This window comes from Ambystoma mexicanum, chromosome 3p, assembly GCF_040938575.1.
Source record: "Ambystoma mexicanum isolate Mex_15411 chromosome 3p, UKY_AmexF1_1, whole genome shotgun sequence".
NCBI classification, from domain to species: Eukaryota; Metazoa; Chordata; class Amphibia; order Caudata; family Ambystomatidae; genus Ambystoma; species Ambystoma mexicanum.
Window position 1 is genome coordinate 1,151,606,694 of NC_090925.1, and position 72,089 is coordinate 1,151,678,782.

At 45.1% G+C, this 72,089-nt stretch overlaps 1 protein-coding gene across 1 annotated transcript; it reads right to left on the minus strand.

Annotated features, from left to right (window-relative positions):
* Positions 1-1,927: 1,927 nt before the first annotated feature.
* On the minus strand, positions 1,928-57,812 carry C3PH5orf15 (chromosome 3p C5orf15 homolog). The gene is made up of 3 exons (XM_069652540.1): positions 57,425-57,812; positions 14,447-15,075; positions 1,928-2,161 (listed from the first exon to the last, which is right to left on the minus strand). Exons 1-3 carry the CDS (start codon positions 57,522-57,524, stop codon positions 2,030-2,032), a joined length of 861 nt encoding a protein of 286 aa, XP_069508641.1. The 5' UTR covers positions 57,525-57,812; the 3' UTR covers positions 1,928-2,029.
* Positions 57,813-72,089: the final 14,277 nt, after the last annotated feature.

Below are 72,089 nucleotides of genomic sequence, written 5' to 3' on the forward strand. Positions count from 1 at the left end.
TGATCGATCATTGATTGCAATCAGCGTATCAAGAGGAATTTATAAACATTCTAAGCATGCGATGTTTGCTAGCTATAACTTGTATTGCAAAAACATACATTTTGTGGACTTATTCTCTTGTGAGCATTCTTTGCAAAATAAAAGCACTTGTTACATTGCAGACTATTGATGTTAACTTAAAAATAAATGTTTTGATTTCCTTTTAAGTGCTTTGAGAGGATGTGTGTGTTTATCTTCCTGGTTCTTGCGTTAGGTAACATTATGGCGTGGTTGATGACTGGGCACGTTCTGCTACGCTAGCCACGAACATCATGAAAATAGGTGGAGCATATTGTTTGGACTAGATATGTCAGTTTGAGGGGCAGGCGATCTGTATTCTTGCCATGAGGGCACTTTAACTTAGGTTGATGCATCAACGGATAGATTAGCAGAAAGATGGCTGCGCCCAAGCCGTTGTTTTTGCATTTGAAAAAGTGAAGAAAACTAAGCTAAGATGCATAGGAAAAAAGTTTAAGATCGATTACAGTATGCTAAAAATGCATGCCCGAATGATTGGGACAATAACATTTTGAGCCAACTTCCTCTTTAAAACAATTAGTTCAGACACAACGTACAGTAATGTTGGTCACTCCTCGCATGCAGATTACGGCCAGAACATGATCACCAGAGCAGATCCTGATGTTAGAGCTTGATAATGGAAGAGCTGCACAGAGGTGACGGAGTAGGCGGCATTGGGGCCGTGGGAGGAGGGTATTTTATGGAGTGAAGAAGTGACAAACTTTACGCAAAACCAACTGTTTGGCTCAGGTAGAGGTAGTTTCTCTTAAAGATGGACTGTGAAGGCAATCAGTGTTTGGACCACAACTGCTGTTCAGATTCCCCCAGAATCTACCCTGCAAACAGGTGGGGAAAGCAAGCTGTGAAACCCACATAGCTAGAGCGAGAAGGCCCCCCTCCCTTGTGTGCTTTCTGCAGGAAGAATCATTGCCACACCTTTGCTAGAGCTTGGCAAAGCATGCCCATGTTTGCATGAGCATTCTCAAATTGTATCGTTTCAAATTATTTCAATGATGCCCTGTTAAAAAAAGGTCATAAAGCCAGTCATGCATATCACAGTAAAAATACATATGTTCCTACAATTGTCAAATTACTAAGCAGAAAAGCAGCAAGCTAAGTATGCATATGAACGTAAGAGTAACCATCTTTTATATATTGCATACCTACAATGCCTTGCTTATGTAGCTCTGAACTGGAGGTGAACTTGCAGCGATGGTTACTAGTTGGCGTTGTGGCCTGTGCAACTTGGCTCAAATAGCTTTTACATTTCAGGTGAAAGGGTTTTTTCAAGCCTTTTTAAACCCACCATAACTTAGTGTGTGGGATATATATATACGTACACAGACTAACAATACAAAATGTGCACTAGCCATTGCTGAATGATAATTACCTCTTAGTGAGTAAGAAGTGTTGTCTGTGTGCAGGCGAAGAAGAGGGGGCATATCACTGGCTACTATCTAGCAATGGGAAATGATATGGGAGACACATTTTAAATACATGTCTAGTATGATACTGTAGAACAGGGTGCAACAATTTCAATTGCAAGCAGCAAGCCAGCCATAAAAAGTCACTCACCAAAAAAATTCTACACATGCACACCATTTCTTATTCGCCAATTTTGAGCCCTGCTGTAGAATTTCTAAAAACTATGATGCACGGGATACTAACGTCGTTCCAGATACTCAAATAAAAAGTCAGTACTTTGAAGTATGAAAATCCAACATAAAATACTTATTGTTTGATGTTGCACAAACAGTACTAATCAGAACTCACCTCAAGGTGGATTCAAACCTACCTAATAAATTAACATTTAAAGCACAGTTGTTCGATACAGCAATGCAAAAACAGACGAGGAAAAACAAAGACCCAATTTAACTTACAAATGATTTATGGTAATCACAAATGATTTATTATGTACAAAAAGGCAACAACAAACAAAAACATACAGTAACATTTTTTAAGAAAAGGGATTTTAGAAAATATAGTCATTGGTCATTTTGAGAGAGGGCATGGCTTCATTCACATTCTGGTCGAGACGGTGGTATTCAACAGTGCGTGAACAAAGACCATCTCTCCATCTTCTGCTTTGTACCAAAAGGAAGATCTAGAAATATTGGAGAAAAAAAAATATGAAATTTGGAAAATGTAACCAACATACTCTTGATAATATTTTAAACTTCATGTCGTAAGAAGAGCTGGTAAGATAAACTCATCAAGGTTTGCCTATAAAGTAGACTGCGATTGTTAGCATAACCACCGAACAGAATCACCATCGGCTTAGCTGCCCACATTAATATCTCTGTGCTATTGAGAATCGCCGTTTCGGAGTGGAGGGCATTTTACACTCTGCACCCATTAGCTTCGCCAACAAGAATTTAAAAAAAGTAGAAATATTACTTTGAAGTGGACTGAACAGAAACATGACCTCTTTGTTACACCTGCAATATATCTAGCTCTCTTCAAGGACAGAGTCCTTGGATGCAGTCGAAAGAGGGGCTGAGAAAAGGAACGGCGCTGTAGCAGTCCGGGCAGCCTCCCTGTGCATCACTTGGTGGGGGGTGCAAAATAAGAAGCCTCACTGACCTTTGGAAAGGAGGCGCTGAGAGGGGAAAACCAGGCTGTGTATGTAGGGTGACTAGATTTCAAAATCAACAAGCACTGGAAATACCAACAGTTTTGGGGCTTTTGTGTAGGCAGGGGAAAAGGCATGTGTGTAGTGGTAATAATCATTGATGGTAGCAGCTGCAAAATGATGTGGGTACCTGCGCATATAAAAGCAGTAAATGGCAATACCTAATGCTAATGCCAAACAAGCTCAACTTTGGCAATGCTTATTTTTAACAGGACTTCAGTGAAGGATACCCATAGAGCTTATAAATACAGTGGCTGAAGGCAGACCTGGTCAAGATATTTGATTACACCAGTAGCACGTTTACAGCTTAAATTAACTCTCAGACCGTTTAAAAAAAAAAACACAATGGCAGGCACTTTCTTTGTCTGCAAAACTTGATGGCAAACTCAAAGATCCCAGAAATGTGTGTTTTGGGTGGGGAGGGCCAAGAAGTGGGTGGGAATGGCCACGAGCAGTCAATCAGTGAATTAAAATAGCAAACACCTACAAGATTTGTATCCCTCCTCCTATGCCATTTCTCCTTAGCTGTACTCTTAATGCAATCGTTGTTTGCTCGTATGTGGTACTTTAGCCCACCTAATTGCCAAAACTAAAAACCGGGACAGCCCACCAAGATACAAATAGGAGGTACAGTTCGCCAGTGTCTGCCAACACAAACCTAGGACAACACTTCAGTAGAACATGGGTCAGTGTCAGATATAGGATGTTTGCTATGTAGTAATGTCATAACTTTCCCAGAAATCCCATAATTTCGAATGCTAAATAAGGTAATCTGAAATCAAATGTATTTGCCCAACTGCAAGTCATGACGTTAAAACGTCATTATGTGCAAGTGACTGTAAAATGCGTCACTTCGCAATTCTTTTGCCCTGTTATTCATAAAGATGTGACTCCCCCCCCCTCTTACCACCGACAATGTGCTTGCCCCGTTTGCTAGACTTACCTCAGCAGCTGCTGAAAGCACTGCAACCAGAGGGAACAAAACTATCTAAAAAGGGGGTGCTGTGTTTTTGTTATTGTTAAAAGCAGAATGAGAGCAGTAGTAACAGATGAATCAGATGGTGGGGACTTGACTGGCATTTAGAGACCTACATTGTGTGTGTCCTGGAGTTATATCACCATCACACCGAGCGTGCACGGTCTCTATGGGGAGGTGAGGGTTTACACAAATGAGTTTTACAAAGGTGCGTGTGTTCCAACATGCTTGCTAAGTGACCAGAGGCCCAGACAGGTCTCCAACTGAGTTTATTTTTTAGGTTTTGCTAATTATTTTAACAATTCACTACCTATCATTTAGTGGCCAGCACAAAATAATTAACATTGCCTTTGTGCTCACAGAAGAAACAGATAATTGGTTTTAACGTGAGAGTGACCCTTTCCAAGAAGGAAGAATATTGTATCTCAGGTAAATAACTTAAAAAAAAAAAAAAATTATTGTACTACAATTGCAAATGGCCCTTTTTAAAATTTGGCAGTGTTCATTTTTAATTAGCACTTCCAAGTTATAGTGTAGTCATCATAAGAACATTAACCTTGTATTGTTGTGCAAAGAACAATTGCAAAACCTAGAAGAACCATGTACATTAGTTCCTATTGCAGAAACGACAAATAGCACAAAAGGGATCCTGGCTGCTTTACAAAAAATCAAAGTGCATTTTGAGAAAAGAAGGACCATAGTACTATATATTTGATAAACAGTCCTGTAATAAAAGGGTTGAATGTCCGAATAACCAAATAAACAAAGCACGCTGGGCTTGGTGTTGTGATGATTCACCAGATATAGTCACTTCTCTCCATGGGGGGCCTTTCCTAGGAGGCTAGGGAGTAGAGGCAGCTAGCCAATAGTCTTCCTAGTGGTGGTAATACGCAGAAGGACCTCATAGCGAGGGACTCCCCTCACTGGATTAGGACATCCACCTGGGGAAAAGCCTCCATAAAACCCTGTCACACAACCCCCTACCCTCACGGCACCCTTATCTCCCACCATTGATATTGGAACCATGCGTTATTATAAATCCAGGACTGTGACAAGTGTAAAACACACTGGGACAAAGAACATGAGAGGCATATGGAGTAACCATATGCTAAGTCAGCCAAGAACTGTAACGTGGTGGCTCACTAGAGGTATGAAGATTGCCAAAGAGACTTTCCAAGATGGTGTTGACGTTACGTGAGGGAGGAGTCAACAGTATAAAGAAGTAAGCAAGAACGGACTGAACTCTCACTGCAGAAGCCAGGAGTACGCGAACAAAGCCGAAACGTTTGCACTTGGAATGCTGCAGATGAAACATTTGCACCTCTCAGAGAGGGAGATCAGAAGAGCAGAATGTTGCTGGAGCGTCCTCAGAGCTGGCAGGGAGCCGACTCACTTGGTGGTAGCGTGACCGCTGTAAGGTGGACCGTCTGGTCCAGAAATGGCACAGAGACCGCCAGCCAGCCATGGAGCCATGTAGGAAGCAAGGAGTAGGAGGAGAGGCACCTCAGATTATGGGAAGAACCAGAGCGGTGTCCCCCATGCACCACAGGTTACAGGAACGGCGGGAAGACAGGTGGGGTGCAGGAGGGGGCCCAACTAAAGCTGCGTGCAACTTTAGTCATCTCCCTCGTTGCAGTGGTCAGTCCAATACCACTGCTCAAGCTGGGTATTGATCAGGAGTCATCACCTTCGTTGCAGTGGCCAAGCCAATACCACTGCTTAAGCAGATTGCATCAGGAGTACTCTCCCTCTTTGTGGTTCATCCAATACCACTGCCCGAGCAGTGTGAATTGTGAGTAATCTCCCTTGTTGCAGTGGTCCACCTAATATCACTGTTCAAGCGGACTTTAGAAAAACATACAAGAAAGATACAGAAAATCCTGGGAAAGATATACATCATTAGATTGTTGTATGGAAGCCAGATAAGACTGTTTTTCCTACTTCCTGGAAGGAGTTAAAGAGACTAATCATGTTTTCTGCAAGAGTGCTTAAGGACCACTGTGGAGAACTTTTATAGAAGGCGCAGGAGAAGGGAGTCATTCCCATGGCCCTTTCTGATGGGACATTGAGTTATTTCAACTAGAAGACTGACGCAAGACACCAGGAGAAGGGAGTCATTCTCCTGGTGAAGCCAACAGGAACTTCACTTTAGTTAAATAATTACGTTTATAGAGTTGGGGTTAGATTGGTTGGTTTCTGACCGAGGACAGAGAACATTTATTGTTTACAGACATTCTAACAGCTCACTAATGTTTTCCTGGGTTGAGGCAGGGCAAGCCCTTAGAAGTAGGGAGAGATGGGTTTTCTCAGGTGCGGTACCCCTCTAACCCCTCTGTGTCAGTCTCCTTCTACACCCTCACAGCGCTCAGTTTATTATTTCACAACACATATACAATATTAAAGTGTTTGTTACCAAGAACCAAATATACGCAGAGAGTCTCAGGATTGGGCTTGGAGGATAAAATATAGGCAAAATACGTTTCTCCATTTGGGTCCGAGGGATGTCCTCATTTCTGGACACGTTTCCTCTCCATAAAACCTGCAGCCTCCCGGAATTGTAGAAGGGGTGGGGGGAGGGGCTGAGAGAGGAGCAGAAATTGGAGAGGAACTGGAAGGGGACAGCCTGTCTGTGCATATGGGGCTATGTGAATACTCGGATCACAATGCACAGACATACTCAGAGAATTATATATATGATGGAACAAAATGCCCACCCAAAGGCAAGGATCATCGTTGAATATACGAAAATAGGCAGATCATGCCTATATTATTTTCACGTAAGGCTTAATATTACTGTTTTATCAACTCGAAGAGATCCTACAACTCATGCAATTACATTACTTCCAACACATTTGGGAATAAAGACATTATTGCCATTTAATGTGGAAAAGACGCATTGCAGGTCGGTTAAAGAGCAAGGTCATTCTAAAGCCTTTCTTCTTAAGAATACTCTACCAAATATAGTTCATGGGCACATAAAAGGACGCCGTTACAGTGAATAGTTGTTAAAGGTCAAAATCGGACATCACCTTTTAAGTAGAAAGCAGCACAAAAAGGAACATTATATGTGCCTGTGACCCGGTAAAGCTGCATCACCACCAAAGGGTGAAACTCCGAGTTCCTGGCAAAGAGCAAAGTAAGCAATTTTAGCAGTTCGAGGACCAAAAGAAACTGCTAAAACCTTAAAACGCAGGTTCATTCTTATAACTGTTTGGCAGATACATGCTTAAGCAGACATCCCCTATAGTATTCTACTCCAACATGAGCCTGCAAAAGCAGGCAAAGCCAATGCTGACACTTTCCCCTTTATGGTTTCGTTATTTTAAGTGAATAGGGAGAGGTGGTGATCGGATTTAGATCTGGGAATATTGGCCATCCAACACCAAATTTGCTTCATGCTACATTTTAAATCCACACTGCATTAGCAGATTTAGCCCAGGTTTTAATGATTAAGTGTAATTCAAAACTCAGAAATACACATACATTAAAAAAAATAAAAAATTTAAAAAAAAGGTTTACAAATAAAATTCTAAATGCAGAAGTGTTCTACTTCCTTCTGGTTATAGGACATGAGACCACGTTCAGGCATAAGATCCAGAATCCTGTCCCTGAGAAAGTATGAAAGAGCTACACCATCCACACATAGTGAGCCCATCGATTGGCGTATAGGCTGTGCTTGACTAAATGCCCGAATTGCTTTATGGATGAGCTGTGGGATTAGAACACAAAGAACCCGCAAAGCAGTTCAGCAGGATGGCAAGCAACAGCAAGCCCTCACTCATACTCAATTAAGATGTAGAAAATGAGCACCTCACTAATGCTCTGGAGGCATGCAGGCAGACTCTTGGGAGACAACAATAAATGAACCAACTGGGTACTGTAGAAGTAGGTTCTTAAAAGATATTTCTCCACATGGTTTTAGCCAACCACCACCACGATGAATGAAATCAAGGAGATGTGGTGACACAGTATCCATCCATTTGCGAACCTTTACAGTTAGCCAGCAGCACAGGTCGAAATGGGTGGTCCTCTAACTTGTTCAGCTGGAATGGGCAGTGATGCTGCACATTTAAGTAAGGATATCTATCTGCAGCACAAAGAAAAGTAAAGTAGGGGGCCTAAAAGCTAACATTCATTCTAGGATGTTTGTAATCAAAATGGGACAGAAGATGAATAAAATGTGGGAATTTTGAGAAAATCCCTCATGGCTTCCTAAATTTGGAAAGAAAGCGATTAGCATTAAAAAGATGGATTCTTTTTAATCGGAGTCCACCAACCGAGATGAGAAGAGACCTTTGGAGTAGGACATCTTTCTGGCTTAAGTGACTAAAAGGTTTCTTTTCCCCTTCTACAATGATGAAAGCTAAAAATGGTAGGGGACTGATTCAGGTGAGCACCCCTGGTGGTGGGGCATACCCTTTATGATGGCTAGTTGACTAGATATATCGCAACAAAACGCTTGAAATTCAGCCGATGTGGGAAGTCATGACCAGTTTAACTCAGGTGTGCTCCTGTTGATGTCCCCTGATAATGCCATTGTGTACGTCATTGTGAATCGCTTCTCTTATAATATCTATGTGCTCCTAGGCTTGCCACAGGAACATGCAAAGTTAAGCTGGTCATGACTTCCCACATTCGCTGAATTTCAAGAGTTTTGTTGTGATAAAACTAGTCAACTTAACTAACGTTTTTTCAGTGAATTGCAAGGGTTTTGTTATACCATTGTGTTTTATGTGCCACTGGCCATGGCCAGTGACCACGGCCACTGTATAGGTTTCCTCAATATGTTTAACACTCACTAGGTGGCCACAGCTTTTGGGCGTGGCAACCTCGAGCCCACACGCCAGGGTTGAGCGAGCACAGTCTTTGGCCGTGCCTATGCTATATTTTCAAACAGCACCAGGCCTTTGGCCATAGCCAGTAGCCTCAGCCTTCGGCCCTGGCCACTGCACAGCCGTATCTACTTTCCACCCCCCACCTTACTGTAGCTGTCAAAATACTTTTTTTGTTTATGCTCTTATTTGTTTTTTTTTTTAACTGTTTCCCCATAACTGCGGCTATAATAGCAATTTACTACAGATAGTCGGGGGGAAAAAAAATTAAAAAAATGTTTCGCTGCCTTCACAGTCACTCACCAGCCCTCTCCCATGCACCCCCAATCCTTGTTCCGCGGGACGCATTTTCATCCCGGTCTCGTTTTCTCTTGTAGCCGTCGTTATCCCACCGAATAACCGTGGCTAAAAGAAAACGTTTGTGCTCTTAACTCGGTCCTTAGCCCCTACCAAAATCCCCATTTTCACATGGTTTCCTCTCTTCCCGATCCCCATCCCCTCTCTAGCCCGATTCCATTGCATCGTTTTCCCTCATCCAAATGGCATTTTCAGCATTTTTGTTTCCGGGTACCCGCGGGTATAGCCATGGTTATCGATCACATTTAATGTGTGGCCTTTTCATTTCTTCTCCGTTAAATTAAACTACTGGATGCAATAACCCCAGAACTCCCCCCCAAAACACCTGACAGAAACAGAGTCAATGCCTTGTGGCCAAGTTAGTTTCGTACATGGTCCAATTCCATTCAACTCAATTTCTGCCTAGGCCCCATTCATTTTTCCATTGACAAAAAAAAAAAAATTGTTGCTCGCCCGCACAGCGAAAACCACTGGACAGATTTGGACCAGGTTTGAAACAACTCTGGCACGAAGCATTGACTCGCAATCGTTTTGCGGTTTGGGGATATTCCGTCCAGTACTTATTTAAATATTTGATGGAAAAAGAGATAGCTATAGCAGATATCTCTATATGCAGGGATACATTGGATATCCGGGTGTTTGGGGTGCCATCTTATTTTTTTTCCCCTCGATGCGAGAGATAGCTGCGTTTATACCACAGGTTATAACCGAGGGCATCGGAAAATAAAACTCTGAAAAAAGCTGTGTGCAGGTGAAAAACTATGCAAATGCCATTAGTCTAGAGGTAGGGGGCAAGGAGGTGTGGAGGGGGGGGGGGGACAAGAAGGGGGGCTAGGGACCAGCTTTGCAACACGTATGTCAAACATTTGTTACTTACCCTCGGTTATATCCTGGGGTATAAACCCAGGTACCCGACATTTCAACGGAAACTGCGCCAAAGAAATGACATTCTGTTGGAGGGGTGGGCAGAGGGCAAGGGAAGTGAGGAGGCCATCCGGGAATGGGGGAGGAGGCACAAAGGAAGGGGCACTTGGTGAAGGTCTTCAGTTTTTCTCCAATAACTGCGGCTATAATGACAACAAATAATCAATCATTTCAATGAAGCCCACAGGGACAAGGGTGCAGGGGTGTTGTGCGCCCGTGGGGTATTAGGCAGCTGTGGGAAAAGAGGATATATTGCAGCACATCGCCTACTGGGAGAAGCCTGCTGCTGCACCTGAACCTGCATCTGTATTTATACAACAAGGTGAGGAGCTGAGACAAGGGGGTTGGAGAGAACATCTGAATAGCACCTGAAGTGTGAGCCCTCCTCAGCTGACCTTTGCCCTATTTCACCTGCATTAGTGTGGCGCAATAACTTCTGACATAGAGGGAGATGCCCCCCCCTTCTTTATTGTCACAGAGTCCCCCCCATGCGGGCTAAGCTTAAGAGGAAAATTCGAACTCTCAAACGCAAACTGAGGTAATTGCCTGGATTAGGCCCGAACCAAGGCAGCACCAAGGCACAACCACTAAGCCCTATTAAGATCACAGGTGATGCTTAAAAATCGGATTAAAGAGAGCAACCATTTCTTGGGAAGCTCTTTGGACATCAGGGGCAGTAAAACTATTGCCAGCAGCATTGAGGGCAATTCACTTCCCACCAACACACCTGCCAGCAACACCGAAAGAGGGGAATATAGAGCATTGGCCTAAGATGGATTGCACCACAGCCAGTTCTGTTACTTGTGGAGCCACCACCATAGACATGCCTCGTCGAGGAGGGGTTGTTCTGGGTAAAGAGAATGAAGGGGTTCATGATGCAACTGCCCCAATATCTGCATTCCCAGTCATCTCCACCTCTACCTCCCCCACAAATGTATGCAAAAAGAAAAGTGTTGAAGAAATTATATGTCAGGATAGCTGAGCCGCTGGCTTCTCTTCCCCAAGTTTTCAGCACGGGTCTCGCACACACTCTGGCTTCTCTGCCACAAGGATACAGTTCAAAGCATACATATCACGGCCTTCTGCCAAAGTCTCTTTCCTAATAACACCTCTTATTGCAGGCGGCCTGTCGTAAACAAACAAGCACCAATGTTCCTTTCTTATAAGCAATTTCACAAGTTCTCAGGTCCACTGTTCACCATGCGTCTCCCTCCTTCAGACTCGGACCCCGTTTTAAACACAATGTTCCTAATTGGTCTCCCTCGATCGGGCTCGGACTCCTTTAGCACAATGTTCACAATTGGTCTCCCTCGTTATGCCATGCAATCTCACTTTCTAAGCTTTTCCTCTTTCTATAAAAAAAAAAAAAAAAATCAAAGACTTTCGATTGTGCGATGACTTTTGCTTAAACCGTCGCAGGATCACTTCGATTCACTTCATTTCTCATTCTCCTCTTTTAGTTTCGCTTCTGCTACTTCTTGGCTGGATACCTCACAGAGACCTTCTATTGAGCACACTCGCGGTGCTGGACCACTGTTCCATTGGTATTGTATCTTTCTTCGTTAAAATTCAAGCATCTATCGGCAATTACGCTTTCCTCTAGTCTTTCATCACACGCGTTACCAATCTTCATTCTTACGCTCTTTATACAATGTTGCTGCTTGCAACCTTGACTTCAACACAGACCGTTCTTGCATCGGTCTCCCCAACTCACCCGCTGTGTTGTCGACTACTACTACTACTACTACTTTCGTGCTCTGCCTTTTATCCATGTGGGGAAGCTTAATGGAAGTCAGGTGTGAGTGGTTACCAGTAATTGCCCGACCATAGTAGTCGGACATGTCAGGTACAATGCTCAGGCGAGTCTGTTTTCTCCCACAACGGGCTGTCAGTGTGAAAGTATTTGTGAAGGGAAAAGGGGGCGGGGGGAGTAAAGTTCCCAAATATCCTAGCGGGTAGGATGTGGTAAAGGTCTCACCCAGGTGATCCTCCAACACTGGCTCACCCCCCAGGAACTGGATCCAAAAGTGATGGCCGTGTCTTGGCCACCTAGACGACATATCCCTGGGGACTAGCGGGTGAGACACCTTCTGGTTTCTCACAGAATGCCATCGAGGGATCTCTTGATGAATGTGGAAATTCTGAGGCCGAAAGGATGGGGTGCAGATGGAGCACCGCCTTGTCCTTGTGAAAAGTTTTAGCTCGTTCCACTGCGGCCAGAGCCTGCAGTTTGCTGACTCTGCGAGCCAATATGATGGATACTACAAACTCGTTTTACAAGCTACAAGGTTCAAGTCCACCAAAGACAGAAGCTCAAAAGGCTTTTGAGCCAGCAAAGGGAGCACTAAATTGAGGCCCAGGAAGGATGAGGGCCTCTCCCTGGAAGAAATTGTTGCTTGAAGCTCCACTGCATTAGATAGGGAGAAGGATGTGGGTTCAAAATTGCTGAGAGCTATTTAGCTCCTGCTTCGAACCGAAGAGAGCCTTGTTAGCTTGAAACCAACAGCTACCAGGAGCTACGTTTGGTTCCCGAGTCCAGCTGGTGTCTTACAAACATGTATGTGTGACATTGACCTTGAATGACTGGGAATGTTAATAAAGAAGATTTAGTACACATTTAAACATAATGGATCATACACAGTAGCCACAACTGTGCATTGCATATGGAAGTTGGATTTGCAATGCACCGTGTACTTGCTCCAGGTTCCCCAGCGGTAGCTCCCGATTACAGGACGATCCCGACACCCAGCTCCTGCTCATCGAACCTACATTTCAAGCCATGAGGATTGACCTTCCACGCTCTTGTAACCCGCCAACAGGTAGGTATGACAGAATTCCATGGATATGTCAGCTGAGGCAAAATTTAAGAAACAACTGGTTGCAGTCCGCACGACAGAGGGTTTATCTACCTTTTGAGGCACCCATGGCAAAACCGTGTCCATGTACTGTTAGAATGGGGCACGAGTGGAGGTCCACTTAGCAGCCATGATGACTTGAGTCTCCTCTGGACAAACCGAGGTGCCCCTGGGTTACTTCCTAAGTAACCAGGCTGACAGCTGAAGAGATTGAATGGAAGAATATTAAATGCACCCGCTCTGCTGAGCCAGAAGGTCCTGCCTCAGGGGGCGCTTGACCTAATAGGAATGAGCAAGAGTCTTGAGGTACAGAACCAGAATATGGCTGGCCACTGGGCAATCATTGAGTAAGAACCCAACTCAATGGACTTCTTGAGAACAATGTGAATGAGGGCTAAAAAATGAAAACACAAAAAGAGAACCCTCCCTAGGAGCCACAAGACCATCGCCTATTGAGTTCCTGTCCAGCTGGGAGGCAAACAGTGGGAACTGTGCATTGCTTCGTGTCATAAATGTGTCCACCAAGGGAGTACCCACCCAGCAAAGAGGCCCTGCACCATGTCTGTTTGAAGCTCCCACTCCCTAGAATGACCTACCACCTGCTGAGGGCATCCGCTTCTAGATTCTGTTCTCCCAGAAGACGGAGGGCTCATGCATGAATGTTCTGTCCCATGGCCCACTACCAAAGCTCCACTGCTAGAGAAACAAGCTGGGGAGATCTGCTATGGCGCTGATTGTTCACATAGAACAAAATCATATTGTCCAGAGAATCTGTATACAAGAATTTTTGATTAAGCGCAGAAAGACTTCAAGACATTGAAAATAGCCTGGATTATGTGCTGGTCTGAAGCCCATAAATCTAGCACTTGCATGTTCCATACTAGATCCCCAACCCGCCAGGGGTGAATCCTTGATGATTCTCCAGGGGCGAGGGTCTGAAAACTCCACTCCCCTTGCAAGATTGGCACTGTCACTCACCTCATTTCCAGGCGGAAGGGGCCCCTAACACTGCCAACTGGGTGTGAGACGATTGAAACTAGACAGATGCTAGGTAAATCTGGTTATTCCTCATCTTGAGCATTGAGTGCAATATAGACAGGAGGTCATGAGGACCAGCAGACTCCAGAACCAACCTGTGGTCTCAGAATTGGTCAAAACGCCAGTTCAAGACCAGAATATGTCCTGAACCCTCTCCTCAATCTGAAAAGCCTGGCAAGTTAAGTATCGGAAACTAAGCAGATGAATATCGGCCTCTGAACTGGCATCAAGGAAGACTTTGCTGCTCTTTATGACTGCGAACTCAGACTAAGCAGTCTTTGAGGAAAGGCTAACCTAGGATGCCACCTATGTGAGGAAGGTGACAAACTTCACACTATCAGCACCCACTTTCCGGTGACCCAAAGTTGGGAATGTGATGGTATCTAATAAAATAGTAAAATCATTAAGAAAAATGTAGCCTTTTGAGCCACAAAACAGGCTAAACAAAATTAATGTCATTTCAATACTAGGTATAATATTCAGTAAAATAAAGTTTAAAAAACATACAGCAGAACAAAAACCCTATATAATTGTGAACCTTATTGTGATGTTCCAGACCACAAATCCGATATAAAATAATGGTTAAAAATGTACTTATATTCCAGCCAACGTCATTACAAGAACAGAATTAGCAGGGTAGGGAGGTCAAAGGAGAAGACAATTTGTGCTTCGGGTAAAAGAACTGGAAAAAAGAGAAACAATGAGAAAGCAACAGAGAAAATGCAGCAGAAAATATTTGGTAAAAGTTCTCAAAGTCTATAAACAGCAAGCTCACCTTTTTCTTGTTGTGATATGTAATGTATACAATAGCTACCAAGAAAGCAATGATAACTAGATGTAAAAAGAAATGACTGTCTTCTTCTGAGCCGGGCATTGGTTTGATCTGGTCTTTGGATCCTGGTAATTCACCTAGATTGAATGGATCATCTGAATCATCATCATCCATTTCTGCATTGTTTGCATCGTCTCCATTAAGATTTGACCTGGTATTAGATGTAAAATCATAATTCAGCGTGTCGGTGTCTAGAGGATCCTCATCATCGAAGTCAGGCTGCAATGTTTCTGCAGATGGTGAGCTGTTCGGCTGACCTGGTATGAATTCCTCATCCTCGAGAGTAGATTCTTTAGTGGGCGCTAAAACAGTTGGTGGGGTGACACTCACAATACCCAACGGACGAGTTGTTGAAGTGGCTAAAGCCACATTTCTGGTGATCTGGATTGGTGCAGCACTAGTTCTTGTAGCATTTGATAGGAGAGTAGAAGGTGCACTTGCTTTACTGATTTGTGTCATGTTAAGAGAATTAGACTGTGTTGCTGAGTTCGTCATTTTTGTAACTTCATTGTATGAAGTCTGCAATGGAACACTAGTTGTAGCATTAGCAGTCAAAGATTCTGTCAAATTATCTGGAAAGAAAAAAAAAATCACATCAATATTTGATAAGACTATTATTTACACTGGAAAAGCCTAATGTTCATAAGAGTGCAAAAGACAGAACAATAATAACGACAATGTTATGTTTGACAAGGTTGATTAATTTAGAGAGAAAACGTTCCAAGGATTTAGTATCTACAAATTAAGATCGATTGATTTTTTATTTATATTGTGCTCGTACACAGGTGTTTCAGAGCGCAACAAGGAAGGGGAGAACAAAACAACGCTCTTACTAGGCCCACTGACATTGAGAACTCACAATTGCATAGAGGTGGGAGAGGGGAAAAGTGCATGGGAGGGGGAGAGAAAAGTGGAGAACAGGGATCAACAGATAAATAGTAATAAATAAATAATAATGCAACAGACAGTGCTAGTGCAGACAGCAAGTGCTGAGTTTAAGGCAGCAGACAGGGTATGTCTGATAAGTGCAGGAAGAAAAGAAGGGGGGGCTGTATGGGTACAGATACAGACCCTAGTGCAGGGGTGCACCAGAGGCAGTGCGGGTGGGTGGCAGGGTGAGCAGATCCCTGGGCCCAGGAAGAGAGAGGGTAGGCCAGGTACACGGTGCCAAGAGAGAACAGGTCAGCAGGGAAGAGGGGGGGAGGCACGAGAGGGGGAGAGGGACGGGGGGGCAAAGGCAGCAGCAAAGAGGGAGGTCTTGAGGTGCTTCCAGAACCAGAGATGGTTCTCCTCAAGTTTCAGAGTGGCAGGGAGGCTGTTCCAGAGGGACGCCCCAGCCGAAGAAAGAGATCCAAGGTTGTGTATTATATGAATGAGCAATTCGAGCTTGCTTAAGCAACAAAAGTAGGTCAGTCCATCCCTTCTACTCTTTGGCTCAGCCACATGACAGACAAGCAAAATGACTCAGTCTTTAGGGTCCAAGCGTACCGTTCCTTCTTTCTTGGCTTGGCTGTGTGGTTGTGCCTTCATTGCTCGATCAGACTAGCACTCTAATTGGTAGCAGGTTTCAGCAGTAAGGGTTAGAGGGGCGCCTTGGCCAATGCTCTTAAGCATCTAGGCGGTTGTACCAAACCTCTCTGGAATGGGAGTTGGGCACTCTCCATCTCCTGGCATCCCTTGCTCTTTACCCTCATCTGCTAGTCTATCCTCTTCGGCCGATTTACCTGCACCGATTGGGCCCTCTTCATCCTTCAATTTGGCTTGCAGTTCCTGCATATTCCTTCCTCATCTGCCTCTCGTGACCTTCCTCTCCAGATGGTTCCCGTCATTCACAACCTTTCCTCACTCTCCCTTCTGGTTCATTTCCAGTACCTCCCCTTTCGCTCTCTCAGTTTGCTCGCTCTCTCTTCCTCCTGCGTCTCTCTCCCCATATCCTTCTACGCTTCCAACACCTCCACATCCACTCCCCCAAACTGCTCTGCCACCTCTGCTCCTCCTCTTATCCTACTCACCATCCTCCCATACCACCAAATCACCACCTTCTCCTTCGCTGCAGATCCATATGCAAACACCAACACCAAGCGTGATGGACTCTAAACTACTGGGAGTTTGCCTGCAGGGTCTGCAATTGCAGATCTTTGCTTAGCTGGTTCTCTCCCTTTTACGGAATGTGGGGCTTGGCTCCTAAAATCAGAAATAGTCTCTCCGCGCATGGCAGTGCCCGGGCGTGGCCCGTTTTTGGTCTGCGGTCCTACAGCACACGAATGATGTGATCGGTGAAACGATTGCCCCGCAACCGACCACAGCCCTCCTGAGCATGACCAAACACCTGCAGGCTCCCGGGAGAAGGCTCGCCTCTCTGTTCCTGGTGCTCGCCCGCAGGAGAATTGCCTTGACCTGGGGTCGCGGCCCCCTTCCCTCACTGGCAGCGTGGAAGAACGACATCCTGTACTGCCAAGACATGGATGCCGAGTTTCTACGGACTCTCCCTCTACACGCACGCCCCCCAGATATATGGGCTCCCTACATTGAATATTTACTCTCTACACCTGATGTCCCCACCTCTAAATCTCCACCCGCAATCCAAGACACAGCTATGAGCCTGACCCCGATCAATCTTCAGGACCCTCAGCAGAGCACTTTGTCTTAGAGACCCTTTGAACCATTGCAAGGTGACCCCAGAACTTGTGAAAATGCATTGTAAGTGTAATGAACGCAATATCGTTGTATGTTGTTATGCTGTTTTGACCTATCACCAAAGGTCGTTGTTGTATGTGTATATTAAAACCCAAAAATAAAGTTTTAAAAAAAAAAAAAAAAAAAAAAGAAGAAATAGTCTCTCCGGCTGAAGTCATTTGATTTTCACGGATCTGTTGAGCCACAAACTGAATCCCCATAAGGTTGATGCCATCTTGCCCATCAAGCTTGTTTTGGCGTTTACAGAATTCAACCCTGCGACTCCAGATTTTCCTGTGGTCATCCTGCTGGGATATTCTGTGGTGCATGCTTGCATGGTGTGCTCGATTGCTGCTGCTTGATACTTTCTCAGATAAAACTAATGGCGAATGCATCATTACCAACACCACAGGACTCTTAGCGTTTCCTCATTCCCGTGAGGGTATCATGGTTTCTATACCTGTAAGTTACAGTAACTGCTGATGACTTTTTGTACAGTTAAAGAGCCTTCATACTAGAGACATGCTTACCACAGTTCTTTAGGTTTGACCAATGGGTCGTTGGTAAATTTTATCTGGCGAAAGCTAGTAGGTTATCAATGGACTGGGGAACCTAGTGCAGGGTTCAAAATTGCTGGGAGCTATTTAGCTCCTCCTCCTGGCCAAGGAGAGGCTGGCAAGCTTGAAACCTGTAGTTACCAGGCACCACTTGTGGCTCAGACAAACTGGTGCCTTACAAACATACACATGTAACATTAACTGAGCATTTCAGAAGGTCAATAAAGAAGAACTAGAACACATCTAAACACAACAGATCGAACATAATGGGCAAAATGTTCAAGTAGCATCTCTTGGTATCTCGCAGGCCCCCTGTGGTAACTGCTGCCTACGGGGATATGCCAGACACAGGTGAGCTGGTTTTAGCTCCTGCTTGTCAAATATTTCTTTCAGTGGATCCCCAGTCTACCTCCTACTTTAGGTAGCGGGTGGTGGTCTTACAACCTCAAACATGGGTCTTCATCGCAGTAGCAGGGTTGTGGGCATTTTTGTCTTTATCAAATGAAAACCTACTATGTCAAACAGTGACTAAGTGCCCATTATAAAAACGCTGATAATTCTACAGGTGCCTGCCCTCACCTTCAGGGCGTTAAATAAAGTGTCAATAGGCAAGTTCAATAATTCGAAAAGGAACCCTAGGAAAACAATATTTCTAAAACGAATACGAGTCTGGGTAAAGAAGTAGGACGTATTCCCTGTGGTTAGGATTGCTAACCTTTGCGCCATTATACAAACTTTCAGATTCAATCACAATGCTTTAGCTTGCCTACTAACTCTCAATGTTGATATTTATTTGATCAATTTTCATAATGGCTCCCTATTAGTTTAACCTATGAAATGTGTTTAAATGTAATTTAAACTCAATAACTGCTGACAGAACTGTAGTAAGAAGCTAGAACATACAAGCAACGCTCATTAAGTAAGTGAGAGAAAATGAAGGGCAAATCCAACATGAGTAAAGGAGAAGACTGTTCATTATGGGGGGGAGCTCCAAGCTGGCAAAAAGTCAATATCTAATAATGAGGGGAAATAGAAACACCTATTTAAAGAGAAGACGCTTCAGAGCTAAGGAAGATATGGCTTATGAGCACAGTGCCTTTAAATCGAAGGACGCGACTTTATTAAGAGCCCAAAACGTGTGCAACAAAATCATTTGATTGCCCAAAGAAGGAGACAAATGTAACAAGCATTGGCAATGCCTGGTGTTTACTGTTTTTTGCATTTATAGGCACTAGGGTGCAAGGAGAAGAGTGCAGAGTGTTAAAGGAGGATGGGATAAGGGGTGCAGCTGTGGAATGGAATGGAATGAGAAGCGGACTAGAGCAACAGAGGAAGCCATTAATAGAGTGTGCTGATGATGAGCAAGAGGAATTAGGAGCAATAAAGGGTGAGAGAGTAAGAGAAAACGTGAGTGTGAAAGGAAGGCTGAGAGAATAAGTAAGGGCTAATAGCAAAGTCGATAGTTGGAGAAGACGGAATAAGGGTATAAAGAGCGCGGGGGAATGGGGGGGGGGTGTTGGAGAAGAGCGAGAAAGATGAGACCAGTGCTCCATTTGGAAGTGGGAGTATTTTACTCCCTGCTTTTTAAAGTTGAGTCAAATTATTTTTTAGGTGGTAAAAATGTAAGTCCAATTCCCAGTGGGAGTATATGAATAGGTTTTACCAAAAAAAAAAATGTTTTTGTAATAATTATTTCTTTGAACCTAGTTATTCATACACATTAAAAGATACACATTTACTTCTTCTGATCAGGCAGTTAGAACAGTAGTTTCCTCCTGTGGTACTGCGTGCACAACTGGTCCAAATATATCCATATAGCTGTGAGAGTGAAAACAACAGCACAAGATATTACGTGTCCGTTTCCTATGTTTTGATGAGAGTATTTTACTCCCCATTTTTATTTTTGGGGAGTATTCGCCTATTTGTAGGGAGTAAAAGTAGCCGACACGGGCCTCATATATAGGGCTGGGCCAGGCGTAGTAATGCAGGGTTGCAGGTTTCTTTGCCTTGTGAGGCCTACTCCCAGATTCCTCCAACTCCCCTCTAATATCTTCTACCACCTTACACCGAAAACAACACCCCACAGAAGGCCACCACAGGCCTAGCCATTAGCACACCAGCAATAACCAATCCACAACTGAGCTCTCCTCTTTAGCCCGGCAGCACACCCCTACATCAGTGGCTAACCAGACCCAAAGTGCTGTAGTCTATCTGATCTTGGGATCTTCCCTATGGATAACGTACCGCCAAGTCTCTTCCGGCAAACCCAAAGAAAGCAGATTGTCACTGGGTACTTCCGACCTGCATCCATCAACAGCACAGTTTGAGACTGCCTTTCACATTGTAAGAGAAAAGGGAGGTGGGGTTCATTAGTGGGGGAGAGACAAGCGCAGTGAGCCCACCAATAGTGGCAGACAGGCGCTACACAAGGGCACTTGCATTCCAACACATTCTTACCTGATCCTTCCAGAGTATAGTTGTCATTGTGATGGTCATTGCTACCTACTGTCTATCACCCAGCCATATTACCATCTTGGTTTTCTCTGTACTATGACATCCTTGCATCTTCTTATGCTTTTCATCAATGATGTGACATAATTGGGGTCCAAAAGGTCAAGTGCTGGCATTTCTACTACCCCCCGGAATTTTGGTAAACAACGTTATACATTTCCACAAGATGATGACAACCTCAACCCCAATCCAGGAAGCCCTGCTAAGGAAGATCTGCACTGTACCTTGTGGGATAAGACTACACATTCCAGAGTGTGCTCCAGCAGCCTCCACTTCTCTGCCAGCAGGTTCAGTACAGCAGCAGAAAAGAAATGAGACAGCAGCAGAAGGAGGCAGGTTAGGGATTACAGGCACGCTCCCCACTAATACGATTATATACGGATGGTAGCAGGAGTTCCCCCTAAAAAAAAATATCAACACTATCCATTCAATTTGAGACACTGTTTGGAGGGAAGATGGGTGGGAAATGGGATGAAAATCCTATAGATTTCACTTAGAGATGGCATTAAATGGGTGGGACACCTAGCCGAACTACACAAATCCATCCTCATATGTCATCTGCATTGAAAAGCATTTGAAACCTACAATCAAAACCCCAAGTTCAAGCTCTTATGTTAATGCTCTTATTTTAATAGACAATAGTTTTGGCTTTAAAGGTAGCGCTTTCAGCGCCACCTAATAGCCAAAACTAAAAAATACCTACATCGGCATGAAATCACCCAAGACTGAAAACGCCCCCAACAGATCCTCCCAAAAGCCATCAAAATAAAAACCATTAACAATAGTAAGAAGTCTGTAGCGCCAGGAGCAATGGGTGCAGGAATTCCTTCATTTAAACTCTAGGATAGTGGAGGGCCTTGATCCTGCTGTTGGGGCCAGGAGACTGCCCACAGCATAAGCATAGTCCCAGTTTTATTTAATTTTTAAAGCACTAACCTAGCTCAAAAGCAGCGAAGCACTGTACAAGGTGTGGGTAGCCAGCGTATTGGCTATCATATTTTAACAGTAGCGCACAGCTGTGAGTTACTGTCTGTGCGGTCAGTATATGGCATTAGTCCCTCGTCAGGTGCTGAAAAATAACAGGTTTTCAGGTTTGCTCGGAATGCTCCGACGATTCTCCAATTTCGCAGATACCGGATCGAGTTCCAAAGGGTGCGTGCATGACAAGAGAAGTATTGTTAGCAGTCCTCTCTTTGTGGTGGAGTTGATTTGCTGCACGAGGAGTATGAGCCACAAGATATGTGGAACTTAGCCACCAGGTATGCTGGTGTCCCACTCGTGGCTGCTTTGTAGATGATACATGCAATCTTGAACAGTATCCTAGCTTGAGGGGAAGCCAATCTAGTTTGCGTAGGGCAAGGGTTACTTGGTCAAATTTCTGTGCACGTGTAATAAGATGTGCTGCAGCGTGGAGGCCTGCTTTTTAGAAAGCCAAGTGAGGCGCTTGCAGCCCTGTCACAAGGGAATTTCCCCCAAACCAATTCAGAACCATTTATGAGAATCCCATACTGCCAGCAAGGAAGGCGAGGAGGATGCAATGGTCGATTGGTGCCCAACACAGCTGAGGCCAAAGTTAAAGAGGCATGATCCGCTGTTATCCATGCTACACTTGGGGAAGAACCCCAAATCATAGTGTGGAGGAGGTGTAGTTGTTCAACTTTGGAGAGTATTTGTGTAGCAACTACTACTGGAGCATTTGCTGAGGCATGCACGAGGCAGTGCCAGGGGGAGGATGGTTAAGTCTTTGCAGGGCTTGTTTTTAGGGGGCATGAGTTTCAACCAGTTTCAGAGCTATTGAAGGATTCTAGGACGACAGACATTCCCAGTGGCGGGGTAGTCTGCAGTTTGCTTTTAGCTCATTGACTGGAAAAGTTTTAAATGAGCAGCTCAGAGTGAGACGTTGTGTGGCCTGGCCTTTCTGGGCTGTTGCGGAGAGAGCGAATGACTGTGGCAGGTCTGTACAGGTGATGAGTGGGGAATGGCATCAAGACCAGGTCCAGAGTGTTACCTTTGTTGTGCATGAGGACAAAGCAAAATGTGCTTCAGGTCCATGAAGCCGATCAGTGCAAAATGCGTGCTTCAAGTGTGGATTTCGGCATGAAACTAAGGGATGTTAAAAATATTTGAAAAAACATTATTAATGTGCTAATTTGCCAGGGGAGAGTACGTTGGAGATGTGATCGTTCCTGCAAGGTGATCTGTAAATGTGGAAGGTTATGGATTCCTTGCGAGATAAAAAGGAACCAGAAGGCGAGTGATTCAAACGAGTTTGCTCTGTGAGAGGTGACTGGAGCATGGCCAATCGCTCCTGTGGACGATTGCCACTCCACGTACTGCCCTTCCTTGGCGGTCAGCATGTTGGATGCAGTAGCCTGGAGGTAGGACGACGTCATAAATGTGGTGAGGGCTGGAGGGCATGGGGTAAACCATGTTTCGTGATGAAGGCGGCATCAAGGTTAATGTACGAGGAGGACAGCGATCTCTGCAGCATGAGCGACTGCTGAGCGAGCAATGAACAGCATGAGGGGGGCGTGCGAGTGTGGTCCATGGGTGTTGGATGTGGGCAAGGGAGATATTTATGGGGTTCACTGGGGTAGCTTGCCGGGGCTGCCCATGGCGCTTGGCCATTCAAACCCTAGCGAGGATGGGTATAGACTGTGGAGGGGACACATGGTGAAGTCTTTTGGCTAGTAGTGGTGACTACTTTGTAGGTGAAACACTGAATAGCGGGTCTGACTCTTGGCCCCCATTAGCCCAGAAGAGGCACAAACAAACAAGGTCCTTGTCTTCATCCATCCTTTGCCGAGGATGCCCGTAAGGAGGACTGGTGAAATGGGTAGTGGGCAGAGCAACTAAGTGATAGGACCTGGCCCTCAATGCTGTGTGCCTGCAACTGGCCAGAGTCCTTAAGTAGGTGCGCGAAAGGGGATACCTAGTGGTCAGGGGAGCAACTGAGTGGCAGGACCTTTTGAGGAAGAACAAAATGCCCCCTCAAATGCATTCACTGCCCCAATGTCTTCCTGTACTGTACTCTTGAATATTTGGAAATATGGACACAATTTCCAATTTGTAGCATTCATAAAAGTGTTTCCACAGGGGTCAAGTAACATGCACATTTGACCACTGTAAGAGGTTGCCATGTGCTGCTAAATCCAGCCCCTCAACAGCAGCCACTACTGTCAGAACTCTTGCAATCAATATCCTTGTCAAAAGAAAACTTGAAATGTATGAGCAATTGTCAAACTGCTAAGTTTTAGTTTAATCTTCACATATATAGTCTTACTTTTTCCCCTTCCTCCTCTCTTCCCTACTTGTACTACCCGTCTATATTTTTGTTTTTTAACGATATGTATTGAATGAAATGATAAACATTTTACTTGTTAACGTATTTTTGTAAATATTTTAACAAAACAATTTTTTTTAAAAGAAATATATGAAATCCCCCAGTCCCCAAAATATATATATCTGCGTGTGCCAGACTCCAGCGGAAAAAATGTGTCCACAAGAATCATAATATTGAATGGGCAAGTATTTAATATACAGTATGGGACAAGCACTTACAAACGTGCTAAAAAACGAGGGGACGAGGTTCAATTAAAATCAAAACTAACCAAAGAATTGTGTATTAAAGTGCCCCGACTAAGCATTCTAAAACTCGAAACACGTGTTTTTCTGTACTTAATTATATAAGAAAGCCTCATGGCATAAAAAAGATGTTAACCAATAAATTAACACTTATGCAGTATGTTGCGAGCTTCATTATAGAATAGGTCTTCAGGTGAAAGGATACTCAACCAATAAATGTTAGCTACAAGTGAGAAAGTCAATGATGTCTATTTAAGGCAATCAACATTTTAATGAATAGCAAATAATTATTGATTAAGGCATAACCACAACTGTCAATGTAAAGGGTTGGAGTGCAGACAACCATATCATCCAAACCATAATAGTTGTTACTTAATAGGGCACAAGAGAATGGCCTGTTTTTTGGTCTCAACCTGCAGCACTGCCCATTATTAATATTTAGGAAACTTTAGGGTCGTAGCAGTTAATCATCGATAAAAGGAATCTCAGAGTTGGTAAAGCTTTTCTTGACTCTATACAGTGTATTAATGTGCAGAGACCGTGGGCAGCTGCATAATGCACATCTGTGGAGGGAAGTGGATGCCTTCTCCTTGCGGTCAGCTCCCCGAGTGCAGATTCTATCCTTCACAATGCCAAGCCGTCCTGTTTTGGGACTCCGAGTGAGTGTGCTGGTGCGCCCAGGCCAGTAAGCACAGATAAAGCGACAGAGTCGGGAGCAGTTTCAGTACTTGCTGGTAGCAAATTCCCACCTCAGAGACGCGAGCCCTCCCAAAAAATCGTGCACATGCACAAATTGCAATTTCTCTTAACTCTTGGAAATATGCATTGTCTGGAAGTGCATGCGTTTCTCCACTTAGTAGCTGAGGCCTGTCCTACTTTTGGTTCATTTTCAGAATACTTGCAAATCTCGCAGCACATCAACCATTCATTTCCCAGTGATTGAGTGTAATTTATTGGGCCACTCCCACCACAGATCAGGTTATTTTCTGACAGTGGTTTAGTGTGTTTGGCAGAGCCAGAATTAAGATCATGTATTTGGTATAAAATATCAGTTCCAATCCCTAAACAAACATATGCTGCATGGAAGCACTTGTTAGCACATCCCACACACTGCTGTTTGCGAATCAATGTTATGCTATAGAAAACTCTAGCATTTTTCACCCCATTATCAGGGTCGGACTGGGGCATACAATTGTCTCGAGCGCCAATGAAAAAGGGTCCCACAGTTGCAAATGGCAATTCATTCCTTTTTGGAATAGACAAAACGTGATGCAAATTGTGCAATAAAGAATGTGCATTCAGCAACAATGGTAAAAACCACTGTAGACCCAATCTACTCCTCACTGATGAGGCCTAAAGAGGACGAAACATGTTTGTGGATGCTTGTGGTCTCGTGCAGAAGGAATGTGACCAAGCAGTTTGGGTCGGACTGTCCCTTTTGGGGTGGGACCCAGCCCGATTTACATATGGTCTGTCCCCCTTTAGCAATAGCTTGGCAGGCGAAGAACGATGGCCTGGAGGGTTGCCCAGAGCAATGCCAGAGGTTAAGATTAATTCTAAACCTGCAAGCCATTTTTTTTGCCTCATCTAAAGTAGACATTTTCAAGACCTGATGAAAGAACACAGCAACAAATCTGTTACTAATGGCTATACCCTTTTTGGATTTGAATTCCAATTGAAGCACCAAACACATTGCCACAATGGAGGAGGAGGGTTATGTTATTTTAAGTTGGTTTATACCGCACACAATTACCATTTGCATGGTCTCCAGGCGCTACCACACATGAAAAAGCTCTACTTCCACTGCAAGAACGGCAACCTTCATAAAACCCTAATCTGCATCATTGGAGCTGGAAGACATTGACCCCAGATAAAAGATAAATTAGATCTGCTATACGCAAAGGAACGCACGAGAAAGCTCTGCATCCACAGAATTCCTTATGCTGCTCTGGTTTAGCTGGTATCTGGCTGGTTTGTAGCTTACAACTTGAAATATTTACACTCGTAAAGAGATTTAGTGCCTTCCTACTACTGATCGGTCAATTACCCTTATCTCGCCTAAGGATCAACGTGCCTTTCTCCCGTGTAAGAGGTTTCTGACACTACTCGACATGGAAAGTGGCAAAAATTCAAGCTGTAAACTACTAGCCAGCCATAAAAAAAATAAAAATAAAATAACAATAAATAAAAGGTACTCGCCAACTCAATTCACACACCACACCATTTCATACTTGCCAAGAGTCAAATATCTCTAGCAAGAGTTCACATTTTGTGCCCTGCAATAAGGGACACTGGAGGTCATTACGAGTTGGCAGTGTGGCCGATTCAGTTTAGCTCAATTCGTCCTGCACCTCCAAACTACAAGTTTACCGGTATTACCTCCGGCAGTATTACCAGATAGTAATACCTTCAAAAATCAGCACTATTACCATCCGGTAATACCGCCGGAGGCAATACCGGCAAAAATCCCCAATGGAGTCATATGGATTGCATAAAATGGCGATTTACACTGCCAAACCACAACTTGTAATCTGGCAGTATTACCGGTGGAGGTAATACCTCAAATGTTAAACTGCCTGACCAAGTGGCAGTATCAGTAATTCCATTCACTGGTATTCCAGCAGATTTACCGCCAGAATACGAGCAAACTTGTAATAAGCCCCTATAGTGTTCATGTCTGAGTGATATAGTGTTCATCACCCTGGGCAAGCAGCGTAGCCCTCGTTAGGATTTAAATGGGTCCAACTGCTCACTGTTTCCTCTGTTCTTTGGTCCCCTCTCAGGCTCATCTGCAAAGTAGCTGCTTCCTAGTCCTCGGCCTGTACTGTTGAACTTCTGGGTTTCCTCCTGCATGACCCCTCTCTCATTTCTCTGGCCGTTCATAGCCTCAGTTTGTTTGTTTATTCACTTATAATGTGCACCTGACCCGTAAGTAACAGGGCGCAGCTTACATAGTTGCGAGAAATACAATAAAACTTACATAGTATCCATGGTTATAAAGTATACAAGATATACACGACTTATGTGAATACAAAAAATATGCAATGTACAAATATACAAGTTACAGAGGGCACAGAGTTAGAATAAGAATATAAGGCAGGTGAAACTCAGCTGAAAAAGGTGCGGAATAGGCCTAGAGGTAGGAAACTAGGGGTCGGAGGAGATGAGGTGTTTGATGATATTTTTACGGAAGAGTGGGTAGGGTTGGTCTACTCTTAGAGCTGGTGGTAGTAGGTTTCAGGATTTAGCAGCCTTCACTGGGAAGCTATTGCCACCAATTGTGGCGAGTCTGTATCTAGGTATGGCTAAGCAATTAGCATTACCGGCTCTGGTAGGTCTGAGAGAGATTTTTCTATGAAGCTTATCAGTAAGGTAGCTAGGGGCAGCGTTATTTAGAGCTTTGTGTTTCAGAGATAACATCTTTAGCTGAATTTTATTACCAGTAGACAGCCATTTATGATGACGTCTAATGGAGATGTGGGTTCTTTTATTTATGCCAAGTGCTGCTCTCAAGGCATTATTTTGTAATGTTTGGAGTCGCTGGATGGTAGTTTTATTAGCACCACTGTATAGGGCATTACAGTAGTCAGTTCTGAATAGTATTAAGGCTCTGGCCAAGATCAAACAGCTGTCATTCGAAAGGAATGGCTTGCCTGCTCTCATCAGCTTACAGGTGTAGGTGTGGTGGAGGTCAGGGATTTTACCTGTTTGTCAAAGGACAGGGTGGAATCCAGGAAGAAGCCAAGGGTTTTTACTTCCTTGGAAACTTTGATGGTATTTCCATCGATGTTAAATGAGGAGAATTCCTGACCTAATTTTTTGATGTTGGCATGTGTTCCCATAATTATCAACTCAATCTTATCATAGTTCAGGCATGGGCCACGAGTGGCCATCCATGCCTGGATGATAAGATATACCCTGTTCACCAACTCTGTGTCCATGCTGTGATCCCCAGAACGTGGGAGGAGAATCTGTGTATCATCTGCATAATTGGTGTAGATGATACCCAGATGGTCGAAATCATCGAACAGGGGCTTGGTGAAGATGTTGTATAGAGTTGGAGAGACGCAAGAACCCTGCGGCACATCACACAGGATAGGGGTGGGGTCTGCGGCTGCCGATGGAGAGAAAACTCTCATGGTTCTCTCGCTCAGGAAAGATTCAATCCATCTAATAGCCTCAGGGGAAAAGTGAGCGGCAGAATCAAGGTGTCTACAGAGGATCTTATGGTCCACAAGATCAAATGCAGCTGAGAGATAAAGTAGGAGGAGGAGTACGGACTTCCCTTTGTCTCTCAGCTCATCAATTTGGGATTTTAGATCAATAAGGGCAGTTTCTGTTCCGTATAAAGGTCGAAAACCAGATTGTCTGTCCCCTAGGAGTTTGTGCTGTTCTAGGTGTATCTGAATTTGGTTATAGGCAGCTTTGTCCAATATTTTGAGTAAAAATGGTACAGTGGTAATGGGGCGGTAGTTAGTAGGGATGAGGGGGATCTACTGTGTTTTTTTAGGAGAGGAGCACCCACGACTGTTTTAGGTTGGCAGGGATGGAGCCTGAAGTAAAGGAGGCATTGATCAATTTAGCGATGAACGGAGATAGTTCCCTAGCAGCATCTTTTATTAGTTACGCAGGGCAGATGTCGCCTTTACAATTAGAAGGCTTCAGTGAAAGGATTATTTTTTTCTACTTCCAGAGAACACATTTTGGTGAAATGGAAGATATTATCACGTGCTTTCAGTAGATCATTCGGCAGAGGGTTTTTAGGTGAGTGCTCTAGATTTAACGTTTCTTTTTTGTGCTGGATTTTATTTTGGAGCATGTTAATTTTGTTTGATAATGCCTGTTGGATGTCTGGACACCAGGACTTATCTTTAGTACAGATATCGGGTGTAGCTATAGGTGACTAATTCTTTTAGAATGGAGAAGAGTTCCTTCATGCTAGAGTTGGATTTGGCAATACGCTCATCATAAGAATTGCATTTAGCCAGGCAGACTTCATTCTTGTAATGTGAAGAGAGCGCGGTCAACTTGGCTTCGGTGGAGGGGCATAGTCTCCAGTTAGTTTCACTTTTTCTTTTCAGAAGGCGTAGGTCTCTAAGTTGTGGCGTGAACCATTTATTTAAATGGGCTTTGGGTTTGCTAGATCCAGGTTTAAGAGGGGCAATTTTGTCCAATGTAGTGAGCATGATATTGTTAAATTCATGGACTAGGATGCTGGGATAAAGATTTTCAGGTAAGGCATTTCGAGTGGGGAGGATCGCAGGGATTACTTTTATCAACTGCATTACTTTTTTTGTTTGTTAGAAATGATGGCGCTAGTAGGGGGTCAGTGAAAGTAGGTCTGGTCGTGGATAAGTGAAAGGACACCAGTGAGTGGTCTGTCCAGTAGAGAGGTGTGATGGATGAGATAGTAACTGTACAGTTATAATCCGCTATCCAGTCCAATGTTCTCCCCTTCAAATGGGTAGATTTGACTTTTTGAGACAAGTCTAATGACTTAATTACGTTAGCTATATCTGTAGCATTTTTGTCCATCAGGTCATTGAAGCCTATGTTGAAATCCCCTAGTAGGAGTAATTGGGATGTTGGTTTGAGGTTGTTAGTATGTTATGCATATCCTCCTCGAAAGTGCCAAGAGGACCTGGCGGTCTGCAAATTAGATGGATGGTGAGTGATTGGGAATTATTTATCTGGAATTTAGCAGAAGAATTTCAAAGGATTGTGATGATTGGGTAGGGGCTAGTCTGAGGGATAGGCACATTCTGGAGATGATACCGATACCGCCTCCTCGTGCACCATCTCTATCTTGTCTGGCTATTGTGTAGCCATCTGAGATGGCTAGCATCAGTGACGGTCCTACTGCGTTATGTAGCCATGTCTCAGTGATCGCAAGGAAATCAAGATTGCCTTCTATGATTAGATCAGCAATGTCGAGGTCGAGGGCGTGGGCGACCAGCGATCTTGCATTGATAAGTGCTCCTTTAAGGGAGGGGGCCTCAGAAGCAACTTTGACCTAGACAGGTTTGGCTCTGAGGTAATCGCTAGATTTGTGTTTATGATTATTAGTTTGGTGGGCATTAGTATTGGCGATAGAATGCAGAGGTGACAGATTGGTAGGAGTAGATTTTAAAATATGTTGATAGTTAGTCTTCGGGTTGGTGGGCGGTAGGGATCTTCTCAGTGGTTCATGTAATTTTGTTAATCTGGCGCAGAGTCCAAGGTTTCTATTAGACGTGGCGCAAGGTAGGGAAGCAAAGGATGCTAGCCCTAGGGCAGTATGTAATGCAGGTTGTAAAGGCGTAGCATAGTGTATAGCTGTATCAGTCTACCAACTGCCCTTTTAGCATCTCTTCCGATTGGCCTGGCTTTTTTTCCCCCCCATTTTGGGGCTTTCCCTTTTAATCATAGTCATAGTTACCTTTGCCCTTTCGGTTGCGGATCTATGGCTCTCCGGGCTGTTGTCACCCCTAACAGCGGTTTTAACGTAATGCGCAGCCACGCCCTCCTACTGATCTAGTGCTGGACTGCTGCAATGTTCAGTTTTGGCTTCCCTGGTATTGGTCTGCTTCTATGGTGCAATCTCTACTCTTTAGGATTGTGTGCGTGTGAGACTTGCTGGAGCCAATGGAACTGTGGTTTCCTCAAGTGCGCGAGGGGATCGGTGTTCACATGCATGACCCGCAACCGCATCTCTGGTGTCTGTGTTTTGTTGTCCATGCCTGGTGTGTTCTGCCCCTGCCATAAGGATTCCTTCCAATAAGCTGTGTCCTGCCTTTTTGGTTCTCCATTTGCGAGCCCCCATTACCTTAGGCCAACATGCTGTCAAGTCCCTCCAAATCCATGCTACTGGGCCTCAACTGAATTCCTTTGTCAGTCAAAACACAATAATTCCCAAAGCTGTAGCACAGTTAATATAGTCTTTTTCCCTGTGCATGTAACAGTTACTAAGTTCACTATAGACGAATGTGGCAGCTCCCATTTTGCCATCTCTCAACACCAAGGGCAGATCACGATTTTAATTGGCGATATTACCTTGTGAATAAACATGAATTGTGTGCAATATAAAACTTCCAAAGAGATATACATGCCTAAAAATGTGTACTAGCCGATTGGCTAGAAATAGTGGACACTTGGGGAGTAAGAAATGGTTTTGTGTGTATGTAGAGAACTAAGGGAGCAAGTGACTTTTTATAACTTGCAACTTTAACTTAGTACCACTGGATAAGGGGGCAAAAAAGAATTTGCAATGGTCCTTCGGTACAGTTCATGTCTCACATAAGGCTAACTTGTTCCCTCGTTGGCTATTAAGTGTTTCCATCCACAGATACTCTTCCACGTGACTACTGACTTACAAGGGGAAACCACCTTACCTCTTTTGAAAAGAACCAATGTGGCAGGGGCAATCATATGTTGATGGAGCAAGTGTTGTAGTCTGAAATGTTTCTGGAAACCCTCAGTGGTAAAAGGGTAGGTATTGCAGCTATTGTGGGGGCGAGGGGGTAAGGAAGGCTATTCCAGGAGGAACACCATGTCCCTAATTGGTTTGTTTTTTAAACCGTTAACAATGTCAGTAATACATCAACTGATATGTGGTACGGCTGTGAGTTTGCAGGCGAGGTGCAGGGTCCTTAACCTATGGAGTTATGTAAATGGCTATATTGAGATCCTGGAGACTATGATGATCGGTTCGCCCCCCCGCCCCCCCCCCAACACACTAGACAGTGTCCAGTGGCAGAAGTTTGCGGATGAAGTTACTGTCTGTTACAGAAATGTAACAGCCTATAGAGCGGGTTTTGGACAATAAATGATCATCATGGGAGTGGGTGGTGTGGTTTTCACTTTGCCCACAGGACAGTCAATCTTCCAGCAGCCTCAAGAGATGGCTCATATTGATTGCGGATAATATGGCCCATGGATGATAAGGCCCTTTGCATACCACACACGGGTTGATTTATGTGGAGGCAAAGTAACTAAAAAAACAAACACAAAACCAACATTTTAACATTTTCTCATTTCCTTTTCTACATTCTGCCAACCGTGAAGCCATGAGGCAGTAATCCACAGTGCCCTGGTGTCCCCAGCCCATTTGTCATGCCCCCCCCCCACCTTCAGCACTGTTTTAGGGTGTTATTAATGGCCCTTTCCCAGGCACCAAGTGAGAGTAGCCCAATGGATTATGGCACTGGCTGCCCAGACACCTCAGACTTCAACACCCCTCTCTCATGCCAGCTGCTAATCTGTATTGTCTCAGAGGGCTGAGTCGGATGCACCAATGACTGAACTGTATATTTGCAGTCCCACGATTTAAAAAAATAAATAATTTTACATCACAATACACACACAATATCAACATAAAAGTTAAAGTTGGGGAAAAGTATTTTTGCACAACCAAGCAGTCTATCCTAAGGATGTTTGGCACACCATCATCCAGCTAGATGCAGACTTTTCTTGATCCCATGCCGTTTTCTTATTTTTTTTTCTTTTTTTTTTCAAACAAACGTTCAAAATGTCAGCACATGGCTATTTTTTCGTGAAATTCAGCAACTGGCTGCAGCAGAGTAGTTAGGGCCAACATTCTTGATTGCCGTGATATGTTCCAGTAAACGTGTTTTTAATTTCAGTTTTGGGCAATGACAAAAGTACATAAACTACGAACTCGGAATTATCGTGTTCTATCTTTGATGAAGTGTTTCCACCGTACGGTCAAAGTTCAAAACAAGAGGTCTTGATAGATTGTTTGCATATACTGCATGTTCGAGGGAAAACCTCCTACTCATTTACTCAACCAACAACTCTCATTGGTGCAGTATAATGTCTTCTGACAACCTATTTTGCTCTATTTTTACCTCGTCTAACATTTGTAATGTAATGTTCAAGGCCAGTTGTAAAGTAACAGCCTTATAAAGTGCCAATGAAATACCTTACTTTTTTAAGGCTGCAACCCGTATGTGGTAATGTATCTAATAGATGGCGGAGGATTATAATTTGTCTCTTTAGGCTTTTGTCATGTGTCTTTGAATGTCTGAAGCTTTTTTTTTTTTTTTTTTTTTTAAAAGCATGCTAATCAGACCCTCTGGGATATTGAGGCATGAAATGGCAAAGTTTGCGGCACAAATCTTTATTTATTGCGGCACATTTTTTATTGACTGGAGGGTCTTAAGATTGGCACATTGCAAGAAAGCGGAAATGTCCAAGGCTACAAGAGAGGCAGGGTGTCATTATGTTCACCTTTTTTATAAATTTAAAAGGAAGAGTCCCAGATATCTGACTGTTTTTGACAGTATTGATAGTTGATAAATTGTATATATCCCCCTTCTAGGTTCTCCAAACCCCACCAACACCTCTCACCAAATCGCCATCACAACTTGCGTTCCCGAACCCCTCACTCTGTCATAGACAGTCACACTGCCAAGTCACAATTTGCACTCCCCAGTCCCTGCCATACTCCAAATCATACTGCCAACTCACACCTTACACTCCCTAAATCCTCCAGCAGTATACAGTGCTTCATTCTTTGATGCTAGTTCTGCATCTTGCTTTCTCTCTCATTCTATCGTACTCTTCCCCCATACTTCCAATCTGCAGCTCACTGCCTCTTTCCGGCCAAACGCTCCCTCTCCGATCGCTGGCCCACCGCCACATTGCTTCTTCTCTGCTCCCTTGCCCAACGGTTCCCCCTCCGACCCACTGCTTTCCCTCTGCTTTCTTGCCTACCACTCCACATCTCACCCATCACCCCCCGCCCCTCTCTCTCCATTGTCCCTCTTAATCATTTTCACATTTTAAAAAAAATTAGATTTAAGCCCAGATCCTCAAAAAATGGGGCATCTAAAAAAAATAAATAAAATGTTTTTAAAAAAAGGTGTGACTTGGTCAGGAAGACCCCATCATGCGGTGTTAACCCATGGTGTGTCTATTCGAAGTGGGAGCATTGGGTTACCTAAAATTTCTGCAAATTTAAAAGCAGAAATTTGGGGTGCTTTTTTAAATGTGCAGAACAGACCATGATTTGCGCACAGGGGTGAAATAGGCCAACTGAATGGGAGCATTGATGCGCCCATTCAGATGCCCTTTTTCATATTGCCAAAGTGGATTGGTCTGCTCTTCTTTTAGCGCAAGTGATGAGATGTGCTTGCGCATTGCATTTCTTACATCAAATTGTTTTTTGAGAACCTTGCACTTTTTTTTATGGTTGTTTTTGCTGCATTTTGCGGGATTGCAAAATTACTATAAGCTGGAGGGCCTGGTTAATCATTTTGGGGGAATCACGTCTCTTTTTGAAGTGTGTACTCATGTCTCTGCAGACAGAAAAAAAAAATAATAATAAAATAAACACTTCCTTCTGGCTCAGAGGAACTCTGAAAACTGAATTTTTTGAATAATACTGGGCGATGAAAAGTAGGAAGCATGGAGAATAGAACTGCCAGCAGTTTCTTATGCTACATCTTAGTTTGGAATTTTCCATCACTTTCTAGAACCAAGTGCAATCATTTTATTTCAGATATATATTTTAGGAGGGAGACCACTGTTAAGTTAAGGTGATACCTATGAGCCATAAGAAAATTCTATTGCTAATAACCTTTGACTTGGTGTATGGATTTAGCTGATATTTGGCAAACAAAGTTTGTCACGCACACACCACCATTCTTTGATTATTAAGAAAACAAATACGCATTTGTTTTCAGCCTAATCCCATTCATTTTCCAATAGAGAAAAGGTGCAGTTTTTGAACAGCCGTTGCGTGAAAACCTCTGGGCAGATTTGGACCAAATAAGAAACAACTTGGGCACAATAAATTGATTCCCTGGATTGGTTTGGGGTACATCCAGTAGTATTTAAAATATTCAGACATGGGTGTGCCCCTGCTCCTTAAATATATATCGGCATCTCTGCTTTGCAGCAGACAGGCTTTTCTGAAATGAAAATCTGCACATTTCTTTTTGCGAGTGATTCCTGCGATATCAACGGCAGAAGGCAAAAATAAAAACTCAAAACATTATATGGAGGAGAAAAACTGATGCCATCAAGCTTTGGAACGAACTCCCCCATGATGACCTTAGAGAGTCGAATACAGAAAGTGACTCAAAACTAGTCAGTCCTAGGGGAACACAGATTGTTGTGAAAGTCAGCGCTTAGATGGCCTGGCAGCAGGTCCTATATAAATAGTTATACAGGATAGAGGTCTAGAGTGGGAAAGAAGGCCCATGCGAGTTGGGGATTTAAAGGTGGGTTGGGGAGTGCTGTGTAATGACAGTACAGTCAAGTAGGCCTGAAAAGCTTGCCTGCTAAGGGTTAGTTGCTTTAAGAAAAGAACTACCATTAATGCTTCCGTATAGCAGGGCAGATTTGACCTCAGCTACCGATAAGGATGCACACCAGATGTGCTTCCCAGAGGCTCGTCCATGTCTCTCAGAATCACATGGGAAGGGAGGAGTAGGAGCAAGTTGGCATCAGGTGCAAGACAGTATTTTTTCAAGCTCAAACAAGTTGCTGATGTTTCTAGAAGGTGTTGCGTCACATTGATGGACATGTACACTTGATAAAAGACTTCCATCTACACAGGGTGGGGAAATTCATCCAGTGAACTAGCAAGGTGTTTTATGGAGGGTGTCTTGGAAAAAAGGCCTCTTGCCTCTGTTCCCGTCTTGCTGCATCTCATGGTGTGCTGACCAGAGGGGAGTGCCAGAGAGTCCAGTACCCAAATCGAGGGTGTCCATGGCGTAGCCATATACTTAAAGAACGTAAGAACTGTGCATTTGTAACTTGCATTTTTACCATTTGGCTAACAAAGTCTTGTGCATTGTAGTGCTTATTGGCGAAGTTATCCACTTATTGCAAAAATAAATGCAAAATATAAAGTGTTTCCTTGCAAAATATAAAGTGTTTCCTTTCTTCCCGAGTGAGTTCATGGTTTCAGCAAAGTCGAATCTGTTAAGGGGTGTGGTTTAAGCTGGTTCCCAGTGCATGCACACAGAGATATAAAACAATTGGCGTAGTCTGCAGGATTTGCACAAACAATGCCATTATGGAAGGGGAAGGAGAAATTACAGCACAAGTTTGATGAAGGGGAGGCACATCCACGGCTGGCATACCTGCAGTGCTTGGTCAGACGTAGCTGGGTTTTTGTATGAGCTGGCCGCGCCCATTGCACGGGATGTCTTGGAAAATGTCATTTCACTGGTCATTAGCAAGTGTTTGGCTGGCTTATCACTAGGGAAAAATGAATGCGAGCCAAAACTGCAGGTAGCATGGGATTGCAATTTCTCAAAACGGTCAGGAAGATGCATGAGGAAGTGTTGATTAAAGAAGAAGAAATCAGAGGGAACCACTTCCTCAAGGGGAGAAAAGCTGGGAAATTGAGTCATTCAGATATTTAGGTATTATAATTTTCCACGAAATGGAAGAAACATTTGTTTGAAACACATGGAGGGCTTTATCCGGAATAGGGGGCTCATTGGCATTTTGGAAGACCCTGCCATTGTCCCTGATGGGAAGAATTGATATATGTAAAATGGTATTACCTAGACTGCTCGATTACTTTATGAATATCCCATATAAGAGAAAAAGGATGTTTTTCAAAATTCTAGATGCAAAAATCTGAGAATGATTATGGGGAACGGGCCATAGACGGGTGACTCTAGCAACGTTACGTAGATGCGCATCAAGAATGGGCGGCGAGGGTCACACTTCCAGAATTCGAGATCTATTTTATGGCAGCCTAGTTGCAAACGGTGACCAATTGGAACGGCTCTCCGGAGGGGGACCTGCAGAGGTTCCTGGTGGGGATCCCGGGAACCAGGGAAGGGATAGAGTTGTTGGGGGACCCAATGGGTGAGATGGGATCAAGTCCAATATATGCCATTCCAAGGGAAATATGAAAGGGCCTCCGAAGGAAATTTAGTACTTCACAGATGTACTTACCATTGGGGTTTGCCCCGATAATACAAGAGACTCTAACCACCTTTGGTACTGGTAAACTACGCAGAAATGGCTGTACTAGGATTGGTGACCTTTATATAGCGGGGAAGCTTCTTTGAGCAATGGCGACAAATGTATGCAATGTCTTAGGGAACCTTTCTGGGCAACGCACGGTTGGTTAAGGGACTGGCTGACTTGTGGGACGAAACTCCAGAGGAACCGTATACGAAGCCCCTGCTACAGCAGATCCTGGACTTGGGCAGAAGCAGGTGAGTGATCACTAGGTTGTATAGAGGGGTTGGGGAGCAGATACAGAGGCCCATAGGGATCAAAGGAAAGTGGGAGAAGACAAGGAGAACGAGACCACGGAAACTCAGTGGATGCATATCTGGGAGCAAGTGACAAAGGTGTCCAGGAACGCGAGGTTCCATCTAATACAATATAATTTCCTGCACAGGATGTACAGGACTCTTATCTAGATTGCACGCGATTGACCCACCACACCCACATGTATGTCCTAGATGTGGGGGACGCATCAGCTGGGTTCTGGCACGTGATGATCCAGGTATATTGGGGAGAAGTCATGGGGAAGCTGAATGCTTGGGGCCAGTGCATATGAATGTACTCCGGAGATAGGTTTGTGGGGATTGGTGCCAAGTGGAAAAAGGTGTTAGTGAAGAAGTAAGTAGTAAAACGTCTGCTTATATTAGCAAAATGGAGGATAGCGATATCCTGGAAACGTCCTGCAGTGGCCTGCTGGGCTGGGGATGCACGATGATGGTGGATGGCGGAGGTCAATGATCCTGAGAGGGAGGGCGGATTTGGAAGAAGGTGAAGGGGAAGCACTGGACTTGAGACAAATGCTTGATGAACTGCTGTCGACACCGGACTTGCGCCCACCTTGAACAAGGTCAGCTGGAGTTGCAGCAAGTTACAAGGGAATGTTGGAGGTCTGCTGGGGGAGTAATAGAGGGGATGTACATTGAGGAAATGTTACTATTGTGTAATGCTAAGGAGAAAACCTGGAAATGAAATACATAAAAGAGAAGCTAATTGGAGCAGTCTACTGGCCCTAGTTGAAACTGAACGTGTTACAATCTAGACACAGATCCCCATTATGAGTTGAGTGAGAGAAGCTGTCGCTGAAGGAAAGATGGCAAGGGCCCAAGATGCCACGCATGTGAAACTGAAATGGCATCTTCAGCAACGGGCAAAATCAGGGCAAACAGGAGTGTCCAAGCTGCAAGAGCAGATGCTGGAAGCTGTGAACTTGGAAAAGATGCCTGAACCAAGTGCTCCTGTAGCTCCAGAATCCCCTTTCATTGTTGCACCTGCTTATGACAGTGTCTGAAGAACAGAAAAATGCCTGGTTCACCAACGGCACAGCCAAATATGAGAAAGCACAGCGTCATTGGCTGGAAGTTGCTTTCCAGCCCTAGTGAGAGACTTTGTTGATGAGAGAAAGGGTGGGAGGCTCAAGTCAACATGCCGAACTGCAAGAGATGACCGCTGTGATTGAGCAGGTAGAATGTATACATCAGGGATTGCAAAATCTACTAGCCCGCTAGCATACGCTAGTAGTTTCTATCTTGCTGGCGAGTATGGGGTTGTTAGAAAGTTATTTTCATTTACTACAAACACACTTCATTAGCAGTAAATGGCAAATGCAGGTTTCACTGGCCATGCTCGCCAGCACTGCAGCAAATATGAAGTGTGCTTATGGCGACATGCACCATTTTGCAAAAAGCAAGGGTAAATATTTTGTCCCCAGTCACCTTGGGGCAAGTGCATTTTTCCTAGGTCAAGTATGTAAACTAAGGAACTCGCCCTGCAAGGCTAGTGGGATTTTTAAGAATTTGCCAGGCCGAATATATATATATATACATATATATATATATATATACACACATACACACACACTGACAGTTGAGCCACATAGCAAGGTCCGACTAATTGGGCACAAGCATGGCAAAAAGAAGAATGGAAGATCAAGAAGAGAGCAAGGTCTTTATTCGACACATAGACGCACACATGAAAATGGAAAGCATATGTTAACAATGTAGACACATAACTGTTGCTAGCACATCCAACAGAACATGCAGACCAACATGCCCTGCTGGGATTACATCATCTTCAAGTGCAAAGAGGTCTAGTCCAATACTGCCTGGTGTTTCTTGTTACAGTCAGTTTTGCTTCTTTCTCAATCTTCCTTACAACAAGTGTCTATGAGGTTTCTTGCTTCTCATTTGTAAATCGCACTGAGGGTGTTTGCTTGTTCCCTGAAGGGAGATTGTGTAGTTCAAACAAGGCTTGCGCTAAATGCTTAGCGCCAGCCCTTGAGCATGTGCGTTTTAGTCTGTTTCTTTATTTGCTGCTTTCGTAAGCCATTCATGTGTTCAATTAATCCAGAGGCTTGCAGGTATTTTATTCCTTGTTCCAGAGCCCAGTTCTGCAGAGCATTCCCTGCAAGAGGCTGCATTGGTCTTATTGGATTTCATCTGGAACGCAGTAATGTCTTATCAGACACTCAATTCCTTGCAAGGGCATGTTGGTCAGACCAAATCTGTATCGCTAAAAACTGGAATCAAGTTGCCGACTGACACCTATGGAAGAATCGCTGCACGATCCAGTCTAGCAGAGAAAGGCCTTGGTGGGGCGATTGATACAGATTATCAGGGAATAGTTCACATGCTACTGCACAACACGGGTCCATCTGCATTGCTCAGTTGATTTGTGAGCAAACAATTACTCCCCAAGTGAATGAAAACAAGCAGGACCCTGATACCACACGTAGAGGAGAAAGTGTAGTGCGGGTCCACAATCCCCAATAAGCAGCCAGAGGCGTCAAGTAAAGGGGTGGGGAGAAAGTACGTTGTGCTTCTGCAAAATTCTGATATTCCCGTATATGTTCACGCTATCAAGTTGACGCCACGTTCACAGAGTCCAAAATGAGGGTGGTCTTGGGAACACTCATGGCCAGACAAATCAATGCTTTCTCGATTAGGCGTGGCTTGTTGCAGAAACGTCACATGGACTCTAAGGATCTCGTGCACCATGCCCAATGCTACTGTCTGGAGAGATGGCCTAAAAAAGTAACGAAAACAAACACTGCACCACGTAAAAAGAGCACAAAAGACATGACATAGCCGCAAGGAACTGCCAGGGTACTGACTTGCCACATTGTTTGACACCCGTTGCCTTTAACCCGCATTCCGGGAGTATAGGAAATTCTAGGACCAGGTCGGTCTGATAACGTAATTGACCTTTCATGTCTTTTCTGCCCAAAAGACTTGAGATGCTTTTGTAAACCATGACACATCCAAATGTATCCATTACGACTGCACAGAAAGAAGGAAGATGGCAGTATGATTTAGGTCCTGAATGATGACAGTATATGGCAGGCATGCCACTTGGAATATTTTTTTTCTTTAAAGATCACACAGAATTTAAACTGTACGCCTATTAGATTTCCCCATATTGAGTCAACATTTACATTTCAGAAATGTTATGCATGCTTCCATTATTAGTGAAGTTCAAGTAGACATTGATTTATCAAAGGCAATGTTTCCATTTACCAGTCTAGATGCTCCAAATGGAGTCACTTTATGGCCAATATCGAAGCTGCACGTGGCCAGATGTTTAGATTCTGTATTTGCTGGGGCAGTAGGAGTGGGTGCTGGGACATTTATTGATTTGAATATTGAAATAGTGCGCAATACGCTTTCTGCAATGGGCTCTGATGCTAGTGCCACTGTTAAATTCTTAGCTCAATGGGGACTGCTGGTGAGCCCCACTTTGAAAAATGCAGCAAAAGACATGAGCAATAATTGGAGATGGCAGAATTTCAGCTATGATATTTCCGCTGCATTAGAAGAGGTAAACGAAACTGCCATGGATATGAAGTGTATTTTGTGACAAACCATGTTGAATCAACAAGTGTTAGCATTTCGCTCAGAATGGCGACGGCTGTCTCTAGCACACTGGCACAAAGAATTGCGTTTACCAGCAGGAATATGGATTAAAGAGCTTGCTTTTGATTGCCACAGCAATAATTGCCAGGATACAATGCAACTTAGTAGAACAGCTTATCCTTTAGAAATATGGTGCCCATTTGTGATCTTGCGAAGAAGCTGAATAGTTCCTGGTGTGTTCCACAAATATGAGGAGAATGGTTTGATAGGCAGAGCTACACAACCAATAGTCAAACCTTTTCACCTTAGGACCAAGGGTGGGTGTGCCCTCAAACAGAACGAATACCTGACTGGTGTATGCACCCTGGAGCTGGAGAGTGCAACTGGATGCAATGTAACAGTAATGGGACTGACATTTTTCACTGACCAGAAGCGTGCTTGCATTGTTACTAACCATACATTGCTCATTAACACTTATAAGTTGGAGGATAACCTGCTAGTATTTTGCATAGACCAGATAGCAACTATTCCAGGCGCCACTACTAACACCCTGTATACTCTGAATAAGTTGTCTTACATTGCAGTGCATCTAGAGCTGAAAACATGCTTAATTGGACCCTTTCTTATAGGATAATCACCTCGCGACTCTGCGCCATAAGGCAATTTGCCCAGGCTTCCTGGCAAGCTTTCAGGGACCTCGCTACCTCAGTAGTTACAGCCAAATTCAAAAATGTTGATTGGCAAAGCTCAGTTGGTTAAAACAGCTGGCCACTTGCAGTCCGTCACTGCTCACCATTGGTGGGATATATTCACAGACTGGTCTCCCACCTCTCCCAAACTGCTAAATATAGTGCTTCATCCCTTGCTTTAGCTGTTTTTTTAGCACTTTGTTTGATTGCCATCATCTTTATGGGCTTACTGAGGGACATAGTTGTACACCTGAATGGCTGCACTGGAAAAACACTTAAGAGTTGAAACAGTCGGTGCATGCTTCAAATGCAACGAAAGGGTGGAATGTTGTGGAATGACAGTTCAGTCAGTAGGCCTGAAAAGCTTGCATGCTAGGGGTTAATTGCTTTTGGAAGCACACACCAAAAATGCTTCCACATAGCAGCGTTTCCCTTTTCCCTGGTTTGCTGTGCGCAAACAAGTAGGAGATTGCGCCGACAGGGCAGCTTTGACCTCTACTACCGATAAGGATGCATACCAGATGTTCTTCCAAGCGGCTGGCTATGTCTCTCGGAAGGCAAGGGTAGGAGCACCTTGTCATCAGGTGCAAGACAGTATTTTTCCAGAGCAAAACAAGCTGCTGAGGTTTCTAGGTGTTGCGTCACATTGGTTGACAGGTACACATGGGAAATGATGTGCCCCTACACATGACCAGGTGGGGGGGAAATTCACCAGTGAACTAGTGTGGTGCTGCAAGCGGGGTGTCTTTGAAATAATTGCCTTTTGTGGCGGTTCCTGTTTTAACGCGTCTTGAAAAGTGTTGACCAGAGGGGTTGGCAGAGTCCAAAACAGTGCCCAAATCAAGGGGTCCCTGGCATAGCCAAATACCGAAGGAACTAAGATCTGCGCTCATTTGTAAGTTGCATTTTTCCGCATTTTGCTAACAAAGTGCTGTGCAGTTTAGAGTGCTCACTGCTAAAATAAATGCAAAATATGAAGCGGTTCCTTTTTTCCTGAGTGAGTTCATGGTTTCAGCTAAACCAAACCTGCAATGCTTCAGCAAAATCAAACTTGCTAATTGATTTGGGATGGTTCCCAGTGCACGCACACACAGATATAGAACAGGGAGCCAGTTACTTTCATTTTATCTGCAGAAGACAGTGGGAACACCACAAAAGGGGTTCAGAAAACAATGTGCATAATGAGAGAAGGGAAACAGCAATTGATTGGAGCCAGGGGAAATGGAGAATAAAAAAAAAAAGAAGAGGGGGGGGGGGCATGTTGAGTGCCTGTGAGGACATGGAAGACTTTATTCCGAGCATTCCCTCCCCCCCCCCCCCGTTATCGTGGGAATAGGCGAACCGCCACTCTACAGCAGGAATTCTGTTACTGTGAAATTATCGTGGGAAGAAGATTTTAGAAAAAACAAAAAGGATTAACATCTGCAGCGCCTATATCTACTGGGTATATCTGCAGCGCCTATATCTACTGGGCAGGAGGCAATGGGTGTATAACAAATTCATGGCGTTACATGGCCAGTAAGTCCGAAGCAAAGTTATTGGTGCAACATGTACAGAGGCCAAGGCTGTAGGCAACACATTTGGGGGGTAGTTAATGCGGTGTTGGGAAGGAACTAGGGTCCTCCCGAACCCCCAAGCGCTTTAGAGTTAGGAAAGACCTCTTTAAAAGGCGTTACAATGGACTGGACTGGGGGGAGGAAGGGCACTGGAAAGGCTCTCGTGCAAACATAATGACATACAGAGACATAGGCAAGCACCGAAGGTAGTTATTGTCTAAATATAAGGCGCAATTAACTATTAGTTGGACAGATTTGTAATGTCCGCTCCTTTTAAATGCTTAACTAGTGCTGTAGATGAGTCAAACTCCCCCTCCTTCCCAGAAGGAATGTGGCCTGTGTGATTCAAAATAGACCGCAGGCTTAGTGTGTGGTGTCCATCACCATGGCCAGCATGAACTGACTCACCAGGTGTCCACTGTCCATCAAGAGTCCATGCGCGTTAAAAATAGGACTCATGTTTTTGTGCTGCAAAATGCAGAATGGATAAATAAGCATTAAGTGTGGAGGAAACTACAGGAACCAGATAAAGTTAGCAGGAGGAGTGAAATATGGATAGAATGAATGAAAATTCTTTGTACGTAAACATTTTTAGTTTTTCCTTGGGCTAGGCCTCAAGGTTTGTAAAAGTCTGCAGAGCTGCCGTGTGTTTGTGCATAGCTAGCAAAATGTAGAACAGCATGCTCTGGCAAAACCACTGACGAAGAAAGAAGGCTTTGGGGCATCCCCATCATGAAAAAAGGACTGATTGGGATGAAGCCACGATCCAGTGACACCACCACAGCAAGCCAGGCCTATAAAAACACCTGCCTGAAACCACTGTCCGGAAAGGCACGGTGAAAGGGACAGGAGAAGAACATTCGGGCAACAGAGTCCTTTCCTACCATCCTGATCGCCTTAACTAAAGTCATTTCACTATATAATAGTGCAGCAGTAGGCGCACTATAGTTAATGTGAGGACCGAGAAACATAGAAAATCAAAAAAGAAAATGAATAACTTGACTCAGATGACAGATTTGGCAGAAATTAACCATTTGCATGCGTCCCACCCCATGGACTGGAAATTTTGGAACAGATGTTAATAAATGAATACGTTATTAAGAAAAAATACATTTAAAAAGCACTGTCCCCATTAATTTTCCGATAGACCAAAAGGGTCAATTTTGTCAGACTGCACAGCGTAATCCGCTGGATGGATTTGGACCAGGTACAAAACAACTTGGGCATGAAGAGTTGAGATCCTTTCATGGTTTGGGGTTATTCTGTCCAGTAGTGGTTTTAATATTTAACGGAGAAGGTGTTGCCCCCTTCTCCCCAAAAAAAAAAAGATATCTCCCATGGTGAACTGCAGCAGAAAGGTTTTTCAGAAATGAAAAAGCCACCATCTCTTTCTTTCCCCGATGCGAGAGTAGCCAAGGCTATAACTGTGAATATCGATTAACAAAAAGCAGAAAAACTGAAATGGCATCAGGCTAGAGGTTGGTTGGGGGGGGACCATGTGGAATTTGGAGGTGGGGTAGTGTTCGAGTTGCAGCATGAACGCTTTCCCGTAGGTTATTCAGTCCGATAATCACGGCGACCAGAGAAAATGAGATCGGGGAATTAAAGTGCGTCACACAGAATGACAAGTGTTTGAGGGGGTCTGGGAGGGAACTAGGGAGGCAAAGGGGAGTTTGTGAGAGTGGGAGCCTTGCCACGAGAAGAGGAGCACTTGGGGTCTACTTTCAAAATATTTCAAATATTACAATCCCTGTTTCAGTCATTACATTATTACCGAATCAGTTTAATTCAAACACCATTGTCTTGCACGCTTAGGTCACTCTCAGGTCACAAAACTCTTTGCAAATACATTTTTAGGACAGCAATCAAAAGCAGGCTTCAAACCTTGCATGGGGCCCGAGATGCTGTCCATCACTGTATTGTGAAAACAATTATGGTTTTAGCGCTCACAGTTTACGTGCCTGAAAGCCTTGGATCGTCATGTCCAGCCAGGCAACAAAGGTTGTCGAAGACTTGTCCCTCTATAATCCGGCACACAAATCTTTCTAGTTAAGAGACCAGACGGAAATCTCTGTTGGGCTTCGGAAAGGGCTACCCATAAGGTTGCTGTGTTCTTGGTCTGCATGAAGCAGCACGTAGTGAAAGCAGACTTAATTTGCACACAAGTGACCGTATTGTGAATGGTAGCTTGCCTATCTCAGGCAGCAGTTTGGCAAAGTTAAACTCAGGCATAAATGCTAATGCCCTCTTTTCCTCGCACTTAGCATGTGGGCCCTCAATCCCTGCACTCCCCCGGCACCTGTCCACCTGGCCTGCCCTTAGAACTCACCTAGCCCATGGGCCCTCTTCCCTCCCACAAGCACTTGCGTGCCCTTCACTTTTCCAATCTTAGCATTTACGCATACCGCTCTGGCGGACACCCGCCTCCCTCCACTTCTTATTACTGCACTTGCACGATACAAATGACAAGGCCTAGTAGGTGCTGGGAAAGGGACGGAGTCTCCCCACACCCACAAGCATTTCAGAATAAGGCAAAGACCAGGGAATGGGGTGGGGGTGTCAAAGGCTTCTACACAGTTACATAATTGCATGCTTTGAAGATGTAGTGCCCATGCGGGAATAGCAGCCATTTTACGCATTAGCAGCCGTTTAAACAAAGTTTAAACGAAGCGCGATAGAGGGCACTCTAGGCCTAGGCTGCGAAAATGAGCAAAAAATAAAATAAAAAATAGGTTGTATACCGGGCACTGATGAGAAGGCCAGAGCTATAGAGATCATAAACTTTTTATTGTCTAAAAAGTAGCCAGTCTTCACGCCCTGGGTAGAATGTGCCCTGCAAAGCCATGGGAGGAGGACTGAGTATCTTTGTAGGATACGATCTCACGAGGAGGAGGGCACTGGCCTCTTACGACCAGCAGGCCCAATCCTAAATTATACCACCCAAATGCCCTAGCCTTAGGTCCTCTGAATTCCAAGATACCAGCCAGCCCCAGACCACTGATCATAACCCATTAGACCCCTGAATAAAGATCAGAAAGCAGGGCTTTCCTGCCTTCGCTTCTAGGTCACGTGATTTGTGCTGCGAGGTGCAGGGAGGGATGAAATTATAGCCCAGAACGAGAGTGGAAGACCTTGAGGAGGTGGCAGCCTGTCTGGGAGAGAGTGAAGTGTGTGAGTTAATATGACCTTGGCTTTCCCCCCAGGCCCCTGCCTGCTCGTACCAGGGGCATTGCTACATAGATAGAGATGGGTCGTTTAGTTTTGAAAATAATTGCCAATTACCCGGCTTGTGCCGGATGATGAATGCAGCATCGCCCACTGGAAGAAGGTGGACAGACAGGGCTAGGACCAATGGCATGGCATCTCCTATGGAGCAGGTTCTCAAACAGCCGCGCAGGTTTCCACTGTATGTAATGATGTCACTGATGATGCGATGTAATTTTGTCAGAAAGTTCTGCGGCAGCAGAGTTGTTTGTTAGCGCTTACTCATTTCTGTGAGGAAATAAACCTCGTTATCCTTGCGAGAGGTGTATTGGGCCTTTTTCTCTAGTGGGTTGTATTTATTCTGGTTTGAGCATAGGGGCTTTCCTACATTTGGTGGCCCCGACGTGATCCCAGCGACACCTGCGCCCACAGAGGCTTCCGGATCGCTTTTCTGAAGGTGCTGCGCACACCTACAGCAACCAGTCCCAAGCGTGCAAACCGCAGTGGTGTGCAGGAGCCATTTTCACAGAATTCCTAGCTGCTCTTTGGAGCAGGGCGCTGCTCTTTTGAGTGTGCAGGCCGTTATTGGGACCCTGTGACGGAGTACATATCTTGCGAGGGATAACAACAAGGTGTATGGGGGGGCGCGGGAGTGTGATACGTATGACTGAAGGAAGTGTGGTAAGGCCACGTGGCGAGAATGTTTTTTATTATTATTATTTTCAGTAATAAGAGGATTTTACAGAGGAAAAAACAGGAGGGTAGGGGATCTTTACGAGTGAGGGAAGATGATGGCGCCATTTCTCATATTTCTGTAACTAAGACTCTTCTTGCAAACGCACCTCGATGCCTTTGGGCTGTAATGCGCTTTACAAATACAAATAAATAAAATAATTTATTTTGTGAAGAGGAGGCAAAAAAGTAGGATCTCTATATAATTAGTGAGCTTGGTGGAAATAGTGGTTGTTTTAGCCTGTTACTTTATGTTTTAGTGTATTACAATGTTAGTGCAAGAGGTGGAGGCCAGAGGTGGGCCAGTGTTGACAATTTGTTTCAAGAGTGTGTAGTGTGATAGTGTGTGCATGCGCAGAGAGTGGGGAGGCGGAAGCATTTGTAGGGGGTTGGGGGGAGGTGGACTTGTAGTGACTTTTGTGATAAAAGTGTGTGCAGCGCATATTTGTAAAGGTTGGGGTTTTTGAGCACACAAATTCGAAGGATGGGAGGGAGGACGCAATTGGAGTACATGTATAGTGCATTACAAATGTACAGGGACAAGATAGAGAAGTATCAAACAGTGGTTGGTAGAGACGGGGGGCGGTGCCCCGCTCCTGGCCAGAGCAGGGCACCCACAATAGAGGGATACTAGACTACATGAGCACGTTTTTAGCTGCTAAGTATAAGGGTAAACAACTTCAAAAGAGAAAAGATATTGGATTTCTGGAAGATAAGAGGATATGGAGGACCTCAATGGGGGGGGGGGGGACTCAAGATACTGAAAGGGACACCCTAGATGCAATGTCCTGACAACCCAGGGGAATGAACTGTGCCCCCGCACACAGGACTTTCCCAACTTAATACTCGCCCAGCCATTGGATATACAAGCCCTGCCCACCCCAGCTACCGTCCCGCCCCTCTACATACCAACAAGGAGTACTATCCCTCCCCATGACAGTAAGGTTCAGAAGGAGTTAGAAGAAGCTTTGGAGGCTACGTGGGTAGAATTGGCTCGCGTGAGAGCGACTCAGGAGGGCAGGGGAATGAGTTGGACGAATAGAGAGCAGGATACATGTTTTGTTAGATAGTACGGCCATAAAAGGAGAAGGATGGAGGTGGTGACAAGCGAGCAAAAAGTTCAGGATACGGGACAGTGAGGTCCGACAAGGACGCAGACCGAGAGCTGAGAGAAGATGATTGGGATACTGTGGATAAGATGGAGGATAAGGGGGATTTGCAGCAGAGGCCAGCAATAATGCTTCAGTTGGAAAGTTTGAGGGGACCACGGTTAAGGAATAGGTTTGGTCAGGTGGCAGTGGAAAGGAAATAAGTGAAGTGCAGGCGGAAAGAAGGCGAACAGATACCCAGATGCTGTTACATAAAGGCCTAAGCAGAACACACTATGTGCGCTGGGTGCAAATAGATAAGAATAATCTTATCAAGCTCCTCCAGCCCCTTACTTCTGGGGCTTCAAAATGAATAAATGCCTCCGAAAAGCAGGCATTGGAGATTCCTTAGCTGTGGGGAACATGAAAAGTCTTCTTGTCGCAATAGTGGGGGACCAAGCTGGATACATGTGAATTAAGGCAGGATATCCGCGGGTAACACTAGATGACGAGGCACACAATGGTGTGCCCTTTAACAATATCAGAGCCCAAGTATGGGACGTGCTGCAACAAATGTACCCAGACACGCCAGACCTGCAGTCTATCATGCACCACACCATGGGGGACGATGAGGACCCCCCGCACAGTACATTATTAAGATTCAAGAGATGTGGCGTGCGGAGACAGGGGACGTATCAGTTCATTATTAAAAAGGGATTTATCCAAAGAAGTTCAGAAAGCGTCTGACAAAATATTGGGCATTGAAGCGAAAGGTTGGGCCTAGATTCAAGCCATAATCATACACCATTGTAAGAGAATAAAGGAGCGAGAAAAGGAAACTGCCTAGAGGCTGAAGGCTGAGGAAGTGAAACCAGTACAAAAAAAGCTAGTAAAAAAATTGCATTTAAAGAGGCGGTATAATCAAGTGCGCAAATGGCAGTGGCAGAGCATAACTCGGCACCTCCAGGAGGTAAGAAAAGCAGCATTTTGGCCAGGAGGAGGACAAAGACAGTGGAGAGGTGGACCTCAGTACCCTTAACCGGAGTGGCAGAAAGGAGGCCAGCAGCTCGGAAGGGGCGGGTTCAGAGGGAGATTTGGAGGCATGGGACCTCAGGGAGCAGATATAGATCCTCCGCAACGCTGGAGCTGTGGGGTCATTTTGCAAGGAAGTGTAGTAGCAGGCAGGGGGCGGAATGCAACCCATATAACTATTGCCCACCGCCCCAGCTCAAACCACAGAGGCCAACCTCCATGCCCTACGAGATGCATCAGGCCTACACTCAACTGCCACCACGACCCCCAGGTACACAAGTGCAACATCTGCAAGTGACAACCATTAACCCCCCAACAGAATACCATGTACGGGAGTAGCATGCCAACGACTAACGCAGTGCCGAATGGCACCACTGTACCCTACCAAGTGGGCAGCGTGGGAAACAACCCTTTCTAGGACAGCCCACAGAGAACCCATTTCAGATTAGTAATTTGTATGATACAAAGTCATGGTTCTCCTACTCATATTTATGTGCTATGCATTACATTGCTGGATTATTTGCCTTGTTTATGTTGGGGTTAGGTATCTATTGGGGATGTACTTTTATTTGGGTTTGGCATATAAAGCATGTAGAAAGAGGCAACTTAAAAGGTCCAGGCATGGCAAATACTGTGGACTTGGTCTCGATACAACAGAGGATGTGCACCATCCAGAACTCTCAAATAGTTGGTATGCAGACATAAGCTTGGTGGGGAAAAGAAGGGCAAATGGAAGTAATGTTTGTTCGTTAATACCACATGCATCAGGGGCACCCATAGTATTAATATCACAAGAATTACCAATTTCAGAGGCTCAATGCCTAGTTCATTTGCCACTGTGTAGGCTGTGAGGCACCTTCCAGGCGCAAAGTGTGCAACTAGAAGTTATGGACAATATGTGGCAAGCAAGTGGCTAGAAACATCAATGAGCTGCGCAGCAGGAGGACTGATGGGGTTTTGGAGACTAAGTGTTGGCCCGAATGAATAAAGCATGTGCACCATTCTGGCATGAACATATCGCAAAGCTGACTGGATCGAAAGAATGGAAAAGCCAGTGAAGGGCAAAATCAAGACACTTATGAATTATGTTTTTACAACGAAGGAACTGTTTTCGTAGGTGCCAACCAAAGATGCAAGAAAACATTGATCATTCCAGCCCTCAAAAAAGGCACTGTTGCATTAATGGACTACTACTGGGTGTGTAGACAGTAGGCGTTCTTGCACCTCCGCCATCATGGAGGGGTTACTGCTCACTGGCCATGTCGCACTCAGCACTTCTCATGATCCCTGAAGATCACCTCACAGTGGGACCAAAGAACTTGCTTGCCCTAACCCCAAGTCCAACAATAGAGGAGCCCACCAGAAGCCCCTTGCAGCCCCTCCCCCCCCACCCCATCTTCTGTATTTTACCTGAAAAAGGAAAGAACCAGAACCTGCAGAAAAAGACAATCGAATTACTGGTCTCAAGACTCCTCTGAACCGCTCAAAGAAATACCCAATGAATATAGACTGCTCAGCAAAGAAGAAACCTTTTACGCATGCATCTCTTCTACTGCCTGGGGTTCAGACAGCCGCAAATGCCAAGTGGCTCAAAATTGTGTGGCAGGAGGTCATACAGCCGGTAAATGACACATAACAAGGCCTCAACGCAATCAAAGTCGAGATATGTGCCATAAGATTGATGACCCTCCAGAACAGATATGTACTCTACCTGCTCACAGCGATGGACACAGGTGTTTGCCGAAAAATTGATTGGACTCCAATGGTGTGCCAAAGCATTACCTTACAGTGCAACGATGATGGTTTCAATTGGGGTATCTAATGCACCTCATGGTACAAAAGACAGTGCTGTCCAAACAGATGACCCAAACAAACCAAAGATGGTGGGCATAGAGCACGCTTGCATCCTCCACACCCCCAACTGACCCCGAGCATTGGGTGGTTCTAGCAGGTGATGGGGGAATATATCTTGTACCCCTGAGGACTATGCCCAATCTGGCCAGTTTGTGCCACGCATGTAGAGCATGGGTTCCAAAGCAGGGATCACTGCCTTACTTAGAGGCTGAAAGGTTGGAGGAGGAATGCTACCAAGGGACAAAAAAACATGGGCTTATTGGGGAATGTGTTCATGTAGAATTAACGAAAGGGGGAATGTTGGGAAAGGGACGCAATCCCCCCCCACCCCCACCAAGGTGTTTCAGAAAAAGGCAAAGACTGTGAAAGGTAGTGTAAGCGATCAGCAGGCAGGGGAGTGGGCTTAAAGGAGTCTATACAATTACACTATTGCATGCTTCGAAGATGTAGCGCCCAGGAAGGACTAGCAGCCATTTTACACATTAGCAGCCATACTGAACACAAAGTTGTCAGCACTGCAGGCTTAGGACCCAAACATGAGCAAAGGAATAGGTTGTTTCCTGCACATTAACGAGAAAGGCCAGAACTACAGACAACCCTTTGTTGTCTAAAAATGTGCCAGCCTTTGCATCCTGGGAAGAATGTGCCCTGCCAGGCCATGGGAGGATGGCCGATTATCTTTGTACAATACGATCCCACGAGAAGAGGGCATGAGCTTCAGACCTCCACCAGTCCCATCCTAAACTATAGTACCGGAATGCGCTAGTTTTAGGACCTCTGAACTCCAAGGAACCAGCCAGCCCCAAACCACTGATCCATCAAAAAGATCAGAAAGCAGGGCTTTCCTGCCTTCACTACTAGGTCACGTGATGTGTGCCGTGAGGTGCAGGGAGGGATGAAATTAGAGCCCAGAATGAGGGTGGAAGTCCTTGGGGAGGTGTGGCCTGTGTGGGAGCGAGTGAAGTGAGAGAGTTAGTAGGATCTCGACTTTCCCCCTGGTAAAAGAAGATGGACAGAAAGGGCTAGGACCAATGGCCTGGCATCCCCTATGGAGCAGGTGACATCTGTATAGGATCTCACCAACCAGGCAAGCGGGTTTCCACTGTATGCAATGATGTCACTGAGGACGCTGTGTATCCGCTGAATGTACAGCTCATGCAGATTTTGCCAGAACGTACCGTGGCAGCAGAGTTCTTTGCTGGTGCTTCCCATTTCTGTGTAGAAATATCGTATTGGGCCTTTTTCCCTACTGGATTGCATTTTTTTTGGTGTGAGCGTCTAGGAGCTTTCCTACATAGGACCGTTTTTTGTTATTCTTCCTCCCTGTTCTCCCCTCCAGTGCCCGTTTTGTCTGGTGGTGCCTTAAAACACATTTTGCTGTAGAGGTGCATTATAAATAACAATAAATAAAAAAATGCCACATAAGTAGAGTTTCTCTTGAGATAAATAAACAGGAAAACGTCAGGAACGCTAGTCCTCCCAGTTAAGGGCACACATGTATTCTAGGTTTACTCACCATTGCCCTGTCACCATGTATTTAGAGGGATGGAAATCCAGAACACAGGTTGAGAAGCATAAACAATTTCCTGCAGAAGGTACCTTTGACTCAACTAAAAGGTCAAAATCTGAAACTGCTACAAAAATGTTTTTTTTTAATTAATAAAAAAATAGGAAAATAGTTCTGGAGCAATGGGAGGTGTTCCTTGATTCAGTATGCTTGTAAACAACTCTGAAAGGCAGTTAGAAGTCTAATGGATTTGAACGAGGATGGGGGTCTGGGGGGGGGTAGTCTTAAAAATGTGTCGAAGGACTTTCAAGAGTTTGCCAAAGAATTGCACACTTGTGTATGTTACAATCCATCATGGGAAGACACGAAACAGTTCATTTTTTTCCACTGCCTTCTCCACTAACAATCTGAACCTTAACTGTGCCTATTTCACTCTGCCTTCCTCGATTCACCCAATTCATCCCCTCTTCTGAATTGCATTGTGCACTTTTTTTTTTAATTTCTAATCTAGGTGTGTGTGTGTTTTTAACATCCCATTCTGCATTGCATTTGTGTCCTCCTTCTGTAACTACTAGGCCGCCTGGTGTGTTGGGCTTGGACTATGCTGTGCAGCCACTCCTCTTACCTTCAACTATACTCTACCATACTGATGGCACTCACCATCTCGCCTATGTTCTCCAACTACTGCACTATCTCTTGCCCTCCCTCTCTCACGCAAAGTCTGGAAGGAAAAAGCACCCAAAAAATAAAAATAAATACGAATAGATTTTTTTTTTTAAATACATCCTAACTGCCAACCACGGTCTACCCATTGCAGACACTGTCAGCGCATCCTCCAGACAGGCCTTTACCCATATCCTCTTCTCTGTCCCCTCACCAGATCTTTGGACTTCTCATCTCTAATCTCTCCCTTTAACATCTTCTCCCATTAATAGTGGCACCAATTGGGAAGTCCTCTTGGCGGGCTTCTGATCATCCAGGTGTATCATTACTGTCTACCACACTAGCACAATCTTGGTTCAGGGCGCTCAACCCAACCTCCTTCTCTGACCTGCGCCTGCCATTCCTCATTAACTTCCCATTTACACCTGCCTCTCCATCGTCTACTTTCTCTGTCCCTCCCCTTTTGACTGGTGTACCTAGCCCCTATACTCCTCCAAAGGTGGAGATCTCCTCCAACTAGGCACACTTAACACTCGCTCAGCCAACAAACACTGCACTGACATCTGCCTCCTTCTTGAAGACATTGACCTCATCCTCGCTCTTAACGAGACGTGGTTCAATGGCAGCTCAGTCACTACTTTTGACCCCCTTCTCCCTGATGGCTACAAGATCATTTCCAAGCCTTGCCCTAACCGTGCTAGTGGCGGGGGGGGGGTTAGGGAGGGGTGGCCTTCATTTTGCCTGAGTGGGTACCTTCCTCCCACCCAGCATTACTCTCCCTTGGAGTGCCTGGTTTGCAAGTTAGTAATCTCTCCCCCCTCCTCTTTGACCATTGCCACCATCTACAGGCCTACAGGCTCTACCACTCAGTTCCTCTCTGAATGAGCCGATTTCTGCTCCTCTCAACCACTTCTAATCTTTGTCTCTAGGGAGAATTCATCATCCACCTGAATTCTTCTATCACGGCATCCACTCTCTTTCATGACCTCTGCACCTCGCTCTCCCTCTCCATTATCCCTTCTGGTCCAACCCACTCTGCTGGACACAGTCATCAACTCTGATCTTTCACTCTCCCCTCCCTGATCACCCCACGCTCCTGGTCAGAAGACCATACTCTCCTCTCCTCTGGGTCCATTGCCCTCACCTCCTCCAGCCCTGCCAACCTTGTTCACAAACATCTGTCCAATGAAAGCTGGTGCCTTCGCATCCACCCTCTCCCCCCAACGCAGACTCTACCTCAGACTCCGCTCTCAGCAACCTCCACCTGGCTATTCCTAACACTTTGGACATTTTTGCCCCAGTCACGAGGATCTGCCTGAAACCTAATACACAGAACATCCTGAGCACCCTTGCTTCCATCTCCCCCACCCCTCCTCCAATCCCTTGCCTCCTATGACCTCCAACCTTCCCTCTTTCTCTATCCCCTCCTTCTCCCCTGTCACACCTGATGAGGTCATCAGAGTTGTCCGCTCCATGAAGGTCTCCTCCAAACAGGTTTCCCCCTGTTCCTCTAGAACCATTAAGGACAACATTGGCTGTCTTGCACCTGCACTTGCTGACTTCTGCAACCACTCTCGCCACTGGATCCTTCCCCTCCTCCCTCAAGCACTTCCTTGTGCACCCCCTCTTGAAAAGATATTTAGCATACCCCACTTGTCCAGCCAACTACCACCCCATTTCCATCACCCCCTTCCTCAGGAAACTCCTGGTACAGCTGGCTCTCCCCCCAACTTACCTCACACACTGAACTTGTTGGCGGTCTCCACGACCATCAATCTGGATTTCTAGCATCCAGAGGCATGGAAACTGCTCTTCTGAACTGAACACCTGTGAAGAGCTGCTCGCATCGCTGGATTCCAACTCCCCTGATGTCCTTATTCTACTTGATCTCTCATCTTCCTTTGACACAGTCAACCACTCCATCCTCATAAATCAGCTCCATGATACCCTGGGTATCGTGGAGCGGGCACTGGATTGGCTGACCTTAAGTAGCCACCTATCTCAGGTTATTCTGGGCACTTTCTCCTCCCCAACCTCCATCTCCACCTGTGGTGTGCCCAGGGCTCCAATCTCTCCACCTACTCTTTAACAGTTACCTTGCTCCGCCGGCACGCCTCATTTCCACCTTCTCTCCCAACTTCCAGTGTTACGCAGATGACACACAACTCTTCTTCAAACTTCCTGCTGACCCTCTTGCCTCTTCCATCATCCCGGACTGCCCATCTGCCATTCAGTTCTGGTGCACTTCCAACGATCTCTGCCTCAATGCCAGCAAGACTGAAATCCTTCCTATTGGGACTCCTGCTCCCTCTTTCTGCCCCTCACTCAGGCCATCCTCTGTGGGCTCACCCCCTTCTCCTTCACCTGAAGCCAGAAACCTTGGGGTCATCCTAAACTCTTCTCTTCCTCCCTTACATTCAGGACATTACGAAGAAGTCCTACTTTCAACTCTTCCTTACAAAGGAATTCTCCCTTTTCTCACTTTCCCCCAGAAGTTCAATGTTACCAGAGCCCTGGTTCTCTCTAAACAAGACTACTGCAATAGACTTCTCTTGATCCTTCCCTCTTCCTCTATACATCCCCTCCAGCTAATCCAGAATAGGGCAGCAAGACTTATCCTTGGCCTCAAGCCCAGGGACTTCATCTCTGCAGCCATAAAAACTCTCCACTGGCTCCCAGTTGCTGCAAGGATCAAATTCAAATCCCTCTGCATCATCCATAAGGCTGTCTGGGGCCGGGGACGACGATATCTGCAACTTGCTCTCACTAAATACTCTCCATCTAGACCTCTACACACCTCAGCTACCAACTCTCTGTGTAACAAGCGCTTTGCAAAACAGGGGGCTGGTGGCTGATCTCAGCTGGCTCCCTCCTATCAAACAGCCTCCCCCTTCCTCTTGAGCCGGATCGTCTCCAATTCCAGAAGTTCCTCAAGACCTTCCTTTTCACCTCCTTCTTCCCTTCCGGCTCCCAACCTCCTCTGCTGATGCCAGAGTGTGGAGATTGGTAACCAGGGCCCATATGTGTCCTTCAGGGCCCTAGCCTCCCACACCCAATCACCTTCAGCCACCGCCTGCATCACTTGCCTTGGTACCCACTGGCGTATGCCACTGCAGGCTTGCACTTAACTATTGCATCTGAACTCTCCCTAGCACTTCCCACGATGGCACTTACTTCTGCTGCTCACCCATGAGCATGGGCACTCCTAACACTTACCCTCCACTTCCTCTCCCTTCTCCTCTCTGCACTTGCACGTTCTGAATGCTCACAAGGCCTAGGGGGTCCGTCTTTATCCTCCAATGTATTAAATGTTTTTTTCCAAATCCCTTGTACCCTCCCTGTTGCCCTGTGGGTGCTTTGAAACACAATTTACTTATTGTAGAAGCACCTAACAAATGCACAATAATTTTTTTTTATTTTAGTATTGAATGTACTGCTCTGAAGCAATAAAAGCAGCAGAGATTACTAACGCCAAAAGACTCACTTAAATTGGAACGAACAATCTGAGACTGCCAAAAAGCGAGAGAACACGGAGGACACACTTCGTACTAAAAGAGAGAAGAAAGCATGGTGGGGTTACGTTTTCCAAATATCTCGAAATTCATTCATAGAGAAGAGTGACTTTTTTTCCAAAGGCGTAGTTTTTTTTGGAAATACAAATTTGAAATATCACTCAGATGACAGGGGGCAACACACCTCGGAGAAACCATGTTAAATGTTTCCGGATAGTTGCATCTGTTCATTCACGCTCGAAATTAAAAGCAACATCCCGAGCAAATTAAAATAAAATAACTGTAATCTATAAGAATTTAAGTACAGGGTCTCGGACTGGTTATAAAAACATTCATCACAGGGAATAAAAAGTCTATGACGGGGATAAACAACAAATTACACATGTAAAAACAACTGCAACACCACTTAAAATACAGTAGGTTTAACTCCGTAAAAGAAAATCGTGGCATATGCATGTGACTCACAGGAAGGCAAATGCTACTCAGGAATGAAAATCAACGCGAGACTTCGATTAAAGGTCCTCGTTTTCTGTATCCATGTTAATGCGAATATTATCCCCGAATTTTTTTAATCAGGGATATTTGATAGCTTTTGTCAAAACAGCCATCCAAATAAGATGAGACGAGGAATACATTAATAAAGCAAATATGTACGTTTGATGGGACTAGACTCGTGACTAACAGCACAATTTCAACTTTGATGCGGGTTGCGAGGAGGCTATGTGACTGTGTCAGTCTCAGACTGGGTGACATATGAACCGGGCAAGTGAAACCCGGCAGCGGAACCAGGAAACCAGCGAGCGACCGTTCCTACCTCGAAACAGGCGCCATCCCTCCCTCCTCGGGACAACTACCCAACCAACATCCCTTGCCCTCTCCCGCTGCTCTCATCAACCACGCAGGCAGCTTAACTCTTAAAAACTCACCCTTGAGCGCGGTGCACGCCGGGAAGACCACCAGTGCCATTAAGCAGAGTACAGCGTGACGGCGTCTCATCCCGCGGTGAGTCTCGGCTCTCTCTTCCATCCTGCAGGCAGCCGTGTACTGCGTCACTGACACCCTCCGCTACTGCTGCAGCTAGTTCCTGGCTGGCACTCTAGGTTGCCGACGGCTGTGTGACGTGTCGGCTCCTATGTCTCGGAACACTCCCTCGGTGTGGGCGTGTGCGCCTTCTTGGCAATGGTATACGAGGACGCCTCCCCCCCTCAGTGTGTCGTCAGAAGACCTGTGGAGAAGAATGCGAGGACGGCACCCGGTTGTAAACAGTAAACATAGTCTCCGCTCCCGGGATAATCCCTTTACTTCAGTACCATTGCTGCAATCCTTTCACCTTTGTCCCCGGAGAAGCCCAATGTTTGTTTAAAACTGAAGTGAGAGACTGTGCGCACGTATCCTGGTTACATGACTGACGTATCTGCTGATTCATAGGTTCGATGAAGATTAAAAAAAAAGGGCTTTCTCTCTGGCAATCCGTGTTTGACCTCACACAGTAGGACAAGAAGATTACTTTGGGTGGTTCGCAAGCGAACTCTTGTTGAGTGGGAAATAGAAGCACGCTGTTGCGTTCGAAACGTTTAAAAGAGTGGTCGTTAAAACCATTTTAAAATGTCTAACCAACCACACCTACATATCTTTTGAACCTATTAAATCTGCAAGAAGGGTGCGGTCAAATGTTGTAGAATGTGATTCCATTTAAAACAATCTGGAGAACTGTGGTATGTAAATGAAATGAGTTACTGACGAGTAAGGAAACACTGGATTTTGTCAGCTCTTTCTTGTAACTGCTGGACCCATATGCATGCACATGCCATAGCCACCCTGCACAGTGAGTGAGACCACAACAGTTTGCAAGTGTTGGCAATAAAAGGCCGTAGGATTTTATTGTTACAGATATGGTTATGGAAACAATAATCACATATCCATATGATATCTTACTTTTGGGCACCGGGTCCAGAGGTAGGCCCCTCTGGCCCGTGCCGCCACACACGGGCAGGTTATCGGCTACCCATTTTCCCCCAAAAGTGATTATCTGCAGCCCCTGGTAGCTAAAATTGAGATTTCTCAGAAGAAATGTTCCATGCCTGGTCCTGACAGGTGTGTGCCATCCTTGAGAGATCTCCTAATGTGATTGTGATGGCTGGGTGTTTTATGAACCCTATGCCCCTTGAGTTTTCTTCTGGAAATGTCTATAGACTTATAACAAGTGGCCCCCAACCATTTTCATCTGGGCAGGAAGGCTGAGAAATAGATTTCAGTATCTCTCCAGTTATGGGAGATGCCTGCTAGTGAGGCTCACATTTCCTTGAGTAAGCTTCTTCTTCCTGTGGATACCAGGTCGTGGCCACCTAAATGTATTATCAAGAATTCAGAGGGTCCCTGTAGGCGACCAGGTCAGCTAACTTGTGTATGTCTGCCCAAAGGAGGCCTCTAACCCCACCAGGATGCAATGGTATTCTTAAATGGTGGGCCCTCCTTGGTTTCTTCTGCCCAGCGCTCTGTCCTGAAAACAAACGAGTGGCTGAGTATCCATGCTGACCGGAGGGGGTTGGTCCAATTGGCTGGAGGTTCTGGTGGGAGAAAAAAGGGGGTGGGGGAGCTATATAAGTTCCGGTCTCATGTATCTTTTGTAACAGTCTGACTTTCATCCCCCTATGTTTTTTTACCTGTTGGGGAATGAGTCCCCCTTGCCATGCTGAGGTTGCGGCCCCGATTCTAAACAAGTGGGTCCTGAATTCCTTGGGATCCCATCCTGCTTTGCTGATGGCTTTTGACAGAACTTCTTTGATTTGATAGCGGTTTAATGCCGAGGCATCCCTGTGAATTAGGAACCTCCCTCCTACGTTTGGCCTCTGTGCATAGTATAGGTTGGTGATGCACACTGGGCAATTTGTTGCATCGTCAATGCAGCAAATGTTGATGGTTCTTCTGACCCCCGTTTTGGACTGTTGTATACCTATGGTGACACTGTCCTGTCTAACCCTGGTTTCCATTATGCCTAGCCCATTGCTGGCTTTGGTGGTGGAGGCGATGAGCTCTCCAATGCGTAAAGCCCCAAAATATGCCAAGGAGAAGGCTGTTCTAAATAACAGGCCCTCATATGGTTGGTGGCATATGTTTTCCAGTTGGCTCGTTATTTTTACTAACTTGTCAAAATCAAGGGGGTGGCGGGTGTCTACCTGGGGTCCCTCTATTTTGCCCCAGCCCTTCATGGCATACGTGATAAGTTTGCTCTGGGTGGGGTCTGTGTCCCCCCGGAGTGTGGAGTAGTAGGATATTGCCACTAGGTGTCTTCTTGCTCAATCCCTTTTGTACCCTTGTCATGTGCCCATTTTAAAAACATTTCTATCTCTTTTACTGTTATTCTACGTGGTTTAAACCTGTTCTAAGTGCATTTTGTAAGCACTTACTGTATTGTGCTGTGGTAGTGCTGGCCAGCGCTTTCTCTGCCATTTCTGTAAAGAACCCCGTACAAGGGTTTGTGATCTCTGCGAGCAGAGTGTAGTGAGCACCCGTTTTTGAGGTGCCTGATTTTTCTTGTACATCCCGGCCTTGGCTCTCTGGCGGCGGCGTTGATGTACTTTCTTTTACTTCCCCATTATTTCCCAGCAGTCCGCTGGTATTAACGTCATCATTTCTTGGGCGTGCGGTGCTAGCTCCCGGAATCTTGTCCACTGAAAGCGAGATAAAGCATCTGCAATGTTATTATCCGTTCCGATGATGTGTTTGGCTTTTACCACAATGTTCTGTTGTAGCAAGTTCGTGGTAATGGCTCTTAGGACTTTTAGTACCAGCCTGCATTTGGTGGTCCTTCTGTTTATGATGCCTACCACTGCTATGTTGTCAAACCAAACCAAGACTTCTGTGTTAGCTAGCTGCCTGCCTCAGATATGTATTGTTAGCCAGATGGGAAATATTTCTAAAAGTGTGATGTTTTTTGTCCATCCTGCCGACTGCCATGTTTTTGGCCATTGCCCAGCTACCCATTTTGTGCTCAGGATGGCTCCAAAACCTTTGCTGCTGGCTGCGTCTGTGAAGAGGGTTCTTTTGGCCCATGCATTCATTGTTGTGCGCCACAGGATGCTCCCATTAAAATTTTTCAGGAAGTTCTCCCAGATTACTAGGTCCTCTTTCACTTCTTTGCCCAGCCGGATATGTTGATGGGGTTTGGTGCAGGATTTGGTTTTAAACTTGAGACTCCTAGAGAAAACTTTGCCTTGTGGGATGATTCTGGCTGCATAGTTGGGGCTGCCTGCCAGTGATTGCAATTCTTTTACTGTGCCCTTGTCTTTTGTGCTTAAAGTTTGGATTTTTTCCAGGAGTTTCGCTATTTTTGTGCTGGGGATTCTGCAAATAGCCTTGGCTGAGTCTCTCTCAATGCCCAGGAAGGTTATGTTGGTGGATGGCTTGGTTGTATTTTCCCTGGCTAGGGGGATGCCCCATCTGGTGGCCATCTGTTCCAGCTCTGCTAATGCTAGTTTACATTCTCCTGACTCTGCAGGCCCCATGACCATGAAATCATCTAGGTACTGTACTATTTTTGCCCTGGGGCTTTGCCTCTGAAAAGCCCATTGAAAAAAGGAGCTGAACTGTTCAAATAGAGCGCAGGGGACTGCGCATCCCATGAGTAGTGTCAGGATCACCCCTAGACAGCAAGCAGTGCATACGCCAAGGAAACATCCCATGTCCATTAATAAACCTGGAAACGCTCGTTCGAGCATTCCGCAACGTGCACTGCCTTATTTTCGCTTTCATTGCCCCAGAACACACGCTGCCAGGTTACCATGGCGACTATGGCGTCCTCTCAACATGCGCAACACTATCGCGCCTCGGAGAGGAGGAGCCAAGCGAGGTCACGTCCACCCATTATAACGCTTCTGGGTGGCCGCACTCGCTGCTTCTGATTTTGATTGAATCATAGCTAGCGCTATTGCTCTGTTTCGTGTTTACTGTTTATTGATCCTTCTTGATCGTACCCTATCCTGCCTTGTTGTTGACTCCCCTGATACCGACCACGGCTTGTGTTCTTTGACCTGCTCTTGCCTCCTGATTGCCAAACCATGCATTTCCCGCACGCTGCTGACCCCAGAACGTTCATTGACCCGCTTTTGCCTCCTGATTCCAAACACTGTGTTGCCCGCACGCTGCTGACTCTGGAACGTTTTTTGACCATTCTACTGTTGAAAGGGGCCCCTGACGTCTATGGAAACAAGGCGAGTCACCACACACGATAGAGATGCCAGACACAAGGTTGTATTCCCAAAGCTAGGGTTTTATTGCAAAGCAAAAGTCTCAGTTGGCCAACTCGGTCTCACGCCCCGCGACGTGTATCTCTAGACCTCGAGGGACACGAGATAGTGAATTACGTACATCAGTTGCATATATACAAAATGCATATCAAACAATCAGCTATGACATGTTTAACACCCCCCCTTTATTGGGTTTCTTTGAACTTGGTGTGATGATGGACATCTCCGACACTATGACACCTTCAAACATCTATTCTAGTAACAATTTGCAATTTGTGAGTGCAAAGGCATCTTTCGGTTATTGAATAGCGCACGGCGCTTCTGTTCTTGGAAGCGAACTACATACGGGGGGGGAGTTGCATTCCGGACCTTGCTATCTATCAGGTGCTATTCGCGGGCCGTAAGAAAAGCATAATTCAAGCCTTTAGCGGTATTATTCTAACATATTCTACCATATAACGAGACTGGCTGGCAGCTGTGAAATGATTAAATGCCCTGCAGCTCTGCTTCAAGGCTACATTCAGGAGGGAGCCGGGCATTCTTCCTGGTGCTGCCTACGTTTGTTTTTCAGCAAACTCTTGTTATCCTCACGGCCCTGCGGCCTTGTCCTTTTCACATACAGACAACAATGTTCCACAGTCGAGCAGTGTAAGCAGAAAATATATTGCGAAGCAATAGGAACAGAAAGCAATGAGCAATGGTTAGAAAACAAAATGGTGATTCTTGTTACATCAAAATGGCCGTTCATTGGCAAACTCGAAAACCTATATTCTGTCATATCGTGCATGAGACGGTTGGCCCACGGCCACCAAAATGCGTTTGCTGTCTCAAAGTAGAGGTATCCGTATTTCTAGACAGACAAACCCTCCTTTGGCTGTATGCCAAACGTCTCATCTATTTATGGAAACCTCCTCTAGTGATGATGAATCTGAAGTACTTATGTCCGAGTCTTGCATGCTATCGTGGACATCATTGTCTTCATCAATATCTATTGCCATCAACTCTTTTTACTGCTCTCATCTCATTTGGGTCTGGGCTAGTTAGATCATGAGGTTGTTTTTTCTTTGTTATCATATGCATGCATCCTTCCGTACATCCCTCAGTTACCTCAGCGCAAACTATGGGTAAACAATGTATACAACAACAGCACGTTAGGAATATTCCGAACACCACTACTAATATTGAGATCAACTTCCATCCCCAAGATCGTAGTATTCCCCAAAACCAAGATCCTATTCCCCAGCTCCCTTCTCCAGTAGGGAGTTCAGAGCTTAGAACATGCATTTTCTTTATTGCTTCAAAGATCGTGGGGGAATAGTTATCGACATAAACTCAACATGCTGATCCCACTATTTTGCAAATTCCCCCACGGTCAACCAGGATTACATCGAGAGCCATTCTGTTTTGCAGCGTCATTAACCTTATTCCTATTTCTTCCAACGTCATGTTAAATAATATATCTGTTGTTGTGTTTATTGTATTCTTTAGGATTCTGGTCAGTTGCCTTATATTCTAGGAGTTCTCCATCTGTCCTAAGAATGGAATAAATGATTTCGCTACACCAGTTGCTATTAAAACACCTTTGTCAGTCCTTCTGACTCTAGTTCTGGATAATCTGGCCATGGCTGCTGTTTCTAAGAGGAATACTCCTGGGAACAGTAGCCCTAGGTAACATCTACCTCCCCAGTTTCTGGACAACCAAGGGTATGCTTTCTCTCCACATATAAAATAAACTGGATCACCTACGTATACTGGTTCTATTTCCCATTTTAGTACCACTGTATTCATACAACCAGTATATGTTCCGACTGTAAAAGAGCCTTTCTTTTTTAGACAAAAAGGGACAGTTCTTGGGCTATAATCCACCGTGTAAGATGGGGGAATTGCATCTGTGTCCCCTTCTGTTCTTACACGAAACGTCATTACAGATGTTTTTTCTGGTGGGGACAATCTATCTCGTCTATTTTGTCGTGTTATCTTTCATGTACGTTTCCTCGTGGGCTCTGGGGTTACTTGTGCTTTTTGGAAAATAGAACAACCCACAGGCTTCATTATTATCTCCTCAAACTCATTCATGTTGGTTCTGTCTAATTGACCCGTATTACTCTCATTCCATTTCCCATAGAACATTGCACCTAAAGATGCACTACATGCAGAACTTAATGGTAATGGCTGCACATACCACCCTATTCCTTTTCCGGCATGCTGTGGTAAATGGGCACATACCCAGCAGTTTGTTTTCTTCAGGATTGCATGTGTCATGTTCATTATCAGCAGTAAGGTGTTATTTCCAAAACCTTCCCTGTGTTTTTCTTCCATTGGGGGTAGGGTATAAGTGATCACCTGAACCGGGCTTTCAGTAGTGGATATATTAATTATTGGTAAAAACATTTCTAGTGGGTGTATTGTTTCTACCCACCATAATAGTAGGGCTGTCGATATTGGTGCTACCACGCTCATGAAGCACATTATTATCGTTAGTACCAGCATACCATTTTTTTTACCATGCGTTGCTTATCTTCTTTATAACTGACTCATTCTCAGCGGTGATGGTGTAGGAGGAAGCTGGAACCTGTCCCGGCATGTTTCTCATCGTCCTTCTTCTTTTTGATCACAGTTTGTTGTGGATATCTTTCATTGTCGCGCTTGCTTTGATGTTAATAAGTTCAATGGAATTGTCACAGTTCAGTTTTGCCTGTCCTTTTTTAGCCTGGATTCGATTATTTGTTTTTAGGCGAGATCACTTGTCCCTTCTTATACTGCTCAGAGGACCTTTGATCAGTTATCGCCACAGTATCATGTGCGCCCAGCTTGTCCGCTCTGGTTCCGGACACGTACTTTTTATGATCGCACCGAGGAGCCGCGAGTCTTGAATTGTCCGACTTGCACAATTCTCACGCTTCTCTCCTCTACACCTCTGGTTCCTTCTCCGTCCATGAGCTGAACCAGAGGTTGACATAAACACCAAAGAGACTGCGGATCACTTTGTCTCCCGAGGCCGCAGGTTGTATCGCCTTGCTCCTGGTATCCTATGATCCGTGAACAGTGCCAGTGCACTTCCAGATTCCGGCTTGAAGTCAGCCTGTGGCGCTACTCCAGGTGCTGGTGTGTGCCGCGCCAATGATGCAGATCCGTTCTTTGGCGTGCTGGCAAGTGCTGGTGGGCGCTAAAGGGGTACACGATTTGGTTTTGCTGGTATCTGCAAGGCAGATTTCGCATCGGTCCGCAGTGATGTCGATTTTGCTGGGCAACGTTGGGGCACTCTTTGCCCTTCCCCCTCTTTGGCAATCGTCTCAGGCTTTGTTTCGAGTTTCACTTCTCGTTTTGGCAGATTAGGTGGCTGCTTACTGGCAACAGTTTCTTTCGTTTCTGGGACCGCTGTCTCTTTTCGGTCATCAGTGTCAGGCAAGTCTTTCAGTGCAGTTGGAATCTTCTTGGCATGGGTGGCATGGATCCACGACTTCCTTCCATCCACCCGTATTGCCGTCTGCGTCGCCAAAAGTACTTGATGGGGCCCGCGCCACCTGGGTGCTAATGATGACTTTCTTTCAAAGTTTTTTAGCAGCACCCAGTCTCCTGGCTCCAGCGCGTGCCCCGTACCGGTGTATCTCACTGGTAATGCCTCCTGCACCTGCTGATGAATCAAACGCAATTTCTGCATTAAAAGGCCACAATAGGTACTAAGCACAGGATGTTCTACTCACTAAGTCGTTTTGGCTGAGGTGCGCACCAAACATTTGCCGGCCTCCCCATTACGATTTCATACGGGGAGAGCCCAGTTTTAGCCCGTACAGACGTACGCATGCATAATGCTATTGGTAATGCATCCACCCAACTCAACTTGCTTCCTGCACAAATCTTACTAATATTTGATTTAAGAATCCCGTTGTGCCTCTCCACAAGACCGGCAGAACTCAGATGCCTTGAACTATGGAATCTCTTATCAATCTGGAGACCAGCACATATCTGTAATACCACTGCACCCACAAAATGCAGTCCATTATCAGACCATAGGACTCGGGGCAAGCCAAATCTGGAAAAGTACTCCTTCAACATTACTTTTGCCGTACTCATTGCTGTGCAATCTTTCAAAGGATATGCCTCCACCCACTTACTGAATGCACAGATCACCACCAAGACGTATTTCAAGTTTTGGCACCTCTCCATCTCTATGAAATCAAAATGAACTACCTCAAACGGCATGGAGGGCGGGCCAAAACTGCCTGTTGGAGTCACTGTTCCCTTTCCTACATTGTGTTGTAAACACCTGATACAGTTCTGCACCAACCTCTCTGCATTCTTTTTTATGTTTACATTCTGCCATACTGTAGAAAGGTGCTCTTTTAGTTTCTTGGCACAGATGTGCATAGGGCTGTGGGCCATTGTGACCACTGCAGTCACATACGAATTTGGCAACATCCAGTTTCTAGTTCCCTTGTCCACCCAACAAACCTCCAGATCCAACTCAGCAGATCCCTCTGCCCACCCCTGTATTTCATCGGCCGCAGCCTCGGCCTGCATTTCTTTGAAAGTGGCAACTCCATCTTCTATCATTCAGGGTACTTCCTCTGTTTGAAAAGTCATCATCTTGGTATTCAAATCAGTGGCAGTTTGTTTCGCAATTCTGTCTGCAAACGCGTTTCTCTCTCCTACTTTGCATGTTATTTTTTATGTGCCTCGCATTTCACTATTGCTGGGCCCTTTGGAAACATGAGTGCAGACAGCAATCGTACAATCAAAGGGCCATGTTGAATTCTGGCACCATGTGATGTCAGAAACCCTCTCTCAGCCCAGAGTCGACCAAAGTTATGAACCACTCCAAAAGCATACTGACTATCAGTATATATATTCACATTCAAATTTTCAGAAATCTCGCAGGCTCTGGTCAATGCTATTATTTCCGCGGCTTGTGCTGAATTATAGGGGATTCTTTTACTTTCTACAACACTCTCTAGGGTAGTGATAGCGTATGCGGCAGTTGTCGTGCCATCTGGTAATTTAAAACATGAGCCGTCACAAAATAACTCTCCATCCGGCTCTTTCTGTGGAATATCACTTAAATGAATTCTTCCCTTGGTTTCTTCCTCAGTGACCATTAAGCAAACGTGGGGGGGTGATTCATTCTTCCCAATTTCTTTTAAGGTCAGTGGCATTAATTCTGCAGGATTCAAAGCGCTACACCTCATAATGTGGATATGGGGCGCGAACAAGATAATCTCATATCTTGTCAATCTAGCAGAGGTTGAGGTGTTGCGTCTGTGTCCTATTTAATAGAACGTCTATGGCATGTGGCACCATCAGAATTAAAGTGTGCCCCAATACCATCCCTTCCGTTTGTTTCACTGACGCAGCAGCCGCCGTGACAGATCGCAAACATCGTGGTAGTGCGTGCGCTACAGGGTCCAGCGCAGAAGAAAAATAGCCGCACGGCCTATTTCTTCCACCTTGTTCCTGTGTCAAAACCGCCAATGCACATCCTTCACTTTCACACACAAATAGTCTAAACATTTTCTCCTAGTTCGGCGTACCCAAAACCGGAGCCGAGCATAATGCAGTTTTCAATCCATCAAATGCTTTCTGACATTCCTCATCCCACTGCAAAGGCATAACCGCATCTTTTCTAGTTAAATTCACTAATGGTTTCACAATTAACGCAAAATTACCAATCCATTGTCGGCAATATGAAGCCATGCCTATTATGGCTCTAACTCCTTTTTGTGTCTTTGGAATAGGCATACAAGAAATACTTTCTATGCGTTCTGGCCTTAGTCTTCTCCCTCCTTTCGAAAGTAGGTAGCCCAAATAAGCCACCTCCTTTCGATTATACTGACATTTCTTCAAACTAGCTTTATGGCCATGTGCCGCTAGATGTGACAGTAGTAATGCAGTGCTTTCTTTACAAATCTCCTCTGTGTCTGCAGCTAGCAATAGATCGTCTATGTATTGCAAAAGTACACAACCCATGGGTAATTCCAGCATGTCTAGCTGTTCTTTTAATGCTCTACTGTAAATACTTGGACTTTCCGTGTAACCTTGCAGAATCCGCGTAAATGTAAATGATCGTCCTCCTAATGTGAACGCGAACAAATAAATACTGTCCTTCTCCACTGGAATACTAAAGAATGCGTTTTTCAAATCTACTACACTAAAATATTCTGCTGAAACAGGTATCATTGTCAATATTGTAGTGACGTCTGGCACTAGAGGAAATTGCGGATCTACTACCTTATTCAATGCGCGTAGATCAATTATGAAACGGTATGGTACCTCATTACCTCCTTTTTTATAAACCGGAAAATCGGGCTGTTGCATGTACTGCCTGTGATTTCCTCGATTACCCCTAATTTCATCAGTAATAATACTCTTCAATTCTCACCTTCAACTGAAATTTTGTATTGGGGTATTCGTGGTAGGGTAACACCTTTTTTCAAAATAATCTTTACTGGCTCTATCTTTAAACATCCCACATCATTGTCATGCATTGTCCATATACAGGTTGGTACTTTACTTAGTTCCCCTGGTAACGCTTCAGACATGAATTCTGACACAAGGGCATCGTGTGGCCATATCGTTAGAAACACTCCGTCTGCCGTGCAATGTATAACAGAACCTAGTTTTTTAACAAGTTTAATCCCAACAAATTTTCTCCACAATTTTCTGTTAGAAGGAAAGGACAATGTTCAGTAAATGGTCCTATGGTAACTGGGACTGGTTTGGACACTGGGTTTATGACTGGTGTACCTGCGAACCCTACGGAAATATTCTTTTGCCCTGACAGTGGTATATCCGGAACCAAGTGATGGTCTATTGAACACTTCTGTGCTCCTGTTATCTGCAAGAAAGCGGTGCTCCTCATTCCCGACTCTCATTTCTACGTAGGGTCCTCTCTGATTCACGGGAATAGACGCTGGTTCCGACCCCTGTCCTGGGCTGTCCTATTGGGGAAATAACACATCGTCTAATGTGCAATCATTACTATTAGTGTAATACGTGTTTGGCTGTGTATCGAAAACATTTCCACTCTTCCCTCTATTTCCCCCACTCTGATTTCCATATTGTTGATTTTGCCGTCCCTGACTCTGGTTTGGGGCATTTTGGTTTTGGCCTTGGTTTTGATTACCTCCGTTATTATGATGCTGCTGCATACTATTCCTATTTGGTCCATTCGCTCCTGGGTGTCCTCTATGCTGTCTCCTCTGACCAGACCCATTTCTATTCTGTAGATGTGGACATTGCGCTCGCCAATGTCCTTCCTCTTTACAATATGCACACTGATTCGGTCCCACTGTTCCCCCATGCATATTCAAACTACTCCTTCCTTGTGTGTTCCCTCGCCCTCTATTATGTCCTACTACTTGTTGCATTAATACTCGTGTCTTTAGATTTACCCTATCCCTCTCTTCTTTTTCTTTTCCTGCAGTCACTTTGCGCTCATAATATTGGGCCATATGCAGTACTTCGCCCAACGTTTTTGCTTGCCATGCACTCTCTGATGTCATTATTAGATCCTGAATTGGAAGTTTTAACCCCCTCACATATTTGTCAACAAATAACCTCTTTCCTGTTTCTGAATCCACATCCTGCCCACTGAAGTCTGTGAATACTTCTTCAAATCTATTAAAATAATCTGTAGCCAACTCATCTTTGCCTTGTACACATGCAGTCAATTTGTCCCATTGGATTCTTTTCTCTGGGACAATTGTTTTTAACTTCTGTACTATACGTGCTGGTAACGCCGCCAGGTTCGCTCCTGGTGTCCCTCCAACCGCTTTATTTCTATCTTCTATTATCAAGTCCGCCCATGTGGCGCCAAAGGCCGTTGTGTCATCTACCTTCCTTATTTGTTTCCATATGTCTGCTGGCAGGATCACCGGGAATATTAGGTCTATATCACCCATGGTAAGCACGGATTATTGTAGGCAGGACTCCTTGTAAAACCCTGCAGGATTCTTTCTTATATCAGGAATCGTCTGCTTTATGTTGTTCACCTCCTGTCTGGAAAAGGGGACATGCACATATTGGGCGGTGTAATGGGCTGGTGTCACATGCGCCGCTGCACTGCCCACTGCGGGAACCTCCACTTTTGGCACAAAGGTAGGTGGGACCTCTCTCATAGGAAATGCCCCACTTACTGTCCCTCCCCCTTCTCTTAGGGGTAATAATATTCCCAGATCTAGCGATGGGGCTGTTTCTCCTGTCCCTCGCTCTAGTGCTCTTCTATATACTGCCATTATTTCGGGCGGGCTGGCCTTATCGTTTTTTATATCTTTATCTAATAAATGTTCAACCATTGACTGTAACGCTTTTCTTTTCATAGGCATGGAATATTCATCTCGTGTATCTCCATTGTAGGAATACTAGGATCTGACATCCATTTAAACGCTTCTCGCATACATACTTTTAACTTGTCGCCCCTTTGTACTGACGACATCGAATGTCGTTGTTGTATATATGTCTCTACAGTTTCCTTCCTATTTCTCCCGATATCTCTGCTCCTGTACCCAGGTGCAGTAAACATTTCGGCATAATCATTATCTAATTCATCTTTAAGCTCAAAAAGTCTATACACATGTTCTCTCACTTCTTCATCCCTCTCCCTACAGCGTGCTAATACATTCAAATCTAACAATCGCTGCAGTGGTAATTTCCCAATTAGCTGTTTCCATTTCTCCACCAAATATTCACCCATGCATTCCAACACTACCTGTCTTTCGTTGCTTCTACGGAAGCGTTATATTGAAGCCAATGTTGCCGTCCCATCATTCCCGTCTATATACATCTCTGCCAGTTGCTGCAATTCCACCTTCCTTTCTTTGCTGATTGCGCTGTGGGTTACCCTCGTGCACCCCCGTTGGTCAGTCCCGCCTCCTGCCCCGCGGTTTCAACTTCAACCCCGGGAGGAACGGACGGTACCGAGTCTGTGTCTAAGGCGGGAGGTGCGGATGGGACAGGCATGTTTCAACCTTCCCCCTGGTTAATCAACCTTACCTAGGGTGTTTGATTTTGCAAAGTCAACTCTCAACCAATATCAGGATGCTTTGAATCGGGGAATGACTCACCTGATAAATCAAGTCGTCTGTATTCTGACGCACCAAAGGACGTTGTGTCTGCGTTTCTTGGCTTCCGCCTCGTTTCGGGACCCTCGCCTCCTTGTTCTCTAGCCAGGCACGTCGATCTGGGATCAGATGTGTGCAGATCTGCAAAGGAGTCTCATCACTTTTACAGGGCGCCCCGAACACCTCTTGATCCCGGCTCGATCGTCCCGTCCACGCCGTTCTCTGCCTTCCTCAATTAGAACATTACCCGATGGAACAAGTGGGGGAGGGTCCCTATTCGGGCGCCATCTTGAAAGGGGCCCCTAGGGGACCCTGACGTCTATGGAAACAAGGCGAGTCACCACACACGATAGAGATGCCAGACACAAGGTTGTATTCCCAAAGCTAGGGTTTTATTGCAAAGCAAAAGTCTCAGTTGGCCAACTCGGTCTCACGCCCCGCAACGTGTATCTCTAGACCTCGAGGGACGCAAGAGAGTGAATTACGTACATCAGTTACATATATACAAAATGCATATCAAACAATCAGCTATGACATGTTTAGCACCCCCCTTTATTGGGTTTCTTTGAACTTGGTGTGATGATGGACATCTCCGACACTATGACACCTTCAAACATCTATTCTAGTAACAATTTGCAATTTGTGAGTGCGAAGGCATCTTTCGTTTTATTGAATAGAACACAGCGCTTCTGTTCTTGGAAGCGAACTACATATGGGGGGGGGGGGAGTTGCATTCCGGACCTTGCTATCTATCAGGTGATATTTGCGTCCTGGGAGCCGACATGCTCTAGTGGGCTCAGCAAAGGGGGGCCGTAAGAAAAGCATAATTCAAGCCTTTATTGGTATTATTCTAACATATTCTACCATATAACGAGACTGGCTGGCAGCTGTGAAATGATTAAATGCCCTGCAGCTCTGCTTCAAGGCTACATTCAGGAGGGAGCCGGGCATTCTTCTGGCGCTGCCTACGTTTGTGTTTCAGCGAACTCTTGTTATCCTCACGGCCCTGCGGCCTTGTCCTTTTCACATACAGACAACAATGTTCCACAGTAGAGCGGTGTAAGCGGAAAATATACTGCGAAGCAATAGGAACAGAAAGTAATGAGCAATGGTTAGAAAACAAAATGGCGATTCTTGTTACATCAAAATGGCCGTTCATTGGCAAACTCGAAAACCTATATTCTGTCATATCGTGCATGAGACGGTTGGCCCACGGCCACCAAAATGCGTTTGCGGTCTCAAAGTAGAGGTATCCGTATTTCTAGACTGACACTGTCTCAGCAATTAAT

Coding starts and splice junctions, on each gene's coding strand:
- C3PH5orf15 (XM_069652540.1), bottom strand. CDS start 57,524: ATGGAAGAGAGAGCCGAGACTCACCGCGGGATGAGACGCCGTCACGCT. Junction 15,076..57,424: donor GGCGTGCACCGCGCTCAAGG/GTGAGTTTTTAA, acceptor TTTTCTTTCCAG/ATAATTTGACAGAATCTTTG. Junction 2,162..14,446: donor CATATCACAACAAGAAAAAG/GTGAGCTTGCTG, acceptor CAATATTTCTAG/ATCTTCCTTTTGGTACAAAG.